Source organism: Myotis lucifugus, unplaced genomic scaffold, assembly GCF_000147115.1.
Source record: "Myotis lucifugus unplaced genomic scaffold, Myoluc2.0 scaffold_47, whole genome shotgun sequence".
Classification (NCBI taxonomy): Eukaryota; Metazoa; Chordata; class Mammalia; order Chiroptera; family Vespertilionidae; genus Myotis; species Myotis lucifugus.
Window position 1 is genome coordinate 3,042,703 of NW_005871095.1, and position 71,728 is coordinate 3,114,430.

The window sequence follows — 71,728 nt, forward strand, 5'->3', positions numbered from 1 at the left end:
AATGACTATTTCTTTCAAGTTGACATAGTGAGATAAGGGAGACGCCTGCTGAAATAATCTCATCCTGTGTTTTTGCATTAAAATTGATTGCGTTTTTAAAAAGTCGAATCAATTTCATTTCATTCACCTGGAGATTAGAAAGAAATAGAAACTGGAATGCTATGAATGGGGCCTGACAAGACTAAGGGGAAAAAATGTCAGGGTAACAGAAAACAACATTTTCATTTGGTCTGTACTGGCACAAAACCACAGTATAGACACAGAAACGTATTTTATACAACAGACATCCGACTCTGGTCTGAGAAAGTACCAAAAAGAACAAGAAAACCTCTTTGAGGCCTGTCTTTGTTTCAGGTTAATGTGGTTTCTTTCGGCCAAGTATCATTAGGAGCTGCTTCCAAGAGAATCAGAGCCCAGCCAGTGTGGCTAGTGGTTGAGCATTGACCTAAGAACTAGAAAGTCATGGTTCAATCCCATGGTCAGGGCATATGCCTGGGTTGCGGGCTCGATCCCCAGTTTGGGGCCTGCAGGAGGCAGTCGATCAGTGATTCTCTCTCATCATAGATGTTTCTATCTCTCTCTCCCTTTCCCTTCCTCTCTAAAATCAATAAAAATATATTTTAAAAAAGGGAGAATTGGAGAAGCAGTACAAGTGCCTCTCTGGACTCCAGGGTGCTAGGGACGAGCACCAGGTTTGTGTTTGGGTATTGGTCACCTCTCTAAGTATCCACATACTGCCCTGCCAGTCAGGGGTTGGACTAGGTGACCTAGGGTCCCTTCTAGAAACTCCATTGTTTTACTCCTAAGTAGGAAAGAGCACATTTAGATTGATTGGCTTGAGTGGATAAACAAATGGGAGTAAAGAGGAAAAACTAACCATCTGAAAATGCATAATTAAAAGACACTATTCCTGTCCCAAGTGAAATGTGCTCTTTCTCTTGTCTTGGTGGAACACCAACTGCCCTCTCTGCTGCCCCCGCCTGTGACATCACCTTTTCTTCCCCTCCCTACGCCAGCCACTACAGTGGAAGAATCCTGGAACCAAGGCTAGGGGAAGCTCATTCTGAGCTAACACTTTGTGTCACAGACACACCTCACCCACCTGGCTGTTGGATGATGACACTGTCACTCTTGCCTGGAACAAATCAGCTACATTAGGGGGCTACATCCTGCCACCCACAGCCATTGACCTCAATGACTTGTTTGCAACTTCATCTGGTAGCCAGTTCACTTCAAAGCAATTGCCCAATTAGTTAACTTTACACTTTAGATTTCTAGAAGAAAGAGTAATTTTTTTCACCTTTCCATAGGCAGCCAAGCTTTAATAGAAGATGCATAGGAAGAAAACTAAAAGTCAAGATATTATAAAGGAGCAGTTAAGATTTTTTTTTTAAATATATTTTATTGATTTTCCACAGAGAGGAAGGGAGAGAGATAGAGAGTTAGAAACATCGATGAGAGAGAAACATCCATCAGCCGCCCCCTGCACATCTCCCACTGGGGATGTGCCCGCAACCCAGGTACATGCCCTTGACCGGAATCGAACCTGAGAACTTTCGGTCCGCAGGCCGACGCTCTATCCACTGAGCCAAACCGGTTTCGGCAGCAGTTAAGATTTTATTATTTTTAATTATATATGTAATAGGTGTAAATGTTTTTATTGTAAAAGATCCGAATGTAGTTTATAGACTAAAACATAAAGGCCCTGCTTTATCATCCCCACGCACTTCACCTCCAAAACTAATTTATCTCTATTAACATTCTTTCTAGTCTTTTTCTGTGCATTGCCATATAATATATAAAAATGGCATATATACAAATAAATATAAATAGAGACATACTATACTATACAATACAGCCATGTGTTGAATAATGACATTTGAGTCAATGGCAGACCACATAGACAAAGTTGGTCCATGACATTATAACAGAGCTAAAAAGTTCCTACCTCTTAGTGACATCATAATGTGGTAGCCAGTGTCAGTCATAACACAAGGCATTACTGTCTTTTGCTCAGCTCAGTCTATCATAGTCATGCAATTGGCTAGAAATGCCTGAGGACTCCCTGGTCCCCGGTGAGCTTCCCATGGACCTCTCCCCTTTCTAAACCAAGGTTACAACTGGACCCAGCCTTATGGTTCTTATTAACATTGCAAGATACCCTTCAGCAATAAGCATTAGGAAACTTTGAAGGAAAAGGTTTATTACTTACAGGCCATGGGGAGTATAAGGCAGGCCAGGAGATGCACAGCCAGGTCATGGGTAGGGAGAGAGCACCCTCGGACCTGGGTTCTGCTTTTATTGGGGTGGAGTGTGGGGGCTTAGGGTTTCAGTGGATTCACTCTTTATTGGTGAATTGTAAACATAAGAACAGAAACTTAAAGCATCCAACATAAAGCTTTCCTTGTGATACTCAACTAATGTTCTCAAGGTGACTGATTAAATGCACTCCCATGAGAGTCAGTCTTTAGAATGGCATTTCCACACTAGATAAATTCACATCTTATACTTTTACACTAGGCCAGGAAAATGAAGTGAATATATTTCCAAGGGAAAGTGCATCAATAAAACTGAAAGAAAAGGCCCTAACCGGTTTGGCTCAGTGGATAGAGCATCGGCCTGCGGACTGAAGGGTCCCAGGTTCGATTCCAGTCAAGGGCATGTAGCTTGGTTGCGGGCACATCCCCTGTAGGGGGTGTGCAGGAGGCAGCTGATGGATGTTTCTCTCTCATCGATGTTTCTAACTCTCTATCCCTTTCCCTTCCTCTCTGTAAAAAATCAATAAAATATATATATTTTTAAAAATGAAAGAAAAGGTTGGATTTCCCATTTCAAAAAATTGCTCCCATTGGGTTTCTTCTCTTTCTGGAGACTCATTGATTTTCTCTAATCAAGTTGGACCAAGCAAAACAGCAAAGACAATGGCTTCTTGGCCACCTGGTAACTACAGTTACCTGGTTTAATTCCCCTTCTACCCATGACATTCTGTGTGATATAAGGCACATCATTTAACCTCTGAGCTGGAGTTTTCTCATATAGATTGTTAAAAGATAAACTGAGACATATTAAAACTTTAAGGTTTTAGAGCAAAAATCAATTCAAATTGGTCCACGGCATCTAATCCATCAGATAGAAAGGAGCCCCAAGCAGCTGTACAACATGGAAGGCTTTACAGTGGGAATAGGAAGTTGTATTAGGTGAGACAGTGGTTAGTTACTGCAAGGTCACTTTCCTTTAGCAGATGGAAGGGATCTGCTGATCAGGCGATTCCTGATTAACAGGTTTAATGTTCCATTTCTGGGAGAGCCAAAACTGTGATTAAGTCTCAATTTGGTGACGTGGGACTTAACCTAAGTGACTCCATTTTGGGACTGTTGTCTTGTTTTTAACAATATAAATGGCAAAAATATATAACTACCTCATAAACTTGTGGTGAAGATTCAATACAGTGTTCTAAGAGTAAACATCTAGCCCATAGCAGGCATTCAAAAATTACTTTTGTTTATTCTTTGGGACCATTTCTTCATTTTTACCCTGGTAAGAAAATCCAGTTAAATTCTTGCCTCTAGTTCTTATTCAAAGAACATTTCTAATACTTTTGACCACTGAAGAGGTATAAGATTCCTGCATCAAAACCCGAAGTGGTTCGATTAGGAGGGCTCTGAAAGGTACAACATCACAGCAGTGGAATGAGAAAAGAGGTCTGGGCTAACCAGGGAAAAGAAGGATGGATTTTCTCTTAATAAAGGGAGAGCTGAACTCTTGAACCAACTGGATGTTTTCCTTTGTTTTGCCTTCTCCTGGACTAGCCAAAAGCAATGGGCGGGTGGATGTGACTGCCTACTTCCTCCCGATTGTTTTTACAGACCTACATTTTGAGAGGGCTAATTGTTGGAGTCCTCTTCTTTCTTCCCCACAAGAAGAGAGCTTTGTTTGGCAATTAAATCAGGCTGCCTGAGACACAAAGCCTTACCATTTCAAATCAGGGTTGGCCCCCAAAATAAAAGAAGTATTGCCTCATTTTCACTTAGCTGACAATGTTTTCTTCTTCAGAGACTGAACTGGAGTTTTCCATCCAACAGAAATACTGGCCCAACCATGATGCAAAGCAGAGCATGAAGACAATTATTTAGATATCTCTGTTCTACTTGCAGTTGAAATGCGGAAAATAAACTGAAATGTGTTGTTTTTCCCTGGGCAGGATGCAAAGGTGGCTTCCCAGGTTCTTGTCCAGATGGATTCAAAGAATGAAGCCACAGACAAAAAGGTGGTATAGGAAAAGATGGTAATTTATTGAGAAACAAGCACAGACTCCCATGTGGGGAGGAGGAGAGAGTCCCACCAAGTCCCATTTTCTTAAGGTTTTTAAAGGTTGCAGTTCTTTGTGTCCTGATATCCCTTCTGATTGGTCAATATAGCTGCTTCAGAGCTCAAACCCCAGGTTAGGTTCCCCTCTTTTTCTCCCTTTTGTTCTTCTATTCCCTTTGGCCTTCCTCTTCTTTCTCTGAATGAGTGGCTTCCTTTCCTTTATTCTGTAAATGTATACCTTCTGCAGCTCCCAGTTTTGCAGCTCTGTGGTCCTCTCCCATGGACCCTCTAATTCCTAAAGCTTCCTAAACCTGCCTATTTTACCCCTAAAAACTCCTTTCACAGTGAATGAAAACAAGCAAAAATTGCCTTTGGTTTATCTACATAAAATGGCCCCGGCCCTCTCTCTTCCTTTGTTTGGGACTTACTGCACTTCCGACTCATAGGGAAAGGTCACCCTACCAGTCTCCGGGGGACATGGGCTAGTCCTTGCTATCTCTGGAGGTTTGTTTGACAGCCAGCTTTGCAAAACAGACGCACTTTTGCCCTAGCCAGTTGGCTCAGTGGATAGAGCATCGGCCTGCGGACTGAAGGGTCCCAGGTTCAATTCTGGTCAAGGGCACGTACCTTGGTTGCAGATTTGATCCCCGGCCCTGGTTTGGGAGGCAACCAATCGACGTGTCTCTCTCACATCGATGTTTCTCTCTATGTGTGACTCTCCCCCTCCCTTCCACTCTCTCTAAAAATCAATAGGAGAAAAAATTAAAATAAATGGAAAAATACCCTCGGGTGAGGATTAACAAACAAACAAAAACAAACCAGACATAATTTTCTCTGATGTTCTAGAGAGCCCCTGAGAACTTCTCATTGTCACCGTGGAAGGTGATTGTCTGCTCTGAGATTAAAGGATTCAATTCTGTGGTTTAACCTGCTTGTAAACTACTTCAGTCCTGTCTTTGGGAAATACTTCCCATGTTTCCTGGTGCAAGTCACTTGGCAAAGTCACCCTCTAAGCAGGAGACTCTAAGGAGTGTGACTCTAGCAGGGTAGACAGCCAGCATCAAAAGGCAGCCCCACTTTGACAGTAGAGTTGAACGAGAGGACCTGGAAGATCTCAGTTCACACAACCTAGGCTTCTAAGACTAAAAAACTCATATTGTGATGTGTTATCCTTCTCTTTGATAAGAATTAATGTTTTTCTCATCACCTGTAAAATTCCTCCTAGCATTTAGCACAATCCTGGAGCATAATAGGAGTTCCATAGATTCTGAATGAATGAATGAATGAATGAGCACATGGACAAATGAACAGAAGAACCTGGTTTAACTCAGTTCATCTCACCTCCCCACATAGCACCATAGTGACGTGGCGAGGGCCCCGATATGCTTTTGTCCTTAACTGCCCTTTACAGCTTCGAAATCCACCGTAATCTTTTGTGAGCTGTGAATTTACAAGATGAAGAATTCCTTGTGCATATATCATCTGCTTGCCACAGAACAGATTTATTTTTGTGGAAAAAAACCCAGGTGCTTGACTGAACTAAATTGTGTTTTAGGGTCCAACTGACCCAGAGTGCCTGCTGAGTATAGCTTTTCCTGGGCACTGTGTTCACTCTCAGGGCTGGCCCGGGTTGCAATATACTTAATATCAAAACAGAGGAAGCAGCCTGATTGCCCTAGAAAAACCATAGTCTCTCCAGAAGTTCCCTTCGACTTTGACCAAATTCATCTTCCCGTGGCCAGTGGTGGTTCATCTGCTTGGAAGACTGAGAGCTTGATCCTCACTCACTAAGTGGACTTCATTCAGTCTCCCTGTGTATAGTGCTTTCTTACTCTATAGGTGATTTGGTGTCATGCTCTTCCTTTGCCATCTGAGACCCAGAAAGGCTCAAACAGCTGAGCCAAGGCCAGGCTGCCCTCTCCATGAGCTGAGGAAACAAAGAGCTAACACATTTAACTCAAAAGCCCTGAAGTTATAAAATGATGACTAACAATTTGTCTCACACCTTTCCACTTCAGCTGAGGAGATGCAAAGTGAGTGAGAAAGAAAACAGGCCCCAGGAGGAAACTGTTCCAACCCAGGAAGACCGCTGCCTTCAGCTGATGGCTCAGATGTGCAAATGAGATAAGAGTGAGAGCACCCAAAGGCCAGCCTGTTCAGAACAGCCAGTCCTTGCTTCCTTTCAGATGGAAGGGAGGGTTTCTCTGAAGCTGTCACAATAGGATTACTTCCTTCCCCCTCTTGTACCTCTCTCTGTATTTGTCATTCCTCACTAACTTCATCCACTGATGCAGTTTGGGACTTAAAAACAAAACACACAAAAAAGTAAAACAATCTTGGATTGAGTTTCCTAAAATCATGGAGCTAGACAAAAGAAACTAAATTAACCATTTTGGGACCAGGTACCTGGGACCAGCAACAGCTCCATTTCTAATCACTACAATGTGGTATTTAAATATCTCTTTTTTTTTCTTTTTTCAATGAGTCTTTTTCTTAAATAAGACTCTCTGAAGCTCTAGCTTTCTTCTCCCCATGGCTACCTTGGCCATCTTGGAACTTTAAGAACCTGAGCATCTCTACTGAATCTATTAGATTGCTTGCTATAAAAGTGATACCACTCTAATTAGCCAATTAGTAATAGGAAAGGAGCAAAGGGAGGCCAGACATGTCATTTGGACAGCTTTCCCAGGAAGCTGCAATTTCACACTCCCCAGGGAGCCACCAGCCCATTCCCTGTAGATCACTGGGGGAAGGGATCCAACAAAGGGGAGATAGACATATGCAAAGTGAAGTTGGGGTGAATAGGAAAGATGCCTATTAGTCACCCCTGGGAACAGAGGTAGTTAGCCAGAATTGGTGTGGCCACTGCAAGCCTGCAAAAATTTGGGAATACATAATCCCTTAAAATAAGGCATTCTCTCTTTTGTTGTTCTTGGCTCATGGGGCTCTCTTGTTTCCTCCATAGCCATGTGGTCCTGCGGACCCCACAGGAAATGGACTGATGGACTACAGCAGGGAACACAAGCTAAGCTAGCCTAATGATATATTGGACTTCCCCAACATGGAACAGGAACTCAGGACACTGGCTCAAATTCTAGCCTTATTAAAGCCACTGCTACACTTGTTCTATGGTGAGACTGAGAGAGAGGGGACCTTGGAAACTCAGGGATTTAATTCCACACAAATAAAAATCACTCGTTCTCCCATGTGAGTCTCAGAAAATTCTTTTCCTCAGGATATAGCAAGAATTCCACTTCCACAAGCAACAGGTGGGTCTGAAGACCTCTCCCCATGGGTAACAAAAGGATGTTCCAAGTTTTACAATGTTTGCTAGCTCTAATACTTAGAACAACGACCTGCATATGACAGGCATTCAGCAGAATCTTTTTGGTGAGAATAACCCCCTCCCAAAGTCATACTGCAAAAGCCTCACTGGAATAATTAAAATAAACCCCTCTAAGCTGGACAGAAAGTAACTGAATCTGATGTTTAAAAACAAAAACAAAAAACCCCTGTTTTCAGGGCATTGCCATAAGAGTACATTCATCCTGCAGGCTCGACCCAAACATCTGAGAGAAATCTTCCATAATTATGTTTTCACTCTTTCTACTTTTGTCAGAAACACCAAAAAGAGTTCTGTCTTTTCTAATCATTATTAAACTACTGATTTAAAGTGGGCAAGGGGAAAAGCCAACTCCATAGACATTTTTTTGTTTAGTGTTATAATAAAAATTGTTTGAATAATTAAATCTGCCTTGTTACGGGGGAGAGGGGATGAAGAGACCTTGGTTCTTGTCTTCTTGCGGGAAAGATTTCAATCAAGAGACAAAGTGTAGAAAAGCAAGCAAGAGTTTATTGACCGTAGCAAAAATGTAATTAAGAGAGTGAAACAAGGGCATAGAAGAAGCAATAGGAGAGTCTAGACTGGGCTGCTTTGGCTCATTAGGAAGTCAGAGAAAAGGGGGCCTTGGAGACAGGTTCAGGAGGTTAGTCTGGGACGAGCTGCCTCTGCCCATTGCTCCCTGGTTACAAGTCTCCTGGGGTCCTTTACACGTTAGGGGATATGTGTGGGGAGTAGGAGGAGGAGAGTTGGAAGGAAATGGCACAGGTGTGCTCCCTGGAGGGAGAATGTGCTGGGACCTTCATTTTCAGGGTCTTTAAAGGCTGGACATTTAGGAGAGGTCTTGGGGTGGATCAATAGAATATTCATCAGCTTTATGCTGATATACCAAAATGAGATTTATGCTCTTAATCTGTCTGTCCTTGGTGTGGTTGGCAAATGGCCTTAATTGGATTTCTGTTATCTGTCTCCCTGAATAGAGTGATTTAAGCTATTTACTCTCTGGTTGGAGAGGAGAAGTACAAGCCATTTACTTTTAAGTGCCCTTTGTTTAGGGAAGATAGGATTTGCTAGGTGGACACAAACTGCTGTTTAACTGTCTCAGCTTCCCTATTTTGCTTCTAGAATCTTCCTAGCTTTTTACTATTCTATAAAATTCCCCCCTCAAAGATGTCCAACCCTAAAATCTTTTTTTTTTTGTATCCCTAAAATCTTTTAGGATTGATGAGGGAGTATGGTCTATCTTTAATAACTGATTCCTGCTAATAATAGTCATAGTTCCTGCCTATGTTAGGGTATGGAAGTCTCTATCCCTGCCAGATCAAAGGAAGACAAGGGAATGGGAATTGAGACTGGAATAAAGAGGCCATTGGTTGGTTTTTCTAAAGTAGGGATGGGCTGGAATTCCTGAAGTGTCATCATTTTGACATGGAGTCTCACTTCTGGAGGTAGCGATGTAGATAGACCTATATTGTGTAAACAAATAATCAGTTATTTAATAAGGAGTATGCCTATAAAAACAGAAGAAAAATGAAGGTTAATAATCATAGCAAATTATAAACCAGTTTCTGAGTCTGTAAAACTGTCAATCTGGAGAAGTCTTAATGTTTCTTTTGCTAGAATGAAAGAAAGCAGTGACAATTTGATAGATCCTTTTTATCTGCAGTTTAAATATCTTTGATGATGTCATCAGATGTTCAGGTAAATTCTATATGGTTGACATTGTGATAATCAGAACAGTGAGCTGAGTCGTCCCCCGTCCCCCCCCCCCCCCCCCCACAGCACCGGGGTCATGTCTCACGGTGCAAAGGATGAGCACTGTGGACCAGAAGATTTAAGCAAAAGTGTGAAAATTTATTACAAGTAGACTTGTTGTAATGTACCCCGCAAATCACAGAAGGATGCCTCAAGAAGTCAAATTAAAGAGTCACATTTATTGCAATCCGGGACTATGAGGGGCCATTCCCCAAATCTCATAGTGATAAGATGGCCAAGATACCAGATTTATATAGGCAAAGATCACAAAGATATTGATTACAACCCAAGGTTTGGAATGAGGAACCTGGTTCTCAAAAAAGCAGTTTACAGAAGCAGAAGCAGCATGTTATCTATATTATAGTTTTGGGTCTCTGGATCACTGAATTGACAGAAACACATTATATAGAGCCCTCGGGTCTAGAATGAGGAACCTGATTTGCAAAAAGCAGTTTACAGAAGCAGAAGCAGTTTCATGTTGTCTAAATTACAGTTTTTGGGTTTCCAGAACTCTGAGTCAACAGGGGCATGTTAACTGGAGCCCTCTGGCCTTGGGATAATTGTGCTGTTCTTCCCAGGTAAAGGAAAATGTGCTTTCTAAGACCAGTATGACCACAACCAATGGGATAGTCACAGTACAATCAATAGGGTATTCAATCAAATGGGGTGATTTATATAATTTAGAAAATCAAAATAACTTTTCTATTGTTAAACAAAGCAAATAAGTACAGAAGCCAAACAGCGGGGCTAAAGTTAAACTATAGTTTTGTTAACGTAAAAAACCATTGAAACCTGTAAAGAATTTTTGTGAGTTTATTTGAGCCAAACTGTCGACATATGCCGGGAAGCAGAACCTCAATGAATTGAGATACTGCTCCGGAGAATGGCAGGGTTACATCCGTATTTATACATGAAATTCATTGGTGACAGATTTAAGGAGGTGGGATTAAGCGAAGCGGGGAAACCTCTGATAGGATAAAAAGTAAAATGATGGACACATACTTAGGTGGGTGCAGGAACAATTAACATGATAAATGAAAGAATCTGCTGCATCTGTCCTGGGCCCAGCATACCTGGCTGTGCCCTTGGGGCTCCAGATACAGGGAAATCACAAGTTACCCAGACATCCCAAGGACATATTATCATAGATGCAAAAAGACAGATAGGCTCAGTTACAGTAAAGGTTGACCTTATCAGTGAAGATATCAGCTTAGAACGTAACTGCCCACCATAACTGCTTTTAGTTAAGGTTTAATTTCAGACCATCCTTTGTGGTTACTTTAGGTGTCCGAGTCTGCAAAATTGCCATGCAGGCCTCTCCTGAGCTCGTCAGGTCAGCATGTGGCCCCTTTCGTCCACAGTCTAGAGGTATATATGTGTTACAAGCCTGCTCTATATCTACCTGTGTCACCACCTGATTGATTCCCTCATTGTTCTTGCCCAGTAACAGACCTGAACTTTCTCTGTTCCTATGCATCAGTTCACCTTGTTGTTGCTGGCCCTCCCTTGATTTCACATGCCTCCCACTCTGAGTCCAAAAACATTCAGTTATTACTGCATGGTTGGTTCCTGTGATTAGGCTTGCTCAAACTGCCGTGTCTGCCAGGTCCTATGCTCCACCTGCCTTTGTTTTCCACTGGCCCCCTGCCCTGTCTGCCTACCTGTCAGACAGCCAATTCCTCTCAATTGCATCAGTAGTTCTCAATAATCCCAAGTCAAAGGATGGGGTAAAAAAGGAAACATTCGCTTGGAGGATTGAAGGCAACTAAAAGAATTCAGAAATCAGTTCAGTTTATAGGTAAAAATAAAACTTTAGAAATGATCAACTGCCCTAGAATCCGATAATCATAATTGGGCATTGTGATTTCCATTGAAACACATTTTTCCTCCCTAAAAAATCACTCTCATTTTTACCAAGGAGACTGTATTAGATCCAGTTTTAATTTAACCTGATTATTTGTATAAACACAATAAGAATAGCAATTGATTGCATAAGCTTTGTAAAATTTGCTTTACTGTAATTTCATTCACATGAAATCTTCAGATTGAGCTTTAGTCAGCCCCTCAGGGCACAGAAGCCAAGCCACACAGTTGCCATCCAGCTTTTCCTGCAATGCCTTTAGGTTTGGGTGAATTCCTCAAGTTCTTGAGGTCCCAAAATGTCTTGAGGTCCTTTCTTTGCCATCTCCCAGGAAAGCAACCTTCATTCTTACCTGAAAAGATTGCCATGAACCATGTGAATAAGCAAGGTACCAGGCCATTTTTTCCAAGGGGTACTTATGGGCTTCAAAGTCAATCTCAATTCCTTGAGTCTCTCTGGTGACATCCAGAATCCTAACAAGTCTCTCTTGATCATGACATTCCAGTCAAAGACTTGGTTAATAAAAGCACAATTGGAATCTGGTTTTGTGTGTCCTATTATAAAGATGTAGATGAAAAGAACCACATGCTAACCTGACAAGCTCAGGGAAGGCCTGCATGGCAGTCTTGCAAACTCAAAGACCTAAAGTAACCACAAAGGATGGTCTGAAGTTAAACTTTAACTAAAAGCGGTCATGGTGGGTAGTCACCTCCTAGATTGGTATCTTCCCAACAAGGTCAAGCTTAACCTTAACTTGTGGCAGAATGCACGGGAGAATGATCAGCCAGCACTCTGAGGAAGGAAAGTTTAACCTTTATTTCACAGATCTGCTAGTCCAGGGGAATTCCGGATCCATAGCCTGAACTGAACTCTGGGGAGGATCTGACCTAAAAATCTCTTCCTGTGGTGAGCCCCTGAGGGTCCCTGCAGCTCCGCCCAAGTCAGTCTTGGCTGGACCTTGGGGGCATGCTCCACAGCTCCACCCAAGTCAGCTGTGGTGGGGCCCTGAGGTTAGGCTCTGCAGCTCCGCCCAAGTCAGTCAGAGTGGGGAAGTAAGACTACAGTTTTAACCAGATACTGAACTAGGGTGCAAGCCCGCCCCATTTTCCTTTTTATTCTTTCCCCCCCACACCCCACCCCACATTGCCCTAGCCAGTTTGGCTCAGTGAATAGAGTGTCAGCCTGCGGACTGAAAGGTCCCAGGTTTGATTCTGGTTAAGGGCACGTACTTGCAGGTTCAATCCTGACTCCAGGTCAGGGCACGTGTGGGAGGTGACCAATCAAAGCATCTCTCTCACATCAATGTTTCTCTCTCTGTCTCCCTCTCCCTTCCGCTATTTCTACAAATCAATGGAAAAAATTGTAGAGGTGAGGATTAACAACAACAAAAAAACACTGATGCAATCTCAGGCTTTCACAACACTGATGCGATCTCGGGCTTCATATCTTACTGAAATAACAAGTATTGAATTTCTAGCAAATTCTGTCTATATGTCAAATAGCATATCAGTCAAATATTTTGGGAGCTAGAAGGGGCCAATGGTGGCTAGACAAGTCTTAAGTTCACCTGCTTTTGGCTTTTTATTGCAGAAAGTCTGTAATGTGGATTTGAAACTGTTGATAGAAATGTTTTGTACTTTGTTGAAGGTATGTTTTTTAAAAGTGAGGGTGAAAGGGAAAATAGGGAGGGGGCGCTTGCAACCTAGTTCAGTATCTGGTTAAAACTGTAGTCTTACTGCCCCACTCTGACTGACTTGGGCGGAGCTGCAGAGCCTAAATACCTCGACAATTGGTTTGTCAAATGTTGGCAAAAGACTGACAAATTCATTTATCCATTTTCAGAATGTCTCTTTCCATTTGGGTACATTTTTTCAGTCACAGACAGCTTAGGGTCACCTCTGAGAGCCATAAAGGCTTAGATATAACCCTTTGTCCATTCTCTTGGGAACAGCAAAACAGGCCCTCGCTGCAAGATAGTATGGTCCCATAACACTTCTAGCTGAAAGAAAACAGGTTCTGATTTAAAGTCAGGCTTTAAATCAGAAGCTTTACTCTGAAGGAGAAGGCAACTTGAGTTGGGTGTGGTTAGGAACAGATAAAGTAGCCCCAATATCTATAAAAGCCTTAGGGGCTTCCTTTTGTATAATAAATTTAACTTCTCCCAAATTGTCATTGAGAAGGGGAAACACCCTTGGAGCAACTCTATGCTAGCTTCTGGTTTCTTTTCTAAGTCCCATTGCAGCTTTCTATAATTCTTTTTGAGGTGACCTGGCTTTCTACAATAGAATCAGCTCCCCTACAGTTTCCTAGCAGACCCCATTTAGCAATTCTGTTGCCTTGCTCTCAGAAACCAACAAGCATATATGAAAAGGAAAATGGGGGCCTTGCAACAGTTCCCCACTCTGACTGTCTTGGGCGGAGCTGCGGGGACCCTCAAGAGTGTGGGGAGCCGATATAGGATTAAGCCTCAGACTGACCTGTTGGCAAAGTCACAAACAAGTACCAGCTTAGAGGGCACAGTCCTCTTAAGCATATTTAGGCTTGACCTTATGACGCTCCCTAGATCTTATCTGGGAAGCTAATGGGCTGAGGGAAGTGCAGCAAGAACAAGAACAAAAACAAAAACAAGTGAAACTCACAAGAACAGTGTAACTATGGTAACCACTACCTTGTTTACCTCTGACTATAAAATAAAGGCTCAGTTTGTTTCTCTGTGGCCTCAGCCAGGCACAGGAAGATCCACGGAGACTAAAGAGAGCTAGAGAGTTCTGAACGCTGTCTCCGTGTAAAACATTCTTTGCCGACTCTGTCCACACCTTTGGGAACCCCTGGCCCGCTGGGCCTGGACCCCGGCACCCCAATATTTCCAAATTATCTCTTGTCTCTTCTCTTTCATTTGTGTGCAGCTCCTCTTCCAGATCCGGAACCCTGAACCATGTGGGACATGGAGGGAAACATTTACAACAAGGGGCCCACCACAGGAGGAGATATATAGGTCAGAGCCTCCCCACAAGTTCAGTTCAGGCTTTGGATCCGGAATTCCCCTGGACAAGCAGACCTGCAAAATAAAGGTTAAACTTTCCTCCCTCACAGCGCTAGTTGATCATTTTCCCATGCATTCTGCCACAACAGTGCAGGAGGCAGCCAATGGATATTTCTCTCTCATCAGTGTTCCTATCCTTCTCTCTCTTCCTTCCTCTCTATCTAAAATCAATAAAAACATTTTTTTAAATTAGAATTGTAGAAAACATGTGGTTGTCACTATAAAATTGATAACTTTTCAATACTTCAAGAATTTTCTGATGAGATCAAAGGGATATTAATCAATATGATTTTTAAATATTGTGTTATGAAATGTGTCAACATTTGGAAGATCTTCATAATGTTTGGGGGGAAAATAGAATATTGGGGAATAGCTATGATTATGAAATATTAATCATACTCTATTAACCATGATCGCCTTATTCTGGTTAAAGATATTCAAGTTAGAATGTCTTCCAGCCAAGTTAGGCTGGAAGTTGTATGCCCTCAGGACCTGGGAGTCAACCTTGGAATGTGGTCCATTCTCATTCAAGACCTGCCTATTACCATGGACAGATTAACCACCTTGTTGCCCAACCGATGGAGTCCTACCCCAGCCTACACAGTCTACTTCCCCATGCCTGTAATCCCTACTTCCTCATGTAATCCTTGTCTTACCCAATATAAGCAGCTGACTTATGGGGGGCTGCAGAGCAGATTTCTGTGAATGACCTGCTGCTCTCCCATACTGTCGGCAGTATTGGAATAAACACTCATATATGATTCAACTCTGTCTCTGCTTAGTTGGCTCAATTGTACAGGCAGCACAAGACCCATTGATTGTCCGGTTACAATAACTCCAGTGAGCTAATATTTTCCAAATAACTTATGTTGGTAAAAAAAAAAAAAAAATCAATTCAAGCCCTAGCTAGTTTGGCTCAGTCAATAGAGCATCGGCCTATGGACTGAAGAATCCTCAGTTCGATTCCAGTCAAGGGCACATGCCCAAGTTGTGGGCTTGATCCCCAGTAAGGGCCGTGCAGCGGGCAGCTGATCAATGATTATCTCTCATCATTGATGTTTCTATCTTTCTCCCTCTCCCTCTCCCTTACTCTCTGAAATCAATAAAAATATATTAAAATAAAATGTTATTTTTTAAAAAATCAATTCAAAGAGCAAGATTGACAAAATGGATTTTACTATAACAAAGTACAAAAACTTCATTGATATAGCTTCAGATTTGACACCACAACTATTCTTTAAGAAACTATAATTTGTCCAGTTTGGATATAGAATCAGAGAAAAATATTCACAATTATCTGAAAAAGATATTAACATACTCCCCCTTTTTCAACTACATATCTGTGTGAGGCTGAATTTTTTTCATATATTTCCACCCGAGCAATAATATCACAATAGGTTGAATACAGAATCAGATATGAGAATCTGCCACTAGAGAGACTTATCTATCCTATATAATAAAGAGCTAATATGCAAATAGTTGTCACACCCCCATGCCCTCGTGCCGTGATGCCCTCACGCCGTCATAATCCATCAAGAGGCTGCGTGCAGCAGGTGGGTGTGGGTGGGCAGGGCTGTGTGTGCATGGAGCCACAGAGGCAGGTCCCAGCGGCTCTGCCTCTGCACGGTGAGGCCAGGGGGTCCCCCAGCTCCAGCCTACCTCTTTGGGGCAATCCATGAGGAGCCCCAATGGGTAGGCGGGGCCTACCTCTTTGGGGAAATCGATCACCGGGCTTCTGCACTGTGAGAGGGCACAGGCCAGGCTGGGGAACGCCCCCCCCCACCCCTCCAAGTGCACGAATTTCATGCACCAGGCCTCTAGTATATATATAAAGGGCTAATATGCTAAGTGTCCATTTGGGTAATGACATCACATAGCAACATCCAGCTTCCTCTCCCTAGTGACAACTAGCCTCCTTGCAGTTTCTTCAGCCCAAGAACACAACTTGCTTTATAGCCAGGTGGAAACATTTCATACTTTAACGAAATGTCTGTGAAGTGTTTTTCCCTGCCTCATCTCATTTGATCCTCACAGAAGTCCTGGAGTAGGTAGATAGGAGACTCGATAGAACCTATTTTCTTTTCATTAGCTGGAAAATGGAGATTTAGAAAGTTTAGAAACTTGACCCAACTGAAAATAAGTAAGAAATGGTGGACCTTGAAAATGACTTCAGGTTTTCTCACTGCTCAGAATATAGTCAAACACTCCTGCAGTTAAATATTTTACCCTTTGTTCTCCCTTCGTGATCTACAATAATAATCTGCTTCCTGTTGATATTTACGGCTGTGTTGCTGACAATTACCTGAAAGAGAAGTTGGAATGCTTCACTGGGCTGGAAAAAGTTTAGCTAAATCAAAAAGCAGGTCTAATTAACCAAGTTTATTCTATATATATAAAAGGCTAAATTGACTTGCGCATGTGTGATACATATAAAGCTATCACTGGTGCCAATCACAAGTATGTGTTTCGATCTGTCATTGTTGATTGTGAATTTGGTTGACACTTCTTTATAGGGAAAGGGCGAATAGCAATATTAAAATATTTCTTCTAATTAATTTCCTTTCAATGTGCACAAATCCGTGCACCGGGCCACTAGTAAAAAATATGCTATTCTCACTAAATATTTTCAACTTTGTAAAGTAGTTATTTTGCATAAAATATATTAACTAATGTGAGGGGCTTTGCAGTTTTTATTTAAAACACACTAAATATGGACAAAATAACCCACATAAGTAAGGGCTCTTTAGAGTCCTTCATAATTTTTAAAAGTGTAAAATTCTTATATTCAAATATCAAGTCATCACGTTGTGCATCTGAAACCAATATAATGTTATGTGTCAATTATACCTCAATAAAAAAAAACCTATCTTTTTAGGTTCTTATTTGGCTTAGGGGGAAAAAAGAGTGCAAAATAATTTTGAGATCAAAATGTTGGAAAACTGCTGCAACTTATACTGCTTCAGTTGTTCTAAATTCAGAACATTCCAACCTTTAACAAAAAGATAGTGGAGGAAAGAAATCCCTGGGGTTATAGTCCCCGGGCTAATCACTAAAGGAGCCTCTCTTTGTTGGGTGTCCTAGAGGTGTTTCCACTCTGGGGGCAATGCACTTTAGTAAGCACTTTGGGGTGGGTGAGGGCATTGCCTTCTGTTTGCAAAGCAGAGAAACTATTGTGCATATAAGTAAACTTCCCAGACTGTTTTAGAAAGGGTGAGTGTAGAGGCTGAGGCTCTGGAAACCTATTTCTCTAAAACTATCTATGCCAGTGTACCCGTGGGAAAGTCTTCATGTAACCCAGGAATAGGGTGTCCCAACATGCTGGGCCCTATTTCCTCCAGGCCCTATTTGGAAGAGATGGGAAGGGGAAAATACAGAACCTTAGATACTGGACATCTGGTAAAGAAACCGTTTATTCATTTGGTTGCAGAGATCTCTCTGTAGCCCCAGGAACACAAAAACTTTTTGCTAATTAGCATGTGACTCAGTCCAATTCCTGTGGTTGATGATCCATCCAGCAGGGCCTTGCCCAGCTCTGTGGCTCTCAGGCTGTGTGATAGACAGTCCGACAGACCTGGGGCTTTCCCCCAGTTATGACTGAGAAAAATCCAGCAGGATCCTTGAGTTCTCCTTGTCTCTACACCTGCATAGTAGGGATAACATTACCTACTTGGCATTTAAAGCACGTGGCACACATTATTAGATTAATATCTACCATTTCCGAGCTTACTCTGTGCCAGGAACTGTCAAGAGCTCTTCCTTTGTAAGATTTAGTCCTCACAAAAAGCCTGAAAAATAACTGTGGTATTTCTTGACTTCTAAGGAGAATTTTTGTCTACATTCAACACATTTAAAATTGAATTTGGTCTTGCATTTGATGTGCACATGGTTTGTCCTGTTTTGTATAAAACTAATAAATGGATGATGCATCTTGTAATAAAAAATACAGTATGGATTTCCCCATTTTATAAATAGGGAAAAAATTTAAAAATATGAAGTAACTTGTTTAAGTCCACACATTTGGAATGTGGTGGGACAGAGAGGTGAAATGTGAACAGTCCATCTCCAAGGCCTGGGATTGTTTCATTGATTCATCACACCTGGCTGGTGCCTCTCCTCCCCCCAGCCCCTGGATTCTACTACACAGTCAGGACTTAATGGGAAAGAATCTGGTCCCACCCAGGCCTTGGGTGCCTCTTCTGCCCATTTGTTCACACCGAGTGTATTTGTCAGCATATCCCAGTGAGACATCTTTTGTTCAGTTAATCCTACATATCTGAGACAGAATTCCTCTGAGGCCTGCAGCTCAAGTTTAGTCCTCAAAGAACTAAAAGTGGACAGCTTTCATTGAGCACTTATGGGCAATGCAATGTTATAAAATATTTTATATATGGGAGACACTCTTCCACCTCCATCCCCACCACCACTAGGTTTCTTTCTAATGGTCTACCAACCCAGTCTGCCCCTAATCTTCATTTTATCCTACACATGGAATCCAATGTGGCTAATGATCTCTGTGGGTAGAAAGGAGATGAGGCTTCTACCGACACCCACACTATTAAATAGATCCAGACTTCTCTCAGAGAGTGGGCAAAGGGCTCTCTTTAGTCCTAAATGGCCAGAGTACCATGTTTTGAGGTGCTTCTGTTGTCTTTACAGGGGTTCTTCCAGTATCATCTTAGGAGTATGTCAGAACCTGTAGTTGAAATCAGTGTCCTTATAGATTACCCGGGCCATAAATACATTGACTGTGAAGACCTGCTCACACTCCAAGAAAAACTAGATTTGAACCCACTCACGTTGTGTTGAAAAATGTGAGCTCAAAATGAAGTTTAGAAAACAATCTTTAGGACTTAATTCCACCAAACTTTCGCTGTTTCATCTTTATTCTTTAAAACATCAAAAAAGTTTGTGATAAGGATCAAATAAAAGCCTTTATCCAGGTATCTAGAAAAATCTCGATGTTTTATCGCTTCAGATGGGTCTCCAATATATATTTTAGGATAATGGGTGGTGGTGGTGGTGTCAAATTTGTTGCAAATGTTTCTTAGTATTTTTTCCCCTTTTGCTTGACTTTGATGACTTTGAACTTAAAATATTTACATTGTGAAATCTTTGCCTTTGTAGTTTATTTTCTTTTTATTTATTTTTTAAAATATTTTTTTATTGGTTTCAGAGAGGAAGGGAAAGGGGGATAGAAACATCAATGATCCCCTGTTGGGGATCGAGCCAGCAACCCAAAAATGTGCCCTTAACCAGAATCGAACCCGGGACCCTTCCATCCACAGACCGACGTTCTATCCACTGAGCCAAACCAGCTAGGGCTGTAGTTTCTTTTATTGCTTTTAATCTTGATCGCTGTCCATCAAAAATTTAGACATTTACCAATATTTTTTTCTCCTTTTTAATAGTTTGATTTTTTTTTTTTTTTAAACATATAGGCTTAGCCCTGGCCAGGTAGCTCAGTTGGTTAGAGCGTTGTTCTGTTACACCAAGGTTGTGGGTTTAATCCCCGGTCAGGGCACATACAAGAAGCAACCAATGAATGCATAAATAAGTGCAACAACAAATCGATGTTTCTCTCCTCTCTTTCAAATCAATAAAAAAATGTTAAAAATCATATAGGTCAAGATAGATGTTACAATGCTATGATCTCATTAGCTTTTTCTTCCCAGATAGTTGAGCAATTCTTGTAGTGGTACCATTTATTAAATAATTCCAAGTTAAGATATTCCTAACCATGCTGGTGAGAAAAGTGGAAAGTGAGCTCAGGGCAAAGTGAGATGAGAATCAATCTGACTGGAGACTCTGATCAGCGGCACTGGGCTACAGGAGGGAAGCGCCTGGGGTGAGGAATGCAGACCCAGACCAGCCCCACTGCTGTGTAAGAACTGCTGCTGCTGTTTGAAAGGGCTGGGGAGGCAGGGGATGGAATGAAAGGAATAAAAACCGATGGGCATACTGTATACCGTAATGGTGGATACATATCAGTATGCATTTGTCAAAACCCATAGAACCGTACAACAGAGGGCGAACCCTAGTGTAAACTATGGATTCTAATAAACAACCATGTATCAATATTGGCTCATCAACCATAATAGGTGTACCACATTAGCGAAATATGTTAATAATAGGGGAGACTGTGCAGGGACAGGGGAGAGCACATGGGAACTCTGTACTAGCTGCTCTTTCCTGTAAACCTGCACTGTTATAAGAAATCAAGTTTCTTATTGTTATTTTAAAGTTGACACAGCTTATTGTTTCCCAAAAGCTGGCACTAGGCCATCAGTATCTGCATGTCCTGTTTAAAGGAAGCAGTGCAGAGGGAGGTCAAGAACTGAGGGGTAGAAACTTGGTGTACTGACCAAAAGTGTCAATTAAAGATTCTTCTTGCCCTCGCTGGTTTGGCTCAGTGGATAGAGCGTTGGTCTATCTGGACACATGCTTGGGTTGCAGGCTTGATCCCCAGTGTGAGCATGCAAAAGGCAGCCGATCAATGATTTTCTCTCATCATTGATTTTTCCATCTCTCTCCCTCTCCCTTCCCCTCTGAAATTATATATATTATTCTTTCCCCCAAAAAAAGACCAGAAGTGCACTATAGTGTATTTCAATTGGGTATTTTATTGTTCTGGCAACTGCAAAATATACAAATTTCTGAAAGGCAGCCCCTGTGTGAAAGCCGGCACAGCTTCATCCCAGATAATTAATTCACACAAATATACAGAATGCAGAGAAGTCTTAAGTCGCACGTAAAAGGCCCCAAACCAACCGACAAACAACAACCCAATGTAAGAAATTATCTATGTTCAAGCTCCTTTATACACATTAAATAAATAAATAGCACATTTGCTATCAAAATAATAAAAAAATAACTTTCAAGTATTACAAACGAAATCATCATTGGTGTGGTTCAAACAGTTCTTCTCCTCCCCCCAAATGAAGAGTTTTGTCCAGGGTCTCAGGACAGAAAAAGGAGAGGGGTACACCTACCCAAAAACAAATATGCAAAGTTAAAAAAATTGGTCCCAGATATTTTTTGGGTGGGGTTGAGGGGGAGTGAGAGGCAATAAAGTAGCAAGTGCTCCGTGCCTGCAGCTCCCATACACCCTCCATCCAACACCTCCTCAGAGGTGACCTCAGCAGCATTCTGCTCCTCCCAAGGCTCCCTCCCCATCCATATTCATGCCTATGCCCCACCCCAGGCCCTTACAACTATGTTCTGTGGGAGGCAAAGCCTCATTTGTCTGTACCTACTTCAGGCTGTCAGAGGCAAGGGTGTGCACCTTCATGCAGCCCCACTCAAATCGGCTGTAAGAGTCAAAAACCAGAGCTAGCTCTGACAACCAGGAAGAGAATTCCAGAAAGTGGGACACAGTGACATCTTCCTCAAGAGCAGAACCACAGGCCCCTCTGCCTAAATATACGACCACCCTACAAGCACACACTTGTGTCAACTGGACACAAGATAGCGAGAAAGAGGGAAAATAACCTATCTTCAGTGGTAAAGAATGTTACATACAGATCCTCTCAGGCAGACTGCCAAGTAAGGGGCAGGGGTTGAGTGATTTGGTGTGACAACCTCCAATTTTATTGTATGGTATCTGAAGCGTGTTCCACTTCCCAAGTAATCCCAATCAGAGAAGCGTACACTCTCTAAAAGCTCCTCTCAAGTAAAAATAGCTGTTCTCTCCACTTCCCACTCCCTCTGTCTCAGCCTGCCCACGCCTGCTCTCAGCTAGCTCACAGGCCAAGCAGGGTGAGGATGTCAGGCTCAAAAGCAGAGGGCAGGAAAGGAACATGACCTTTGGCACCAGCTTTTAGAAAGATCCTCAAAGGTCATTTGGACAAAAGCTGTCTCCAAACCGTTTCTTCTGGACCTCAGGACACCCTCTACTTGGAGGCAACAAGGATAGAAACTACAGGTATTTAGAATCACATGTTCCCCAATTCCTGCTTGAAAGAGCCCCCCCAAAAATGTCACAGGTGTCACTAAGGCAAGAGAGGACATTGCCCGAGGAACCCACACCATGCTCGGCATACAGCAGATGCTCCATGAAAACGTGCGGGAATGAGCCGACTCCTGCGGGAGGCCATGAACATAGCCTCTTGGAGGAAGTGGCCCAGAGTGAGGCCTGGCTTGGGCCACTGTCCCCACCTGGGAAACATAGGAAGTGATGAATGTCCTGAAGGAAGGAGGCTGGATCCTTGTTCTCCATGCTGTCTCCCGGGGGCTGTCTTGCAATGATCTGAGCGCTTGCTCCCAGCCGTTTACTGGGGTTCCTCTGCGCCCCCCATCTCATGGGAATGCCTGACTCCCCACATTCTTCAAGAGCTCTAGCCCCCAGGGGCACAAAACCCAAACATCTAAATTCCTGAAGGGAAGGTATGATGTTCAGGTCACATGTTCTGCCAGAAAAATTTCAAAGCAAAGCAGCCCCAGGGAAGCCATGTCTTGCTCAGGTGCCTCTGATCCGGGCCTGCGGCAGAGGGACCACGCAGCTCCCGGGAAGGGTGAGGCCCCGGTGCCATTTCCTCTTGCCAACACCGCCAGACTGTCCAACATCTTCAGCGGCTGAGCACAGACCTGGGACGGTGTGTGGACACGGAGAGGGTCACTGCTTAGTTGATGAGCGAGTCCAGCTCAGGGACTTCTGTCTGCACCTCCAGACTGGCTCTCTGGCCGGCTCCACCCCAGCAACTCATCTTTTCTTCACAGGTCAACATCCCAGGCAAAGATGCCCCAACAAGCCTTATGAAAGTTTTCTACGTCCCTGAACTGTCAGCAACTGGGACCTAGGCCCCTTTAATGTTAGGATTCTGAGACCAATGTCATTTTCCCAGCTGGGAACATTCCAGGCCAAGGTCACAGACATGAAACAGAAAAACAGCATGAGGTGCCCAACGTCCGTCCCCTCCTCGGGGCCTTCTCACCTCCTCCACAGCTCATTGTCCTCACCAAGTCTTATGAAGGGTCCGTGAGGCCACACAGCCTGGACAGTGGGGAGAGCATGGGATGGGGGTGGCCACAGAAGCATAGATTCTGTGCACACACAGGAAAGGCGTGCTGGGGTCTTGGCCGCCCAGGTGCTGTTGGGAGCAGAGGTTCACTTTGACCAGCAGACCCTTCTTCTACACCGCCCATCCCTTTCCGGGAGAAGCCGTTGGCATGGTCGGCCTCGGTGGAGGGAAGAGCCCTACCTAAGCTGCGGGAATGGAAATGGAATGGAACCGATGGGTCTGCCTCAGTGTGTCTGGGAGGAGTCGACGCTGCTCTGGGAGCCATTCATGTTCTGTTTTCAGGAGAAAAAGGGTGGGGAAGGGGAATTATTAGTTGACTAGGTTTCCAAAGCAAAAGACTAAAACCATGCAATTGAGACTTCAACCCCCCTCCCCCCAAACAAAAAACACAATCCCGGGAGAACATTAGTAACCAAACTGGTGGCAGTTGCCCAGGGAGGCCCCAGGAACATGTGGAGGTGAAGGCCAGGGTCACACAGGAGAAGGGCCTCATGGCAGAGGAAGGAGAAGAGGGACAGCAGGCAGCTTGTAGGTCAGAGCTGTCCTGGGGAGCAATGGGGCCAGCACGTAGAGGACCCTCCTCAGCTCACAGCCCTTGAGAGCCGCGGGGCTGCCCCTGCCCCGGGAAGTCTTGTTGCCCACGACAGGCAGATGCTCCAGGAGGCCCTCTAGAAAAGCATACGGACTCTCCTCCCCACTCGGCTCAGGCAGGGCCGCACACCTCAGCCCCTGAGATCCAGATCCTAGGAACACGAGCTCGGCAGCTGGAGCACAGGTGCCGCGAGCAGGCTGGACGTGGGCATTGTCACTAAAGCTCTCTTCCCGTTCTCATAAAAGTAATCCCAGCCAGAAGCTTCACCTGTAAGAAGCTGGCCAGTACCAAACCCCGCCAAAAAATGTTTTTCTATCAGCAGCGGGTCTCTTTAACCTCCTTAATTTACCCACCAAAAAGGGAGACTCTTTTTAAAAAGTGTTCTCTCCCATCCTGAGTGTCTACGCCAAGATTGTCTGATAGGACAGGGGTACAGAGTGGAACCCAGAGAGACAAATATGCAAGGATCGCCTGGGCCCACTCCCTTCCCTGCAGAGCCAAGGGCCCTGGTGCAGGAATCCCGACAGAAGAGAAGCCCAGGCTGGGAGCACTGAAGGCCAGATCTGAGCCTGCTCTCAGCTGGACTCAGGAGCCCAGGCGACCGGACCTCCAACTACAGTACATCAGACAGTCTCTGTGAAGTGGGTGTCTGTTGGGGAAGACTCTGTAGCCTCGAAACCAGAGAGGACCCAGTCAACTTGTAGGGTCAGAGCGAGGTGCTGCCCAGCTGCCTCCAACCCGCCCTCACACACGTCAAGCCTGACTCCGAGCACCCACAAATGATGGCAACGGGACAATGACACAGGAGGCCGCAGGCACAGGCATTGTCAAACCATTCACTCATGGTGTCCCTGGCTCAGGACACATGGAGGGAAAGGAGGAAGTGAGAGAGGGGACCTCAGGACAATGGTGCTGCTCTTAAAAAAATCATGAGTTCTCTGGCATGGGGTGTATGAGTCACACACTTCACAATGGCCAGTCTTCACACAGACCAAGGCGCCCTGCCAGGCAGAGATGCCATGACTCAGAGAGATGCGGAGCGAACTGAGAGGGGCATGCACCGAGCCATTTACCTTTCCAAGGTTAGTAAGGAGAAAACTTTGAGAAAATGTGACAGACAGTTCGTCTTTCAAGCATAGTGGGGGCAAAGGAAGAAACATGTTGGAAAAGAAAAAACAAAACACATCTTACTTAGGTAGCATTTTGTTGTTAGTGTGCATTTGAAATTTCCAAGTCAAGGATGCATGGTGAATGGCTGGCCCCAAGCACAGGATACAGCCCCCAGGACTGGACTGGAGGACACCACATTGGCTGGGCCGTCATGCTCGCTTTGTTGGGAAACCACATTTACGGGCATCCTCCAACCACAGCCCTTAAGATCCCAGGGGTTCCCCCACTCCCCAGCCTCTTGGTGCTCCTGCTGCTCATGAGAAGAAATGCCACTGGCCTGTGCAGAGGGAACAGGGGGGCATCAAAATGCAGAGTGGAGTGCAAGCCAGAGCGCTGGACGTCCCCACCAAGGCACAGGGCACCATCTCTCCCACCATAATGACTATCGGCCACAGGGCACTGACTACGTGCCAGAGATTCTGTAAGTGTTACATTATCAAAACACCTCGCCATGTTCCTAACTCCATTTCACAGATGAGGAGGTTGGAGTCCTAGAATGACACCACCTTGCCCAGAGTTCCAAATTGAGAGGGTAGTAGAACCAAGATCCAAACCCGGTTCAGTGTGACTCTAACAATACATTTTGGGAACTACAGCTCCAGATAAGGACTTGTGCTCCCAGGCTGGGCTGAGTGCTGAAATCCCAGAGTGAATGCAGGTGTGAAGGGTCCAGAGAACTGGAAGGAGACTAGCCAAAGGTGCTGTTTAGCCTTAGAGATGGGCAAGTTCAAGCTTAGTATGTAGGGGAAGTGCCCAAATGGCCCCCTCCAGCAGGAAGATTTCTTTCCTGGCAGCTCCAGGCCATGAGTCAAAAGAAACAGGAGATGCACAGATGCATGGGGCAGTGGCTCCTAAAGCCTGAATTTCATGGACACGCCCACATTAAGTAAACACACCTCAGCCATGGGAAACAGCTGCATGGGAGAGGCCGCAAGAGCTAAAAGGGAAATCAAACAGCGCCAGGCAGTGTCCCACAGGCGGCAAACGTCAGGTGCCCAAGGCAGGGGCAGGGAAACAGTATCTTGACTGTTCCCAGAAACCAGCCCAGAGAAAGCAGCCAGCCTCAGGACAGGGAGGCCTGGTCAAGTCCTGGTTCTGCCACTCACCGGCTGACCTGGGCCCTCGTCTGCTAAACGGGGATAGCAACTGCCCTCAGACATCCTGGGGTTAAGGATCAAAGACAGGAGATTATGTGCAAGCAGTACAGGTGGTGCCGCCTAATCTAAGCGCCCAACAACTCCTGTTTTCCCAGAGCAAGCCGAGCTTTTAAGCTTATCAGGCTGACCTCCTAAAGGCCTTTGGCTCCTGCATGAATCGGTGGAGGGGCCCTAATCAGCAAAAGGGATCAGGGGTAGGTGCGCTTGAGGGGTTGGAGAGGGTGATATTTCGGGTGGCTGTTCTGAAACTGCAATATAAAGGCCTCGGTTCCTTCTGTAGTTGGGGCCCACCGGAGCACTGGAAACGCTCTAGCTAACACAACCAGAACGTTCTGCAGAGAGCTCTGGCTGTAGGAAAGGGGAAGCCAAATGGGTCTGACTCGAAAGCTGGCCCCAATCCTGAACATGACTATTAAGGCTGAGCAGGTTCCCATACAGGACAACCTGATTCAAAACAACGGTTTCCAATCAGACCGCTCCAAAGTGTGGGGGTCCTGGAGCCCCAAGGGTGGGAGGTGGGGGGGTGGGAGTCCCTGCCCGGACAAGAGGGAGAGGCTGCAGCGCCTCTTTCTGTTTTGCAGATTAGGCTCTGGGTAAATGTTCCCCTAGGAATGAAAGGACTCTCCTAGGGGAGACACAGAATTTTAAAAAACAGTAGCAGGCAGAAGACTTAGCTCACCACCAAAATCTGATGCCAAGGGGGACAAATGAGATTTAGCACTAACAGTAACCCAGGATGCCGAGAGGGAGTGACGCAGACAACAGCTGGGCCGTAATTACTTTCGCGTCTTGTGCTACAAATTCATGAATCCCTCCTCTCCCTCCTTCAGTGCCCATCTTGCCTCCTTCATATTTCACAAAAACTGTCGTTAACCTCAACATTTTAACAGATAGGAGGCCAAACTGGCAAGCAAGGAGAAAAAGGTGCTAGCAGCAAAATCATACAGAGAAAAATACTTACAAACAGGCTTTCCCTAGCAAAGGCTGCAGAGAGAAAAGGTTGAGAGAGAGGTCAGTAGAAGGACAGGGTACAAGGCCCAGGTCCCTCTGCTGGGACCCCCAGCCTGGCCCAGCTTCCAGACTCCCTGAGGATTCAGCTCAGCAACCCCGAAGGACTGTCCTGCCAAAGTTGGGAGAGCCCCAGCTATGCATCCTCCGTGACGGGGGATAGTGCAGTCCCACACACCCGCCGCTGAACCCAGCCCAGGCCAGTCCCTGCAAGTGTCAGTGACAGGAGCCTCTAAACTTCCAACTGTGGCCCCAGTTTACACCAAAACAATGTCATAGATGTACCACATAGAACTTCAGTTCTGTTTTCATAAAAAAACAAAAAACAAACCCTCAATTTTAGACCTAAAAGGAATATTAATTAGATATCCCCAAGTCCTACCCCCTCATTTGGAAAAAGGAGATTGAAGGCCAGGGAGGGATGTAACCTGACAATAAAATCCTACAGGTAGTGCCAGGGGCAGATACTGTGCTTGATGCTCAGCACTTATTCCCTCTTTGATCTGCTGTGGCAGTTGGCATTATTCCCCTATTCTCCAACTGAGAAAACCGAGGCCTGAAGAGGTTCAGTGACCTGCCCAAGACGGCACAGCACCTGTCCCCACATCCCATTTCCAGACACCACAGGACTTAAATGAGCTTCAGGCAAAATGCAGGGAGAGTACAGGCCTCCGCACCGAACTCAGACAAATCCAATTCAAAGTTAGCCGTGACTTATTTGTAAGAGATAGGCCTGGTGGGTGGAGGTGGGGGAAGACCCTGGGTGGGACCCAAATTTGTGCCCAGAGATTTCTATGTGTCACAGAATCTTGGCTGTCATTTCTAAAAACCAATCTTAATTTGTTCGCCCAGTAGCGGAGATATTTCAGCCTTTAATCTTCACAGGGAATAAAGTGAAGTCTAGTTGGTTTTTGCTTTTGGTTTTTTCGCTACCTGCCAAAGTAACTGTTGTGAGAAAGTGGCTGTATCCAGACCATCCAGCCCTGGGAGTTAGGCTGCCCAGGTGCCCACTGGACCATGTGGGTTCCGGCTAAGGACATTCTCTGAGGGCCCCCTTTGACTACAGCTTTTCCACAATGGGAAGCCACAGTGAGAAAGGAAGGAGAAATACTCAGCCATGGGCCTGGGACAGAAAAGACGTCCTCAGGCCATGCAGAAGCCAACGGCCCAGACTGCATGGAGACTTCCAACCTAGGGGCTGCCTTCCACACTGCTTTGCAAAACCTATCCACGAACATGAGAGGACATAGACATCACCATTTCTCCTGTTCTGCCCGGTTCTGCCCAGTGAAGGGAACCTCCTCAGAAGGCAGGTATGCACGCTCACAGCCATGGTCAGGAAGGACCAGACGGGACCTCCAGGATGTTACAAACTTCAGACGCTATCCCGTGTTCTTCCCCTCCCCCACCCACATGCAGGCCTGGGTCTGAGGCTATGGTGGTACCCAAGGGCAGTCTCTCCATCCAGACAGGAGACACGACGGCCAGGAAGGAAAAGGGGGGGGTCACGCACTTGTCCAGGCAGCTGCGCGGGCACCTCCGGGGGCAGGCAGTTGGGCAGGGCAGCGGAGGTAGAGGCCACATGCTCCTCAAAGCTGTTGATGCGAGGCTTTTTGGTGGGCTCGGGGCTGGCTAGTGGGGTGACACTATTGCGTCTCATGAGTGGGTTAGGTCCCTTCTTTGCGTCCTAAGCGAGACAAAGACAAAAGAGAGAAGGCGACAGTTACACGGAGAAGGGAGGTAAATAAGCCAAAAAAAAAAAAAAAAAAAACCAAACCCAATCAAAACACGTTTCTCTGCTTCTGGAGTTTACTGACAGGACAAGACCGACCAAGGTGAACGGCCCTGGGACTCGGGTTGCCATTCTGTCTTGCATCTCGCGGTCGACAAGGGATGATCTCCTCCTGAGGCCCTTTTCCGGATCATCCCAAGACACCCACCCAGACAAGCTCGACGTTCACAAAGCAGGCGAGGGGAGAACAGCAGGACCAATTCTGACAGTCATTCAGTTACAGTGGACAACGAGGTGGGAGAGAAGAACCTTGCTGCCAGCCTCCAAGGAGGGGCATGGAGGGAAGAGAGGCCTGGGTGTGAGCTCGGGGAAGGGGACAGGACAGCAGGAGGACAGGAGGGCAGGAGGGAGGTGTCGGTGCTGACGCCCCCGTACTGACCGCAAGCCAAGATCTGCAGAGCAGGCATAGAACTGCTCCTGCATCCAGCCTACACCCAGCTCAGGACAGGAAAGGCGGGTTCCAAAGCCAGCCAGGAGACACAAGACCGGAGGGAGGCAGAAACAGCCAGCCAGAGCCAAACACTAGCCTTCTGACCAAGTGACAATGCGATTGGAGCGATCCCCGTGGCCTGTCACTGTAGCTTGTGACCCGGGAGCCTGCATTGGAGTCTGTCTCCACCAAGGACCTGCCCCGGTTCTGCACAGTGTTCAGGGACCATCAGAGCCCTGTGCAGCCAAACCCCGAAGCTGGGGGGTCCGGTTGGGAGGCTGCTCCGCACGGAGCCAGAGGAGATGCAGCATCCGCCACCCACAGATGTCCAGAGAGGAGGGTCACAGAGCCAGGGGATGCTGCCCTCTTGCGTTTCAGTCAACCAGCCAGGCAACTGCCGGTGGAAGCCAGGGTTTTAATGCCAAAATCTTCTGGTCAGGCTCCCAGGGAACAGGAAAGTCCCCTGCACAGTCGGGCATGTCATACTCGGTGTACAGGAAAGTGTGGGACTGATGCTGCCAAAGCACCACATTTCGGCAGTCGGTACAAAGTAAATTCCAACTTTCTTCCATGACATACACGTGGGCAGAGAGTGGCTCTGCCCTGGGGAGAGCCCGCCAGACCGACCACCAGATCGCAGACCTCCCAGAGGACGATCGAATACAACCAGGCTCTGGTGTCTCCTGGAAAACTTTCCACCCACCATCCCTCCTGTCCCTAATTTCCAAATCATACGTTTCTCCACCCGGCCAGCATGGCTCAGTGGTTGAGTGTCAACCTCTGAACCAGCAGGTCACGGTTGGATTCCCGGTCAGGGCACATGCCCAGGTTGCAGGCTCGGTCCCCAGTGTCGGGCATGCAGGAGGCAGCTGATCAGTGATTCTCGAATCATTGATGTTTCTATCTCTCTTTCCCCTCTCCCTTCCACTCTGAAATCAATAAAAACATGTTTTTTAAAAAAAAACGTATGTTTCTCCAGTCCCACTTCCCTTTTCACTATTACCCTTTCCTGGTAATTCTGTACCTACGCACAAAGAGGTGACCGTTTTAACCAGTGGCTCTGGAAACTGAAAGCAGTTTTAGCTGCCTCAAAGGAAAAGGCAACAATATTTGTGCTGTGATTACAGTTAAAGAGCAGAATGTGTCTCCCTCGTTACTACTCGCTTCTCGGGTCAAGGAGAAATAGGGGAAGAAAGCATGGAAAGAGAAAGAAAGAAGACGGCAAGAAGCCACAAGAAAGACAGGGCAGGAGCGCACAGATGCTGAGAAAAGGGAGAGGAGAAAGTCACCCAGGCCCTCCCGGTTCCAACAAACTACCTCTGCTAGAACCGAGACTTCCTTCAGCGTTTACAGGCAACACCATACTAGGGACTTCCCAAGAGCTCACACGTATGGGTCCCGCCCCTGGACAGTCCTCGGAATGGAGGACAGAAAAGGGTGCTAAAGGGTGGAGGCCCGGAGCTTCCACTCACCTCTGACCTCTCCCGGTGTGTGTTCACGGACTCCACATTCAGGTAGATGGATTCTACGCGGCAGCCTGGCCGGGGGAGAGAGCAGCTCATGGTGAAAGGGGACAAGCCGCTTGCAGCCCCGCAGCCACCAGGAGCCACCATCCCAGGGCGGCAGGGCTCGCGCGGCACGGCCTGTGTCACCACACTCACCGTAAGCGACTGGCGTCAGCTTCAGGACGGTGTGAAGGGGGCATCTCAGGTAAGGCATTTCCTCTGAAAAGATGAGAAAGGGCCCCACGATCAGACACGAGACTTGGGGATGGACATTCCCAGGCCCCCAGCGAGAGCTCGGCCAGGTCCGACCCTCAGCGGCATCTCCCCGGCCCCACCCTCACAAGGCCCTCCCTGAAGGCAGACGGCCTGAGAAAAGACACCTAGCCCAAAGAACAAATCAGAGCAAACCCCACACCCGCTCTCACAGAATGAGTTATAGTTAAAAATAAAAATAAAAAAGTGTGTCAGGATTCAGCTGAACCTCTGGCTGACTCAGACTTAAATTTTCAGGTAGAGCTTTCTGGGCTGTTTGTTTATTCGGGGTGGGGGGGCTGCAGAGACGAGCTGGCCCCTCCCCACCCGGCCCAAAGCCGCTAAGAGAGTGGACGAGGGCTTTCAGGGGCTGTGAATGAAGCTGTTGGCCCACCATGCCTACATCCTGCTATGACGGTTCCCAGGGGCTGGCCTGAGGGCCCTCAGAAGCACAACAGCAACCTGCGCAGGTCGGGTAAGGCAGGACCAGGTCCGCTGCTACCCCAAACTCAGAGGCCATTTTCCCCTCCTCCTTTCATGATGGCAGCCAGCTCCCAGCCCCCCTCCCCCAGGACGCTTTGGGGGATGCGGCACCTGCACTCTTATCCAGGAAGTAGGCCAGCAGGCAGCGCAGGACGGCCTGGTGGCAGATGACCAGCACATTCTCCTGCCGCTCCAGCTCCATGATCACTGGCTCCAGGCGCTGGACCAGGTCCTGGTAGGACTGCAAGACAGAGGGACAGAGGGAAAGGCGCTGTGCTGGAGCCGCACACACAGGAAGGCGAGAGCTGGGCCACCTTGGCCCCCCTCACTATGAACTAGAGGATGTAAGATCGATCAGTAACACCCTGGCGTGTCTTAGTGCTGCTGCCTATGGGCCCTGGGAACCCACCCCAGCGGGCTCCCTCAGAAAAGGAAATCGCCCGTGTGCTGCTGAGGATGTGGAGAGGCGATCCTGAGAGGACACCGGCCTGCACCCTCCCTCTCACCGCTCCTTCCCTTTCCTGACCCTCTGCACGGGCAGTGAGGACTGAAGTCCGACACACGCTGCAGCGTGGATGGACCTCGAAAACGGTACACAAAGTGACAGGAGCCAGACACCCAAGTCCGCCTATTGTACAATCCCATTTATATAAAATGCCCAGAACAGGCAACTCCACAGGAAGCAGATCCGTGGCTGCCAGGAGCTGGAGGTAGGAGAATGGAGACTGACCGCTAACAGGTTGGGGTTTCTTTTTGGAGTGATGGAATGTTCTAGACCTAGTGGTGATGGTTGCTTGGTATTGTGAATATACTAAAAATCACTGGAATACATACTTAAAAATGGTTAAAACAGTGAGTTTTATATTATGTAAATTTTATGTCAATAAAAATAAGTTGAAAAAGGCTTCTCTGCTGTCCCCCTTCCTTCTCTTACTAACCAGGTCCCAGGAACGAGGGCCAGGGTGACACAAAAGGATAGCACCTTGGGCTATGGGGAAACTGAGATGACAGGCCCCAGATGGGCAGAGCTCCCGCTCGGAGTCACCTGCCGTGGACGCCCAGAGCACCACCTGCTTCCCAGACTCTCCGACCAGGGCTCTAAGCAGCTGCTCAGTCGGCCTAAGTGAGCTATGTACACAGCCTTTGGGGACTGCCCGCATCAGGGCCAATTCAGTCAGCCCAGTGACGCGATGGCGTGTCTGCATCTCGCCTGCGGTCAAGGGGAGAACCCTCGCACCCGCCACTGCTGTTCCTTCCCGCACTTGTGTGTGTCGTTAGAGAAACACATCTCTCACTGTGGCTCATGGTACTTCCCTTGGAGCTGTTTACAGGTTCAGTGCAGGAAAACCCGCCTCAAAGGTGAAAGTGCCAGGAACAAGCATCAGAACCACACGTGGGTCACTGTGCACAGTAATGGTCCGTGGGGGTGCCCAGCGGCCCCCTCTCGGGCTAGCCCAACACCGCGGCCCCTGAAGGACCGTCGTGAGCTCCTCCAGGCACAGCACACAGCAGCTCCACCTGACCATTGCTCGCCGAGTGGACAATGACCCTTGGAGGAAGGGGCAGCAGTGCCAGCACACGTACCTCCCCGGTGGGGTACCGGTAGTAGTACTTGTCCTGCTCGCGCAGAGCGTACTCCTCAGGGTAGGTGTCCTTGATCTCCTCGTAGGTCATCTCCTCACAGACACCCTGGAGAAAACAGCCCGGTCACCTTGAGTTGGTCAACACAGCCCGTGTGGTCTGAAAGGGCTCTCAGGATTTCCAGCAGATTCGGCAAGAGGCTTCCTGGCCCTCTCGCTCCTGCCCCCCGACGGCCACAGCCAGACCCAGAACTCACAGCATCGATTTCGTTGAGCGCTTTCCACTGCTCATAGGGAAGCTGAAGGGCTTCTGCCGTCTGGATGGTGCTCTTCAGCTGGCTGGCCCACACCTTGAGGTCCTTCAGGTTCTGCTCCTCCACAAATTTGCTCAGGGCGTTGGCAAACTGAGGGCAGGGACAAGAGGGACACACACTGGACTCCAGGCTCCTGTGCCGCCTGGACAGGCAGTGCAGGGCTCGTTCCCTGCACTGGGGACGGTCACTAGAATGGTGAGGAGGAGGCAACTGAGGAGCCACACACCCTCCTTACAGCCCTGGAGACGTTCCCTTCTCATCCACACAAACACAGGCACACACACAGGAACACATATACATACAGAGATACACACACACACAAATGTAGACATATACACGCATGGACACACAGACACACACACAGAGACACACATGTATACAGACACACTCACACCCCACCCCTGAGCCCCTTACCTCCCCCCCCCCCCTTTCCCCCCCAGTTCCCCTCCTACCTTCCTGCCCCTGACGGACAGGCCTGAGTCCCCTCCGATCTTCCCCTGGAGGTTGTGCTCGCTCTCTCCGTGCCGACACAGGTAGATGGTGCGGGGCTGCACGTGGATGTTCATCAGGTAGTACACAATACGGCTCTGAATGTGGTCCTGAACTCTGTTCACCAAGAACCGCCGGCCCACATCGATCACCTTGATCAAGGACAGGTCCCTGCAGAGGAAGGTGACCAGCAGGTCAGAACCCACTCCCCCCATCAGCGCAGCACCCGGCTGGGGTCAAAGGCAGAGACTGGCCCCAACAGAACCACACCGTCAGGTAACTTTTGTCGTCCTGGAGGGCACAGTCTGCATCTACGTGATCTAACAGTGTGAGTTTGTAACTCACACAGCAGAGTGTGTGGTCGAGAGGCTGATGGCCTCCCAGAGGAGGGGGAGAGAAAAGCAAAAGAAGGGAAAGAAAAGAGAGGCCATGCCAAAGGGACCCAGCAAGACTGGGCTGGATATTCACTTCCTGCACTTCTACATAGCTAATATCTGAAACAGTTACACTGGACATGCAGTGAAGGATTTTCTTCAAAAGATATTTTACAAGACAGTTCCTGAAAGTATCTAGGAGCAATTGCATTGTGGGAACTTAAAAGCCCTAAAGTTGGTGATTCAGAGAGGAACTACCTCCGAAGAACTACCTGTCATATTTGTCGGGGTCGAGGGGCTGATAGCTGGCTTCATAGAAGTCCTCCATGGCCTCTGCTGAGTTGCAGTCTTTGTAATCCGGGCTGGAGATTTTCACTTCCTGTAACACCACAAAGGGGCAGCTCATGAATCATGCTGGAGGCTTTCTGCTTAGCTAAAGCAGGATTTGGGGAAAGCACAGACAGCCTTGGAATAATGATGATCCGAACCAGTGTTTAAGGGAAGAAGGAAATACACTGGTGCTGAGTCATAACCCGACAATTACGCGTGGAGGACACCATGGTAGACAAAGGATCACTGACTGGATGGACAGAGACGGGGGACCCCCGAGGGGTCTAATGAACACTTCTGAATCGGCCACGATTCGGGATCAACCCAGTAGGCATGTCACCTTCAGCATCCCAGCCCTCAATAACTGATCACCCACCACTGCTGTTCCTTGTAAGCTTACTCCGTGTAAGCAGCTGTGACATTCTCCACACCAAGAACAGGCTTTCGGTTAGCAAAGCTGCATCCGGTACTGCTGCAATGGCCCTGGCTCTGGGTGGCAGGCAGGATGCTTCCTCCACCGCCCGTAGACAGGCAGCAACCAGTCCATGGCTAGCACTTTTCTAACTCAGGCCCAGTCCCTTCCAAGGTTCGCTCTTATGGGAAGGAGATGGAGGAGAACCAACTCTCGAGCCTGCCATCTCCTCCTCGACGTGAACAATAGATCTGAGCAACCTGGCAGATTGTAGGGAAAACTCTGAATTTTTTAATGCATGTGTGCTTTTCCTCAACAACTACCACAGCCACAAAAGAGAGGCAGCTACTCTTTCAACATCCAAGTCCAGTGGGGAGTTGGTGTTTCATGGTGCAGAGCTTCAATCTGAGAAGACGAAAAAGTTCTAGAGCTCGATGGTGGTGGTTGCACAATCGTGTGACTATGCTGAAGGCCATGGAACGGATCCCTTAAAAACACATCTTTTCTCCCAGCACAGCCACCCACACAAAGAGGAGAGTTAAGCCGCAAAGTCGCTTTGAGCTTAATCAGAGAAAGAGGCTTCTGATCACGGGGGTCGGGGCGAGTGACTCCTGGCCACACACATGGTGACAGCTGGTCACCGGGAAGTGACTTTGCAGCGACTCTGTCCTTTCCTACCAAGTGGAGCTGGTAGAACCAAACCAAAGAAATACAGCAAAACCCTTTGTTTAGATTACAACGACTTCTGTTTCCTCGTCCTCTGAGCCTCTTCCGCTGAAACCACTCTGGACTGATTTTCCACAACTTGAATAGCCCTTCCTGGACTATGAAGTCACTTCTTAGAAATGCGTGTAAATATTCCCACTGCCTTGGACAGTGGTTCTCAATCTTCCTAATGCCGCGACCCTTTAATACAGTTCCTCATGTTGTGGTGACCCCCAACCATAAAATTATTTTCGTTGCTACTTCATAACTGTAATTTTGCTACTGTTATGAATCGTAATGTAAATATCTGATATGCAGGATGTATTTTCATTGTTACAAATTGAACATAATTAAAGCATAGTGATTAGTCACAAAAACAATATGTAATTATATATGTGTTTTCCGATGGTCTTAGGCGACCCCTGTGAAAGGGTCGTTCAACCCCCAAAGGGGTCTCAACCCACAAGTTGAGAACCGCTGGCCTTGGAGAACAGGCCCAATACCCGAAGCTCATGAGCATTCAACACCCTTTTAAAGGTGCACACTTATATGTAGCGACACCACACCATGCCCTGTGGCAATACCAGACGTGTAGCTGTGTCTTATTCTGATGTATTTAAGCTAGATGGAAAATTATCTAGAAGGTGACTTGTGGTAAAGTCTTCCCAGTAACTGTTTCTATTTACAATATACTGTTATCAAGTGATGCAATTTAAGAATTAATCAAATTAAGCTGCCAATTACCCTCAGTTTATCTGGGCAACCTTCTCTTGGCACAGGGAGAGGAGGCGGATATGTTGTAGATTCACCAGCAGGAAGATAGTTTGACTACTCCCAAGCTTGCCAAACTAGGAGATCTGCCTTTAGTCCATTGAGTCCTATGGCTGTTGTCAATCCACAACCACTTACCTGCCTGGAGGGGTGAGCGCCCCTTGCCCCAAGCAACCCCGTCACCACCCAGCCACCAAGCTACTGCCACCCACAGAAACTGTTCCCGGACCCTGCCTTACCGCCCATGTGCCACAGTAAGTGCCTTCTGCAGACTGTCTGAAAGGGCGTGGATAAAGCCAGGCCAGATCGCAGAACATGCTTCTACGTTAAATGCCACTCTGCACTTCTGACCTCCCTGGATCCCACCTCCCAGACAAAATTAACAACAAGCTGTGAGAGGCAGCTTGTTCTCAGAGTCTAGGTACTTCTCTGGGCTGACCTGGTTCCCCGCTTTTCTCAGACTCCGCCACTAGAGCAGGGGTCCTGCGTTGTCTTACCCTAATGTTGGAGGCCACAACAGTAGGGTCATCACACACTGACTCGATGAAAAACACCTGGGAAGAAGAGAGACAGAAACGTTAGGAAGCAATAAATGTGGTAACGCAAAGGGCCAGCTTTGGTATCACTGTAATGCCATCACCATGTGTGAGGAGGAATGACACCACTCACAAATCCTCAAAACAAAAAAGTCCTGCCCCAATGGAGAGATGCCTCCCCCCACCCCACCAGTCATAGTAACCCTAAGAGCCAGCTCCAGGAAGGCCCTATCTACATGTAGCAAAACCAGGGCAGCAGGAGCTGAAGGACCAAGTATAAATCAGCTGATTCCTGAGGGTTTTCCTTTCTCCTGAGCACTCCAGGGCAAGACAAGACATTTGACTCACCTTGAAATCATTTTCTTTGGCAAAATTAAGGATCATGTGTCTCCTCTCTCTAGTAGTATTGGTGGCATCGAAAACCTGGTAGAGAGCAAGAAGGATAGTGAAGAGAACCCAAGTTTGAGTTTTAACAGTATTCACCAAGTCACCAAGGAGATCGGGCCTGTCACATCTAAGTAGAAGCCAAAAAATGTGGTTCCCGGAGAAACTGCGCCCTGCCCCACGGCCCCCCCTTCTCTCCCCTCTCCCACAAACTCCAGCTCCCAGGGAGGGAAGGGGAGGGGTGGGCACAACCCTTAAAGCAAACGAATAACAGTAACCTGCAGGGAAGGTGCATATGGAAGGGACACTGGCTCCGTGATTGCAGCCACCCCAGGTCCAGCCTGCCTTGGAGGGTGGTGCCGAGAGCACACAGAGGAGGGGTGAGCAGAGCACACCAGATGGCTCTGCCCCTGAGTCTGCCCGCTACCCACCTTCCTGGGTCCCTGTGCTACTCTAGCCACCTGCTTCCCTCAACTCTCAGGACAGAGGCACTCGTCCCTGTTTGAGGTGTCCCCACAATGGCTCTTGGTAATGGCTCGGGCTGTGTCTACATTTCACTCTCTCCAGGGCACCATTCCACTCCAGGACTGCAGATAGAGCCAGCATACTCCCGACTTACCGAAATTTGGCCCCCTTCCTTCGTCAGGTAACTTTTGACGTCTCTCAAGGCAGCGAGGGCACACTGCCTGCAACACGGAGAAAGAGAACACACATCAGAGCCTGCCCATCCGAGCAGTGACTGGCGATCCTACTGCTGAACTGCCCAGGCTGGCCAGGGCTGCCAGGCACACACCCCGCAGGCCCAGAGGCTCCCACCAGAGCTGCACAGAGGGCTGCCGTTACCGTCTGAAGTGGTGCTCATGGTGGCTGCACACTGAAACCCCCTGGGAGCTTTTAAGAAACCTATGCCCAGGTCTGGCCCGTAGATCCTCACCAGACTGGTCTGGGGTAGGCCTGGCATTGGGGTCGTTCTAAGCTCCCTGGTGATTCTAAAGTGTAGCCAGGGTTGGACACCACTGCACTTGGGTTTCATGATCACCTTGGGCTTAAAAAAAACAACACCACCCTTTTCAGTATAAACAGCTGATTTTCCATGAAAACAATTTTGTTCACTCTTAATAATGAAACATTGTTCTTAGCTGGATTAGAGCATCCGGAGCAGATAAAAGCAGCAAGCCTCAGAGCGGCCAGGAAACTCCTCTTAGTACACACGGAGGTGGGGCCAGATCTGATGGTCACCTACAGAGAGCCACCCTACAGGCCAGCTTCCTCTTTCTCTTACCAAGCCTGGCTTTCAAAAGCAAAGCAAACCAAAACCCAAAGCCTCCTGTGGCAGCTCATTAGCTCGGGCCTTACTTTCGGACTCTCATGGCCTCCTCGTTGTCAGGGCGGAAGAAGTTGTAGGAGCTGTAGTGCTTCACGGCCTCCCGGCGGTACTCTCCAACGTTGAACACTGCAGAGGGAACAGAGAGGTCACTCAGCTGGCCCCCAGGAAGAAGGGGCCACTCACAGCTGGGAACACTCTCCAAAAAGGGAAGCCAAGCCCACACACACACACACACACACACACACACACACATGCATGCGCCAACTTGAATAAGATCCCGGTAAGATGTGGAAACCAGAAAGTGAACTGCCTTGTCCAGTGCAATCACTGACCTAGAAAGCAGCCCAGCTTCCCCCAGACCAAACATGGCTCAGAGCCGCCTGCTTTTCCACAGGTTGTCGCCTCCAGCCCAGCCTCCAGTCCAGCCTCATGAGGTCAGGGGCTGGAGACTGAGGCTGTGAGAATAGGTGGCAGCCATACATCTAATGAAAACAGGCAATGATTTCTGCCGATGGTGCCCAGGAGAGAGCGGGCTTGCGCACCACGGCCGGGTCCAAATCAGCCACTCTTCTGCGGACGCGGCAGCCTGCACCCACAGGAAGCACTGAGTATTTACTGGGCACTTACTATGTGACGCACTGTGCTGGGCCCAACGGGGGACAGCAAATGTAAAAGTTAGTCCCTGTTCTTAAGACATTTCCCACACAGTTGAGAAACCAGGCAAAGATTCATCACAATATCATCAATCGTATGGAGCACTTTATGACCGTCAGTGGTGAATATCACGGGAATTTAAAGGAAAAAGATCAGCATAGACTTCGGTGGCCAGAGAAGGCTTCTTGGAGGCAAGGGCTGAGCTAGGCAGGATTCAGGGCAGAGGGACTAACAGAGCGGCCAGTCAGAAAAGATCTCAACACGAAGTAAGGGAGTGTAAACAGCATGGTGGGACACAGCCAGAAAAAGTCCCCCCATTGTAGGGAGAGATCAAGCCAAGATAGTCTAGCGTGGTGAGTCCCAGCAGCTGGAGATGGGACAGTAGGGGGGGGGCTTGGTGAGCAGGATGGCCACACGCAGAGTGACTATCAGCCTTGGGACATGGCCTCACCTTTCGTGGGGACACCAATCCAGTTGAGGTATCGAGTCAGCTTCTTGGATATGTAGGTCTTACCCCGGGCGGGGAGGCCTACCATGACAATCACCGTTGGGGAGTTGGTCAGCTTCGGCCCACAGGCTGGAAAGAGAAACAAAGAAAAGTGCATGGATGAAGCAGTGCTCAAGGATGGACACAAAATCCTGTGTCCCACAGCAAACTTAACAATTCCACAGAAATTCCTATTTCATTCCCACCTTAAAGCGATGGGCATTATACAATCCAACGGGTCCAGCGCCCCCTGGTGGCTAGAGCCCTTTAGTCACACCTTGCAGTCCATCTTGTTTTCAGGTGATGAATGACAGGAACCTTAATTCCCAGCCTGACACCAGAGCCCTAAAGCCAGCTGAGAAGTCGGTTACTAACCCCAGAGTAGAAGGCACTCCTGGGAGTGTAAGAAAGGCACTCCACCCCCTCAACACTAACTAGGATGAGGTCAACAGGTTCCAAATGCAGTATATAAATTGAGGTGGCAGGTAGGAGTGGAACATGAGCAAGTGGGGCTTCTACAGCTGAAATACAGAGAGGCCAATCATTAATTTCCCAACCTTCACACAGTAGGTCTGGATGACCTTCCTTAAAAAACTGTTTTTAAAGAAGACAAGTAAGAGTTTATCAAATGAAAGTAGGTCAGGGACCCAGAATGCAGTCCCACCCCCATCAAGAGTGACAGATAAATTCCTCTGTCCTTGAGGCTCGCCTGCCCTTTTCTGCCAAGTTCTGACTGATGCCGGGACTCTGCTTAAGAAATGGCAAGTCAAGCCCTGGCCAGGTAAGTCAGTTGGTTAGAGCATCATCCCCATATGCTAAGGTTTCGTGTTCGATCTCCGGTCAGGGCGCGTGCCAGAATCAACCACCAATGAATACATAAACAATGAGCAAGAAATTGATGTTTTTCTCTTTCTCTCTCCCCCTCTCTGAAATCAATAAATAAAAATAAAAAGGAAATGCTGGTAACAGAGTCCCAGATGCTCCAGGTCACAGAGCCTTGGCAGAGTCCCGGGAAACCCAAAAGTTCTTGCCTTGTGAATCTCCTCTGGCTTCGCTGCTTAACTACTGTCCCATGTTCCTCAGAATCTCAATAAGACAAAACACCAGGGAGAGAGGTTTTTCACTGTGTTTTAAGAAAGCAGCCAAAAAAAAAGGCATCCCAAAGAGCCCTACTCTAAACATTTCACGCACAGTATTTCCTTGGCTGGCGTCTTGCCCCTGAGACTTTCAGGCAACTCCAGTATCCTGGTGATGAGTACACGTGAGCCGGGGGCTGCCAACTGGGAGCAAGACTGGCCATCTGCCCACTCCCAGCCCAGCAGCACTGCCTGGAGCTCACTGGCTGCCACAGTCAGCCCAGCTCTCCTCATCAGCCATGCAGCACTGCTTCCCAGGCACCGGCTACAAGGGTGCAGGCAAAGGTATTCAGGCTGCACCCCAAATCTAGGCCACGGTCAAATTTAGACAGGGGCTCTGTTTCTCTCTAATAGGCGAGTGCCAGATGGGCGGGAGGAGAGAAAGCCACCAGGCCACTGACAAGCACAGGCTTGAAGGAAGAATGCCTCCTCTTAAGCTGGATGTGCCCCCACACAGACCCACACTCAGCCTGGTGACCAAACTGAGGTCAGATGTCCAAACGCCCACTACAGGTCTAGGACCTGTCCCCTGGACCTATAGGCTAGGGGCAAGGAGGAAGCAAGCATAATACACAGGGGCTGTTTCTTTCATGGTTTTGACCATCAGTTACCTCCATGCAGAGTGAGGAGGAGGAGGAGGAGGAGGAGGAGGAAGAAAGGCCATCAGGAGGATGAAGAAAGGCCATCAGGAGGCCAGGACACATTTGGGAGCCACAAAAGCTCAGGCCAACATTCCTCAGATCCCAGTGGCCATGAACAAACAAGTGCCTAGAAATTTCCCTGCCCAGCGTGATCACATGAGTAGAGGAAAGAAGCACAAAAGGGCTTTCTTGAATCCCAAGGGACAAGCAGAGAAGGGTGACAGGCTCCCCAAAAACCAACAGGAACATAAGACACACCCTACTCTATGCATTGTGGCAGCTGTAGGTGATACATGAGGGAAGTGTTCTCACGTGTGCCCCAAAATAATACTTCCTTCCCCCAAGCCATTGGTTTTTCCCTGGTCTTATCTGATGCCCCACAAAGCTACTGCTCCCAAGAGCATCCAAACATGCAGAGACAGATGGACACACCACACACACACAATCTCTGAGCTGTGCACATGTATGAAATACTTTTGTTGGACTCATGCCAAGGAAGTGGAGACAGATATTGACTGATTTATCAAATTGGAGATTAGTTCTACTATCCACTAATCATACAAATGGACTCCAAATCTCCTCTGGCAGTAGATGCTTTGGCAGGAAAAAAGCACAAAGACATGGCAGAGTAAATATCCTAAACTAAAAAATCAGGTTAAATCTCAAATCTAAATAAACCATCAGTCCTTTATTTGGCAAAGCAGAAATCGTACTTCCTATTCCTTTGGCTTATTGTATAAGATTCAAAGGAGCTGGAAGGGGGACTGCCAAAGGTGGCCACAGCTGTCCCTGGGCCCAGGTGCTCCAGGGTCGCAAATAGAACAGGAAAACTTAACTAAACCTTTGGGTCTTAATCTCCATCATCCCTCCCTACTTCTTATTTTTTTAACAGTTTACTTAATGCTCACCAGAGGGTATGTTTTTACTGATTTTTTTTTTTTTTTTTTGAGAGAGAGAGAAACATCAATGTGTTGACTCCATACATGCCCCAACCGGGGATCAAACCCACAACTTAGACATATGCCCTGACTGGGACATATGCCCTACTCAGGTCCATATACTACAACCCTCTGATGTACGGAACTGAGTAGCCAACCCTGAAAATGGTCAGCCAGAAGGACAGAGGCTGCAATTCCATACCAGCCCTACAACCAGGTAAATCTGATAATATGCTAACATACTCTCTATTAACTTCTCTGATAATATATAACCCACTAACTAAGCAGGTAGTTGACAGCTGTCCTCACCCACTATACTTACACCCACAACTCATGCTCAGAATATAAAATCAACCACTGGAAGACACTTTGCTATTGCTCCCATTCCTCCTACAAATCTTCTCCCCAGAAACCCTCCAAAATGCTAACCTCAAAAAGATGCCCAAGTCATTGTGTTCTCTTCTACAAATGGGTAAGTTATTGCTTCAATGACAAGTCCAAGGGGAACAAATAGAAGGGACTGTTTGCGTGCAGCCTTGACCAGTGTTGCTAAGTGGTAAGAGCCTTGGCACCCCCGCCCCACTACAAACCTCTGCACCGAAGGATTGTGGGTTCGATTGCAGGTCAAGGGTACAGGCCTTAGTTGCAGGTTGGATCCCAGGCACTGATCGGGGCACATGCAGAAGGCAACCGATTGATATGTCTGTCTCATAGCTCTCTCTCTCTCTCTTTCTTTCTTTCTTTCTCTCTCCCCCCTCCCTCCTTTCCACTCTTTCTAAAAATCAATGGAAAAAATATCCTCGGGTGAGGATTAACAAAAGAAAAGACAGAGGGGGTCAGTCCCCAGCAATACCTGATGGAGTTGATCATTGTGTGTTTACAGTAACCACTGAAACATACTCCCACCAGGCAAGGGCACACCAAACTCTGTACAGAAAGATCTGCTGTGACCCTGCAGTTACACCATCACCTAGGAAGGGCTCTCTGGGAAAATGACTGCATACACTTGGCCCTAGGAGAATGAAATGCAGGCTCAGAAAATGATAGCGAACACTTAACTATTGTCTACCAGACATAAACGCTCTCTGGGATCACATTAGCCCAAAGAGTCTGCTTTAGTTGATGTTTAAAACCAACATCTAAGTGAGCAAGCCCCAGGGGCTTGGCGGGAGGGGGGGAGGATGGGGCGAGAACCCGGCTGAACCAACCCCTTTTCAAAAGCTATTGTGTACTATACCATATTCATTCATTATTTTGCATGCATATTTTAACACATGCCTAACTAATCTTTGTCCAATGAATGGCCCTCCCAACCCTACATGGTCTCTGCCAAGGACACTGAGGGACAGGGCAGTTTTAGTGAATCATTTGACAACCTTGGGAGGCCATACAATACCATAGTGGCTCAGAGGGCAAGGCCTGGAGTCAAATAAAGTTCAGAGCCAGTTCCCACTGCTCCCTTGGACTTTGAACAAGTTCCTTGATCTCTCACTGTCTTAGTTTCTTTTTCTAAGTGAAATGGAGGGATGCTTCATAAAGTTTCTTGAAAGGATTAACTACAACGTAATACATGGGAAATGGTTTCTTCAGCCCCCTATGTCAACATCAGCCTTTACAGCTTTCATCAACCCAGATGAGGAAACTAAGACCCACAAGTGAAGAGAGGGCCCACCGTACAAATACTAAGAGACACGGTTGGGGCTCACAAAGTCTCTCTCACCTGAAATTCTTTAAGTGCTCTTTCCTAAATTAGTGGTTCTCCACCAGTGGCTGAACCTACAGCACTCTTAAAAAAATAGGATGCAGCCCAGACAGCATGGCTCAGTGGTTGAGCATTGACCTATGAACCAGAAGATCACGGTTCAATTCCCCATCAGGGCACATGCCCAGGTTGCAGGCTCCATCCCCAGTGGGGGGTGTGCAGGAGGCAGCCAATCAATGATTCTTTCTCATCATTGATGTTTCTATCTCTTCCTCTCCCTTCCTCTCTGAAATCAATAAAAATATATTAAAAACAAAACAGGATGCCCAGGCCTCCCCTGTGGCAATTCTGACTTGGTTTAAAGTATCATATGGAATATCCCAAGAAACTAGAAACACCAGTCAGAAAGGATATATGCACCCCTATGTTCATAGCAGCACAATTCACCATAGCTAAGATTTGGAAACAGCCTAAGTGCCCATCAGCAGAGGAGTGGATTAAAAAACTGTGGTACATCTACACAATGGAATACTATGCTGCGGTAAAAAAGAAGGAATTCTTACCATTTGCAACAGCATGGATGGAACTGGAGAGCATTATGCTAAGGCAGTGGTCAGCAAACTGCGGCCCCTTGAGTGTGGCTCTTCCACAAAATACCACGTGCAGGCAGCAAGTACAGTGCGATTGAAACTTCATGGCCACACTCAAGGGGCCAAAGAGCCGCATGTGGCTCTCGAGCCGCAGTTTGCCAACCACTGTGCTAAGGGAAATAAGCCAGTCAGAGAAAGATAAATATCACATGATCTCACTCATTTATGGAATATAATGATCATAAACTGATGAACAAAAACAGATCCAGAGACAGAGAAGCATCGATCAGACTATCAAACCTCAGAGGAAAGGTAGGGGAGGGTGGGGGTAAGGGGAAAAGATCAACCAAAGGACTTGTATACATGCATATAAGACTAACCAATGGACAGAGACAACAGGGGGATGAGGGCGTGAGTAGGGGGTTGGGAGGGTAATGGGGGGATAAGGACACATATGTAATACCTTAATCAATAAAGAAATTAAAAAAATATATATATATATATAAATAAATAAAAAATAATAAAGTATCATATGGATTCCCCACTCCCTAAAATATCCCCAAAATTATTCTAATGTGTAGCCAGGGCCAAGCATCAACAGTATAGGTAGGAATTTCTCTAAACACTCCCCCTACCTTCCTTCTTTAAACTAGAATGCCTTCAGTGGCTTTAGCCCCTGCTGAGATGAAACCCCTTCTATCAGTACACAGTATGCAACCTACTTTAATGATGAGAAAACTAAGGTTCTTTTTTTAAATTGATTTGAGAGAAATGTTGATTTGTTGTTCCACTTTTTCATTGCATTCATTGGCTGCTTCTTGGACGTGCCCTGACCAGAGCTCAAACCGGAAACCTTGGCATATGGGAACGTTGCTCTAACCAACTGAGCTACCTGAGCAGGGCCGAGAAAACTAAGGTTCTGAGTGGGTAAATAAGCAGGGACTCCCATGCAGAGGCTCTCCACTTTTACTGATGACAAAGAAAGGACAGGCAGTCCTTGCCAGTCATTTTTGACGTCCTTGTCGATGATGCTGATTGACCAATTAAGTTAAGTCTCCCCAAGTTATGGCGTGCATTTGAAGGAAGCTGCAGGCTTTATAAGAAGCATTTACCACCATGTGGGGGGTCCTAACAGGGCATCCAACGGATGTGCTTCAGAGGAAGAAATATCAAACTAATCAGTCTGGGGTTTCCTGATGTTTTATTGTTCTTTGCACAGAACAGTAATGTTCCCCCTGCCCTCAGAGGAATCTGCTGCAGACCCCCAATTACAACACCACTTAGAAAGATGGTAACAGGTTTAGAAGGAAGAAAATCCAACCAATGTTCCAAATGCCATTAAAGAAGGGGGTGGGTCAGGAAAGATGCCAAGAAAAAACACCCTGTTTTCTCCATTCCCATGGAAGACAAATGCAGCTATAGGAACCAAGAAAGACACCGCTACTTGAAATAAGGGCATGTAATAACTATTTAGGCTGCGGTTATTTTTATAAGGAAGAACACATCTGAGATTACACCTCAGAACCACACTCAGAATTCCAGAAGTAGGCGGGGAAAGGGAATTAATCCCTCAGCTTTTAGCATCCTCCACCCCACCCCCAAGCTCTGAAAGGTTCTGACAGGGATTTTTAGGCAAATCTCTCATCGGCGTGTGAAACGTGCAGACTGACAGAGTCTAATGGATGGGTCTCTGATGCCTGGAGGAAGGAAGCATCACTGCACATTTGTGTCTCTCATAATCACACGACTGGGCAAATGCAGTCAATCTGTGCCCTCTACATGGAAACTCAGGGTCATTCCTCCCAGACCTCAGCCCACCACCATGAACCTCAAGGGACTACTAAATGTGCGTGTGTGTGTGTGTGTGTGTGTGTGTGTACATACACACAAATGCATGCATTTACATAAAGAGAGAGAACCAACATATATTCATGACCAATTACAGTTTACCAAGTGCTCCATAAATACACTTTATTCCAAGTCACAAAGGGCTGAACTGAATTGTTTCTGCATCTTGCTGTAGCCAAATCTCCCTCATGATTTGAGGCACTGCATTTCTCACCACCAATAGGTTTTATAGAAATACAAGCAGACTGTGGTCAGTACAGTTTATAAACTAAGAGCATAGCTAGCCCTAGCTGGTTTGGCTCAGTGGATAGAGCATTGGCCTAAGGACTGTGGGGTCCTGGGTTCGATTCTGGTCAAGGGCACATGCCCGGGTTGCGGGCTCAACTCCCAGTAGGCGGCATGCAGGAGGAAGCCAACCAATGATTCTCTCTCATCATTGAATTCAACTTTAAAAAAAAAAAAAAAAAAGAGCATATCTAGTCCTGGCCAGTGTGCTCAGACGGTTGGGCGTCATCCCATGCATCGAAGGGATGCCAGTTCAACTCCCCGTCAGGGCACTTGCCCAGGTCTCGGGCTCAATCCCCAGTAGGGGATGTACAGGAGGCTCTCACATCAATGTTTCTCTCCCTGTCTAAAAGTCAATAAAGCATTCCTTTAAAAAAATAAAAGAGTATATCTAAAAGATGCAGACCTGCCAAACTCCCGGCTACCTTGCAAATAAACCCAGTTAGTTCTCCTTAAGGCTTCTGTGGCCCCAAGAACCCTCAGGTCCAGCAAAGGAGACAAGCTGGTGGAGGAGGGGCCGCCAGTATCAGGAGTGCCTCACCAGGTCCCCATCACCTATATGACCAAGGAGCAACCACAGGGCCAGTTCTCCCCACCTCCTGGGCAGGTGGGCGTGGGGGGTGGGGGCAGTGATTCACACCTGAGCTGTCACCACAGCTGTGTGGGCTGTCACAACAGCAAAGGTCAGCAAGCCACCTCCCCTAAACAGCCACTGAGGCCTAGAAGCCATCCCTAGGGCTTGCATCTGGGATCCCATGTTTACTTGGGCAATGGGCAATCCAACCTGGCCGGGGACAAAACACCCACCATTGGGTTCTACCCAATCCACCTGATGGGCTCCTGGGCAGGTTACCTGGAGGAGCGGTGTTACCTTCAAACCGCTGGAACTACCCTTTTAAGAGGTGACTCTCCGTAGCTAGGGATAGAACCTAAGGCACACCTTTCCAAAGCATTTCTGGCCAACGGCAGCCGGGGCAGGTTGGTGTACTGTGCGTGCACCTCGCGCGCCCGCCCGTGCGAAACGCTGCCAACTGTACAGTCAGGGATCCACAGACCCTCCCCCAAACCGGGGCCAATGGCTTAGTTCCAGGGTGAGCTCTCTTGTGGCCCCAGCACAGGAGCTAGAAGTGGGAGCAGAGAGAGGAGATAGAAATACGTATAGAGGGAAAGAGAGGTGAAAAGAGGACAAATATAAAGAAAAGTAGAGAGATTATAAATATATAGAAAAAAGGAGAGATATGGGGTTGGAAATATAAAGATGAGATTAAAATGTATGGAAAAGGAGACTAAGAGAATGTGAAAACAGAGGCAGGGAGGAGACAGAAATATAGAGGGGCTAAGAGAGACTATGGAAATAGAGGTAAAGAACAACAACAAAAAATAAACAAACAAAAAGAAACAGAGGTAAAGAGAGAGGGTTAGAGAGAGGTGAGGTACAGATGGAGACCCGAGGTGACGCTTCGCGTACGAGCGGCCTCGTCCCTTGGCCGGACTCAGCCCGGCGAGCGCACGGGAGGATGGCCGGGACTGGGGAACACGCGAGCGTCCCTTCTCAAAGGTCCCGAAGCGAAGGCTCACTGCAGTGCCCTGCGCTTCCTCCCCCTGCTCTCCGGGGCCAGTACCCCGGCGCGCTCGCGGCTTCCGGCTCCCTCTGCGCTCGGGGGAAACAAGCCGGTGCGGCCAGCCGAGCCACCCGCACGGTACACACCAGGCAGGGGAGGTGCAGCGCCGGCGCAAGAGCCAGCGCAGTCCCGGCTCCGCGCCACCGCCAACCCCTCCCCGCGCTCCGGGGAGGAGTGGAAGGGGCCCCGCCCCAGCCAGCGGAGACTGCGGTGGAGGGAGGTACCCGGCCCCGCAAGAGCGCGCTGGAGGAGAGGAGTCGGTACAAAAGCTCCGCGCCAGCTCCCGCCCCACAATGGCTTTGCTCTCCACGCGGCGCGCCTCTCCCCTGCAGCCCGGCCCCTGCACCTATCTGTACTCACTTCTGGGCAACGAAGGACGGTGGTCCACCGGGATCCAGATCTTCTGCACCCGGCTCTGAGTCAGCTCCAGGGGCATCTTCACAGCCTAGACTCGGCGGCCCTCCTCTTGCGAATAATTCAGACTTGGGGAAGAGATCGGCTTGTCGACTCCCAGAAACAAAGGGAAAGAGGGAGTTTGTGCGCGGAAGCGCGGCCCGGGCGCTCTCCCTAGCGCTGCTTTTTTGGAAACGTGCTTTGTGCTAAATGACGAACCCCCGCACGGGGCGAGAGGTTCCGCGAGCGCTTCGAAAGGGGCGTGGGTCTGGGGATACACCCGCAACTTCCGCAGGGCCTGGCCCCTCCACTCAGGAAGTCCCCCACTCAGGGATGCTCGAAGAGCAGTGACAGCCGCAGTCCCAGTGAGCCAGTCCAGTCCTCCGCGGTTTGCTCCCGCTCGCCTCCTCTCCAGCTCTGCTAGGATGCCCCGCGCTCCGCGTGGGCTTTTAAGAGTCCTGCCGGCAGCGATGCACACGTCAGCTTTGGGGCGGGAACGCATTCTTCTGGTTCCAGCCCCTCCTCCACGTGAGGAGCCGATGGGGAAGGGCGGGGAAGGGCGGGGAAGGGCTGCGAGCAGGCCAGGAGGCAGCCTGCTGGTGCCCCCTGCAGGCTAGCATCAGTAGTGCGATAACCAGCTGCAGATAACGTCCTAAACCCAGCTGACGGTCCTAGACTCCTTGAGCCTCCTCCTACCATCCCCTAAAAACGACGGGCATGGCTTCCCAGAATAATCACCTCAACTGTGCTGGGAGGAAAGGAGCACTACCGTCCACTGGTCCGTGGACCCGCGCAGCCGAATCTCCAAGAATGACAGCATCTCTAAATGCATCCTCCTGATGACCTCTGGGAGTGGGACCCCAATACTCTGCATTCTTTAAAAAAAATGTTTTAGTTACTAGTAATTCTCGCCCGAGGATATTTTTTTCCATTGAGTTTTAGAGAAAGTGGGAAAGAGGGAGAGAGAGAGAGAAACATTGGTGTGAGAGACACATCGATTGGTTTGCCTCCACCCCACGGCGCTCTAACCAGGGCGAGGTGGGCAGGGGGGGGGGGGGGGACTGCAACCAGGGTTCCTGCTCTTGACCGGGAATTGAACCCATGACCTTTGGTGTGCTGGCCCACGCTCTAACTACTGAGCAACCTCTGCCAGGCAGTAAGTACTCTACATTCTTTTTTTTTCTTTTTTTTAAAAATATATTTTATTGATTTTTTACAGAGAGGAAGGGAGAAGAGAGGGATAGAGAGTTAGAAACATTGATGAGAGAGAAACATCGAGCAGCTGCCTCCTGCATGCCCCCCACTAGGAATGTGCCCGCAGCCAGGGTACATGCCCTTGACCGGAATCGAACCTGGGACCCTTCAGTCCACAGGCCGATGCTCTATCCACTGAGCCAAACCGGTTAAGGAAACATTCTTAACATACAATCCGAGTCAGGCACAGTCAAGTTGAAGACTCCACTTAATGTTAAAGGTTAGAGAGAGGGAAGCCTGAGGGAGGATGCTGAGAGGGCCCGTGGGGCACAGCTCTTCTTGCCAGAGATGCTCCCTGATAACACTTATGCGTCTCACCGCGATCCCCGCCACCCCGGTCCTTCGTCCTCACCCTGCCCACTTTCCTAAATCCCTTAGAAACCTTGACTTGTCCTGAACATTGCTCTCCCAGCAATCATCCCCAAGATCTGGAACCCAGGCAGCGCATGAGGAGGGGGCAGGAAAGCCCCGGAGAGAGGACTCAAAGAGACTCAAGTATCTTGGTTCGCTCAGTCACCATTTACAATATTTTCAACATGCCTTTATCTCTCCTACTGGTAGTAGAAGAGTAAATAAAACTGGGTCCTACTGCAACTGGCAGCTGATTATCTTATACAATAAAAGGGTAATATGCAAATTGGCCCTAAGGGCAAAACGACCAGAATGACCACTCAACCAGTCACTATGAGGTGCACTGACCAGCTCTTGGTCCTTTTCCCCGGCCGGCAGGCTCCGATCACCGGATGGGAACAGGGAACTGGGGGTGGATGGCCACGGGGGGCAGGGCCAGCTGCAGGCAGCCGGGGAAGATGGCCCTGATTGCAGGCCAGGCCTAGGGACTGTACCCGTGCACGAATTTTGTGCGCTGAGTCTCTAGTCCAGCCGTGGGCAAACTTGAATAAAACTAAAAAAAAAAAAAGACCGTACCCTTTTATGTAATGATGTTTACTTTGAATTTATATTAGTTCACACAAACACTCCATCCATGCTTTTGTTCCGGCCCTCCGGTCCAGTTTAAGAACCCATTGTGGCCCTCGAGTCAAAAAGTTTGCCCACCCCTGCTCTAGTCTGACTATAAGCCCCATAAGAAGTATTGGGGGGTGGAGAATCCAGAGACAAATGGTAGGGGAGTGGGGGTTAGAGAGCTACCAAAGGACTTGTATGCATGCATATTAGCATATCCAATGGACAGGCACTGGAGCGGTGGGGGCTTGCCCAGGGTGGGAATGGCTGGGGGGGGGGGGTCAATTGGGGAAACAGAAGACATATATAAACTTTAGACAATTTAAAAAAAAAAAGTATCGCGGGGACTGCCACCGGCACAATGGCGTTACGTGGATGTGCGCGATGCATCAGCACAGAAGCTCTGCCCTGCCTCGCCTATAGGTGCGTACCTCAAGCTGAGGCTGGGCTGCGATTGCAAGGAAGTAGGCGGCGCTCCCTGAAACCCACACTGCAGCAGAATAGCCTGAGCTGAGGCTGCCGGCACACGTCGCTCACGTCCCACATGGCTCCGCTGGGACGGTGCCGGCTCTCCTGCGGCGGCCAGCACAGCTGTTCCCGCACCGCCCCACCCGGGCCTCTCATCTTCCCTGCACTCCGGCCCGCCCACAGGCCCTCCCAGCGATGCCCACCGGGCGGGGGCCCTCGACCACCCTCCTCAAGCCCCGTTTGAGCCCAGCCCTCCCCGGAATCTCTGCTCTCCCTTCAACAGCTCTGCTGACTGTGGTTTCGGTGCTCGGCTAGGAGCAAATGCCATATTTGACACCCTATAACGCCCCAGGGAGAGTCCCACTCCACTCTTGAAATAGGAGTGCGCTGATCAAAGAGAAAAGCATTCACAAGCAAAGCGCCCGCTCCTCGGCAGGGGAGGGGAGTGAGGGCGGGGGGATTGCTGCCCGGGGTTTCATAGAATCAGGAAGGGGGGCCGGCTGTGCCTGTGATGGCGGCTGCACCCCTGGATGCCTGCCCAGGAAGAACCAGTGTACCTGCATGCCTGCTACTTTCCCACTGGATTTTTCACACACACTTACAAACAGGGCAAGGAGACGAGCTGGCATTCTTCCACCCTCTAAGTTTGCAAACTGTGGTGGGATTCCGCTTAGGCAGTGAGAGGTCCAAAACTTGGAGGCGCGTCTTTAATCTCCTGACCTGATAACGTGTTTGTCCAGGGTCGGGCTCTGAGAGCACGAGGCAGGACACATGACTCGGAGAACCCAGCTTAAGCATTCGCACTCGCCATGCGGACCCCGCACGCACTGTCCCTGCCTGTGTGTCAGTAACGCCATAGGCAGCCATTGCTGCCCCAGCAAAGACTGAGTTCTTCACGTCCTGCACCTGATGGAGAACAGGCAAATGGAAGGTCACTTAATCCCCCTCCCACTTCTGACATCTAAGTGCAAAGTGTGAACGAGTGAGAGGCAAGGCCGAATTAAACTTTAAAGGGGGCAGCTTGAATTGGTGCCACCCTTGCAGCCCTCACGTAAATTAGTGTTGCACCCTATGGGATCTAAAATTACTTCACTGCAAAACCGTTTATAAACAACCCAGCCCTGGCAGGTGTAGCTCAGTTGGTAGGAGCATAGTCCTGTGCACCGAAAGGTTGCCGGTTCCATTCCACGCTCAGGGTACATACGTAGGTGGTTCCATTCCCTCCTCAGGGCACATACATAGGTGGTTCCATCCCCCTCTTGGGGCACTTACCTAGGTGATGGGCAGATACCCGGTAGGGGCAGGGTATGGCACATCTGGGAGGCAACCAATGGTTGCCTCTCTCATACATCAATGGTTCTCTCTCTCCCCACCCCTCTCTCCCCACCCCTCTCTAAAGTCAGTAAAACATCCTCAGATGAGGATTTAAATAAATAAAAATAAACAACCCAAGTGCAACTGAATGTACTGGTACTGGTTCAGAGTTTATGGTTTAGACATCTATGTGACTCTTCCCCTAGTTCTGCTGATGGCCCCATCTTCACCATCTTCTAGGGCTTTTTATTAAGTTTCTGGTCCCCAAGCTGGTGGGCGGAAACTCATTCCTTCAAAAAAGGCTGCAGACAGTGTAAAAATATCTTTAATCCGAAACAAACTTTTTTAAAGACAGGACAGCTCCAAGTATGGGGGGAGATTCTATGATCCATAGCATTATTAAGGCTAGATAATCCAGTAATGTTTTAAAGAAAGTAAAGGGAAGTTTAGAGATTAGAGGGGTTAAGGAACTAGATCTAAGGTCAAGAAACGCAGCCAGTTTGCCACAGACAAGTTTCCCCAGAGGACTCGTGATGCACACCGCCTAACTCCAGGGTGCTGAGTGGAGTCCTGAAGGGGAAGACCACACTGATCCAGCCCATCTCACTCAGAACAGTTGAGCTCTTTGGCAGGAAACATTTGCTCCCATGAACCATCCTATGTCTAAGAGAATGCAGTGAGACACTAAATAAAAGACCAAAATAAAGCCTCACCACCCATCCAAAGACAGGGGAGAGGGGCAACTTTTTTTAAATGTTTGTTCTTCATACATGAATGGGAACAGACACAGGCATCCATATAGTGCCACATCGGCAGGAGGGCACTGTTTCTATTCATCCAGAGCCAGGCTGTGGCCATAAAGAAACCCAATTCAAAACCTGCACAATGAGACCGGCTAGTGGCTCAGTTGGTTGAGCGTCCTCCTGTGCACCAAAAAGCTGCCATTTTGATTCTTGGTCAGGACACATACCTGGGTTTCAGGTTCCTCCCCCTTCCTCCCTAGAAGACAACTGATCAACCTTTCTCTCTCCCTGCCCCCCTTCTTCCCCTCCACTCTCTCTAAAAATTAATGGAAAAAATATCCTCAGGTGAGGATTAACAAAATAAACAAACAAACAAACAAGGTTCCATACTCTATATGATTTCAACTCTAAGACATTCTACAAAAGGCGAAACCATGGAGATAGTAAAAAGATTAGTGGATGCCAGGGATTAGGAAGGAAGGAGGGATGAATAAGTGGAGCACAGAGGATTTTTAGAGCAATGAAACTACTAATTATACATTTGTCCAAACCCATACAATGTACAATGACAAGAGTAATGCTAATGAAAACTATGGACTTTGGGTGATGATGATGTGTCAGTATAGGTTCACCCTTTAAAAAAAAATGCATCCTTTAAAAAAATGATGTTAATAGTAAGGAGGCTATGCATGTGTGCGGGCAGGTGGTATATGAGAACTCTATAATTTCAATTTTTCTGTGAACCTAAAACTGCTCTAAAAAATAGAATCTATTTCTTAAAAATTGTTATTTTTCTGTAAATGTCACATATACTTTTCTCAAATCAAGTAGACTTACATGTTGTAGGGAATGTGAGGACAGTTTCTTTATGGCCACAGCCTGGCTCTGGATGAATAGAAACAAACTCTGCAACTGAAGTTCCACTGAACCTCCAACAAGTTTCCGTTTCCCCCTGCCCAGGCCATGCTGCTTCACTTCCTGCGGGCCTTTCCTTTCCTTAGGGCACACCCTGAGCTTGGGAGCATGCTTTTAAAACTGCCTGTTGGTGTTTCATATCCAGCATCACACATTGCTACTGCTTTCAGGGTATTTACACTCTTTGTCAACCTCCTCACCCAATATCAAGACATAATATTTATGTTCAAAAGTATTATTTCATGACTTCAAAATATTTGTGCTTTTAAAAAAACAGATATTCTGTAATCTAGTTGACAGTATTGTACCAATGTCAGTTTCCTGTTTTGATATTTTACTCCAGTCATTTAAGACATCAACCTTTAGGGAAAGCTAGGTTATGGGTTCATGGCACTCTATGTTCTCTTTTGTAACTTCTTGTATTCCAAAACAAGAAGTTAAAAAAAAATTTAAATCAGTGATAGCTCAGTTTGCTCAAATCCTGGAGAGAAAAAAAAGAAAAGCATAGATTGTGTAGATTTAGGCACTGAGGGAGAAGAGAACTGGCAGGAAGGTAGTCAAGATTTGCATGTGTTTCTAACACCTTTGCTTCTTGCAAATGACAGATATGTACAAACAGAATTTGCATGAATCCTGCACCTGGAATCAAGCTCAAGCTATGTTTTAACTTGGGTGGGGGGGGGGGGGGGGCGGGGGAGGTTCTATTTTTGGGCTTTGCATAGATCTTTGGGAGAATATCAATAAGTTTGCAATCTTTGTCACCAATTTTCATGCTTAAAACAAAACGAGGAAGAGAAATTCATACAAAGTTCAACTGAAGATTCCAAGAGGTCAAGGCTGAGCCTTTTCTTTGATGGGAAAGGAGGCACAAAGATAAATAACTACTTGAAAAGCTCTCTGTCCATCTTCCTCTGGTACCTCGCATTCATTAGATGCTCACAAGCAGCAGCTGTGTGTCAGACACGCTACACTGGACATTCCAAGCGACACTGGAATCTCAATTATCTTGGGTCCAGCCAGGGAGAAGTAGGTGATCAAATAGCTGTCATCATGGTGTGCTGGGCTCAGCCTCACGCTGGGCATTACAAAGAAATAGCTTCCAGGCCCAAGAGCTTATCATTTAAGACCAGATGGGTAAATGTAAACATGTACATTTAGAATAAAATAAAAATATTAGAATAAAAGTAAGGAACTAAGAGAGAGGTGTTAGGTAAGTCAAGAATATGCCAAATGCAGGCTAAGGGTAAATCCATATTGGGATAGTAAGAAAAGTCTGCCTGTAAGTGGGGGCAGATCAACTGGGAATTTCATATCCATCACATTGTTCTTCATTTGATCTCTGCTGAATCCAAGAGAATGCGTGGAACTAAAAAAGTCAAGGTCTCTCACTTCTTTCTACATCAATAAGTATTCACTGAGAGCTGGCTGTACCAGGGGCCATTATAAGTCAAGTAAGATGTGGCCCATGTAAGAATTAACTCACTTTTGAATTTCAGAGTGTCCCTTGATCGATCTCTCTCTCTCTCTCTCTCTCTCATCTCTCTCATACATACACCTACCTTTTCCCCTTAGAGTTAATGAAGCTGAGACGCAGAAATATTAGCTTACTTACCTGTGATCACAGACCTAATAAGCCAAGGAATAAAAAACAAAATGTTCAACTGGCCTAATGTTCCTTCGAGTTTCTCCCAATCAAGCTACTTTCAACTAGGATGCTCAGTGCCCCTCCCAACAGCAATGCCAACAACAAAATTTTGGATCCAAGAGGTTTCATTGACAATCTCTAAATTACTTAGTATTTGGTTATAATGTGGGAATAAGAATAATCTTAAGAAACTATTATGAAGATTAACAACTAAAAACTTTCAAATGACCCTACAATGTAAGCTCTGCTTAACATATAAAAACAAAGAGCTAGCCTCTCAAAGGTTCACAGAACTTTATGCTTCAGCTGTCATACTGCCTTCTGATGCAGAAAAGGCACATGGTCACTACTACAGTAGAGCCAATTGAAAAAGAACGAACAGTTTTATGAGATGAAACTGAATCAGCCTTTAAAAAAAGAAAAACGGCCCTGGCCAGTGTGGTACAGTTGGTTGAGCATCATCCCATGCATCAAAAGGTCACCAGTTCAATGCTGGTTTCAGGCTCAATCCCCAGTATAGGGTGTACAGGAGGCAGCCTCTCTCTCTCTCTCTCTCTCTCTCTCTCTCTCTCTCTCTCTCTCATCAATAAAAATATATTTTTTTAAAAAGAAAAGAAAAAAATGTGGAGGAGGTCTTGGGCTTTTTGTGTGCTTCTAAACGGTTTTAAGTTGACCTAATGTATTAATAAAGGGAAAGAAGAAAAATAAGAAATACTCCTATATCCCCACATCATTCAAATTATTAGATCAATCTCAAATTTATATTGCTATAATACATTGTTACAGAGTGGCAGCCTCCCCAGGTTTTCAATAGCATGCCATCTCCATAAGCTCTGGGGCGGAGCAGCCCCATAGATTTTCTAGTAGTAAAAAGACACAGGTGAAAGGAATATCAATGACAAGTAGAATGGACGACCTGACAGGGCAGAGAGGGACCTTCTTTATCTTCACTGATGTATCCATTCTGAGTTCGGGTTTGACCAGCTATGCTAGAGTGGGTTTGCTCAACTATAAAACGGGGACATACCTACCTATAAAGTAGGGTTTTCTTGTGTTATGCACATAGCAGAGGACCTGGTTTCCCTGATTCCTCCTGCTTTCCCTGATTCCTCCTGCTTTCCCACTCTACCAAACTCTGTGAAATCAATCATATATTTGGGAGGTTCCATTCCTTCCTGTATTAGTCAGGGTTCTCCAGAGAAACATATGTATATACATGTATGTATATGAGGAGACTGATTATAGGAATTGGCTCAAGCAGTTATGGAATTCGAGAAGTCCCACATCTGCTGTCCGCAGCTGGAGAGTCAAGAGAGCTGGCGGTGTGGTGCAGTCTGAGCCTAAGGCCACCTTGGGAAGGATCATCTGCTTTTCTTAGTCTTTTGATACCGAATCAAACGCTAACCTCTTCCAGAAATATCCTCACAGACACACCCAGAAAAATGTTTTACCAGCTATCTGGGCATCACCTGGCCCAGTCAGGTTGACACAAATTAACCATCACATTTTCCAATAGCCACTCTCCCCATCTTCCTTCACAGCAGAACTTCAGGTTTTATTTTATTTTATTATTTTTTTGTTAATCCTCACCCAAGGATATTTTTCCATTGATTTTTAGAGAGAGTGGAAGGGAGAGGGAGAGACAGAGAAACATCGATGTGAGAGAGACCCATGGATTGGTTGCCTCCTGCACACACCCCGAGCAGGGCCGGGGAACCTGCAACCAAGGTACATGCCCTTGACCGAAATCAAGCTCAGGATTCTTCAGTCCACAGGCCAACACACTATCCACTGAGCCAAACGGGTTTGGGCAGGACTTCAGTTTTTAGCTGCCCAGCTAAATGATATTTTTCAGGCTTTCAGGTTAGACATGGCTGAGTGGCAAAAGTGGGGCTAGAAAAGAATGTTCATTCCATTACTAGGCAGTGCTACTAGCCAGACAGATAATTCTTACTCTCAGCCAAATATATCTTCCTGTAATTTCCCTGCTAGTTCTCATTCTGCTGTTAAGTACGCAGTAAGCCTGTGCCCTCTTCCAGCCCTCAAACAATTGTGAGCAGCTAGCATGTTCCCATTAAAATATGCAAACTTCAGACTAAGAAGCCCACTTCTGGACTTTAAAACAGTGTGAACACAGTTTTCACTCGGCATAGAGCAGAGCCAACCAAGAGTGAATTTGCCTCATGATGTTAGAATCAGGTTCTAGGGCAGGGGTGGGCAACCTTCTTGTGAGTGCGTGCCAAAACCAGCAAAATCTCTAACTCAAAATTCTTCTGCGTGCCAACCCTAATTTTTTGAGAACATGTTATGCCTACTTGATATCTCTTAAGGTGTACGTATGTGAAGAACCTTGAAGAAATAATAAAATTCATTCAAGCGACAAAAACACAGTATATGATGATGAAAAATACATTTATTTTTTAATGTATACATGTATACTGATAGTCCGACAGAAAACTTTATGACTCCGTTTGATATTATCAGTGGGACTTTTGCTGCTTCCTCACTGATGACAGAGATTTTACATCAGGTTTATATTTCCTGACCTTCAGAGATATGCACGAGCTACTACCTTCATCCATCAGGCTACTCCTATTATGAGACTTAACAAAATTCATCACTGAGAACAAAGATTCACAAGCGTATGTGGATGAAAACATGGAGAGTAACGCTGTTGCAAAGTTTTTTAAACAGAAAAAATTTTCTGGAATGGCATCCAAGTCCTCAATAGTTTGTTTTCGACACTTCTCTCTGGTACTCCTGTCTCTAATCGCTTTTTTTCAATGTTTTCCAAGTCAATAAATTTCTGCTTCCAAACTGAGCTGCTCTGAAATTCAATCAACTGCATTTCAAAGTCAGCCATGTCTATCCATGAAAACATTTGTAAGTTTAGTTCCTCCAGTTTCATGCTGTCTGGAAACCTCATGAATTTTGCTGTCTCTTCCAGTTCTCTGAATTTCGCAAATCTTGAGAAGAACTGCTCAGTAGTTGACTCGATGATGTTTAAAAACAGCTTCTGAATGCTTTGACAGTCTGTTCTGTCATCTTTTGGGAGGTCTTTGATGTGCCTCTTGAGGTTTGGGAAATATCTAAAACTCTCACCATCCACATCCCTCTTAAAGACTTCCAATTTATTTTCAAAAGCCTTTATATAACCAAACATAACATTAAGTGTCTTGCCAGTTCCTTGTAATTTAACATTTAAGTCATTCAAATGTTCACAAAAATTGTAAATGGAAGATTATAAGAGAGGGTTTCACGTGCCAGCAAAAGTTACTGGCGTGCCATGTTTGGCATGCGTGCCAAGGGTTGTCCACCCTTGTTCTAGGGAGAAGACTGTTGAGTGACACCATTAGGCCTATGGCAAATACCGAAATGAGCCAGGTACTCAAGATTACTACGACAAAAATCAATTCTAATGAATCTGTGGATAATCTAGGTTTAGATTCTCAACTACTGAGAACAAGCTTGTCTGAGCTCCAAAGCTTATCCCATGGGGGTAGGGGTGGGGGTATGGGTGACACAGTACAGTGTAGGGAAGGGGCTATGGGCTGGGAGCTAGGAGCCTGGACCCTACAACAGACCCTATCTATACCAGGTGGAAGGACTTCCCTCTCTGGACCCCTGTTCCCTCATCTGCTGATGAACCAGATGTTCTCTAAGCATCACTTCCTCTTCTCCAATGATTCTGGCTGTTCTCAATGAAATATCAGTATAAAGTTGACAGTAATTACTAAACGATAAGCAACTTAAAACAGGAACATCTGTTCATCTTTGTATCACCAGAGCCTGCTATAGTGTCAGGCACATAGGAAGTGTTCAGTATATGCTTTTTTGATGAAGAATGATTATATTTGCAATGATCATATTTGTATGGCTCCCATTGTGGGCTGTGCTCCCATAACTGTCCCAGGAATCACAGGGCTCGGAGGGGGACAGATAGTCACTCACTGTTGCAATGAGTTGGTTCATCTGTAAAAGGAGGATAATAGCTGCCCTGCCTGCCTCATGAGGTGGTTCTAAGGACCAAATCAGATATGAATACAAGCTCTCTTGGAAACTCTGTGAAGTACTCAACAAATATATGAAGACTAGCATTTTGAAATTATCCAGGCCCTGCCCGAGATGGGTGATTGAGATTTCTGAACAGACGTTCTCTGAACTTGACTGCTCTGTGATCCGGTCTCATCCCTTGGTTTCCTCAACAGGTTGACTACGTCCTCCCTCCTCGCCCCCCCCCCCCCCCTCCAATATACACACAAAGGTGAGGGGAAGAGTTGAGAGGCAAAACAACTGAGGTCCCTGCCCCAGGACTTTGGTGAGGACAGAAACTGACAACCAAACCACTTTCTGCTGAGTACGGGAAGCAGAGGGAGCCCAGGGTTGAGAAAGTGGGGAATGGGCACGACTGTGTTGCAAGGCCTGCTTACGCAGTGTGGTGCGTATAAGTCTGCGGAGTGGTGCAACTCCAGGGTTGAGACATCAGAATTGGCATTCTTTCCCTTATCTGTTTCCCCTCACACTACTTCTTTCTCCCAGTGGAAAACATTCTAAAAATAGAGAAAAATATTTTCTTTTAATGCAGGTTTTGGAAAACATTGCTGACTAGATGTTGGAAAACCTATCACAGTTGGTCTGTATTAATGTGTAGTGTTCAGATGAGATAGTGGAGTGCTCTGTAACTGCCTGTGTTAGGACCACACTTCAGCACTGTGTTCAGTTCTGGATGACACCTTTTAAGAGCACATTAACAAATTCATATTCCTCCATATAAAGAAAATCTGGATATTCAAGCCATCTGGGAGCCATGCTCTGTGAGGAATAGCTACAGAACAGATGTTAGATAGAGAAAAAGATTATGAGATAAAATAATAACCACTTACAAATACAGGAGGAGCTGACTTGCATTGTGTTTCTCGCGTGAGCTGAAACCAGATTGCTTGCTGGAAGATGCAAGGGAGGCACCTTCAGCTGTCCCACAACTAACAACAATGGGATAGGAAGGTAGCATCTACCTGCCCCATTAGGATTCCCAGCAGCAGCTACATGTCCAGTGGTCAAAAGCTTTGCAGAGGGTTCCCGCAAAAGCTGGCAACCAAACTAGTGGCCTCTGGCGAGCCCTGCAGATGGGAGATCCTATGATTCTGTGGGGGCTTAAGCTCCAGTTCCAGCTCACTAACTTAACCGAGCAGGATACTTCTCTGCATATCAAGTCCGAAATGATAGCATGATCTCAATGGTCCTTCTCTTTTGTAAAGTCTCGAACTGCAATATTAAGTGAATCTGGGTATAAAGCTGCTGATCTAGTATTTAGTTGTACAGGGGCCATGGACTGGGTGAGACATAGCTTTGACAAGCCCCCTTCGAATCAACCTGCTGGCATCGCAATGAGAACTGTGCTACAATTTCTTTCCATTCACCCTTGGGGCACCTGGAGATTACTATGGCACCTCACAGGCAAATCAAAGGCTAGCTTAAAGCTCCACATTCGAAGTTTGACATCTGCCCCAGTATTCCCTATCTAGTTTTCATTGATATCTCATGGTGATATGGCGGTCCACATTCTAAGTAGAAACAGTTTTGTTTCAATATTTAATTTTTAAATCAATAAACACAATCTTTAAATATTTCTCCTATGGCAGCCTTAGAGGTATGCCAGTCTGATCTCCCTTTAAGAAAAACTTGCATATCAGCTGCCTGGAAGGCAGTTAAATGAGTCTCCAGCTGCATCACCTCGGGATCTGAGGCAGCATCTGAACTGAGGCCACACCTTCCTGGCAGCTCCCAGGTGATGACTAGCACAGCAGTGCACCAGGGCCTGGCCATTTCTGCCCACAATGGGGCTCCTCTACAGGCAGCTGTGACTTCTCAGAGCCACGCTGAAATGTGAGGCTCTCCCCCCACTCCCACTTCCTTCCCCGGCCCTCACTTTCCACAGGTATCAGACCTACAACCCTCTCCCTTCATTTTTCACAAGCATTATTTCAATAAATCTTTTGCACTTTCAATTTCATCTTAATGTCTGCTTGCCAGAAGACCCAACCACTACATTTTTCCATTAAAATAAAATAGCTTGAAAACATCTGAAAGTATCAAGTGTACAGAAGTTAGGGTGCAAGAGGAGTGTACTCCTGATATTCGGCTGGCTCATCACTCAGATAAGTTATCACAGGCCACTGTGATGGGTTTGGGCATTAAACAGCTCCAGATGGATTTAATATCATCCATTTGATATTTAATTTATACCTGTAATTGATCACTGTTTAAAGATGGGAAGCATAGGAAACACTGATGTTGAAATATGAGTCATGAGCAAATATGAGGATATGTCAAAAAAGACACAAGAGGAAAAAAAAAGAAAGAAAGCCCTAGCTAGTTTGGCTCAGTGGTTGGAGCATCGGCTCTTGGACTGAAGGGTATTGGGTATTGGGTTCAATTCCAGTCAAGGGCATGAACCTTTTGTAGGCTCAATTCCCGGACCCAGTCAGGGCATGTGCAGGAGGCAACCAATCAATGTGTTTCTCTCACATCAATGTTTCTCGCTGTGTGTCTCTCCCCTTCCCTTCCTCTCTCTCTAAAAATAAATGGAAAAATATCCTCAGGTAAGGATTAACAACAAAAAAGGAACAGAACAAAAAAGACACAAGAGCTTACTTTAAAGCAGTGGTTCTCAACCTTCCTAATGCCGAGACCCTTTAATACAGTTCCTCATGTTGTGGTGACCCCCAACCATAAAATTATTTTTGTTGCTACTTCATAATTGTAATTTTGCTACTGTTCTGAATCGTAATGTAAATATCTGATATGCAGGATGTATTTTCATTGTTACAAATTGAACATAATTAAAGCATAGTGATTAATCACAAAAACAATATGTAATTATATATGTGTTTTCCAATGGTCTTAGGCGACCCCTGTGAAAGGGTCGTTAGACCCCCAAAGGGGTCTCGACCCACAGGTTGAGAACCACTGCTTTAAAGGGTTCCATTGGCCAAAGCTGGCACATTCTGAGCAACAAGATCCTATCTAATAATAGATAAACAGGGTAACTGACCGTACCTTCCCTACGCCTCCCATTGGCTAATCATCGCAATATGCAAATTAACCACCAACAAAGATGGCAGTTAATTTGCATACGTAGGCTCCAAGCGGCAGAGCGAAGACTGAAGGCGAGCCGGAGCAGCGAAGACGGAGGACGGAAGACGGAAGGTGGCTCCGGCCGGGGCCACGAAGATGGAGGACGGAAGGCGGCTCTGGCCAGAGCGAAGGCCTGGGTCCAGGGTGCCGGAGGAAAGCCTGTGCCAGCAGCCAGGAGAAGAGAAGGCCTATTGCACGAATCTCTTCGTGCAACAGGCCTCTAGTATATAATAATAGTAATAGATTATAACCCTGAGAAAAATTAGAATCCCCAGATCCATTCAACTGCAAATAAAATAAATGAATGAATGAATGAGTGCAGGAGATGAGCTAGCTTTTCCTTAGAGCAGAATGCAGACAAATGTAGAAGGAATAATGGAATTTGTAAATCACCACTTGGTAATCACCATTGTAATAATTGTTTCAGACAAGAATCATCAAGTGAGTAAAAGTTTGACAAGAAACAGGATATATGCATTCTCAAAATATCTCCCTGCAAAATAGCTATTAATTACCAAAAAAAAAAAAAAAGAAATAGTAACTTAACAGTAGAGAAACGTGGCAGACATCATCCTTCCCAAGGAATCAAAGTTAACACCACCAGGAATGGGAGAGAGATATCATGAGTCTCCTTATGGGATGCACTGAAGATGCATCACCACTTCTCAGGTGTTCCTGCCAAAGATGCAGAACTTGACTCTAATCATAAAGAAGCAACAAATGAACCCCAATTCAGGGATAGTCTAAGAAAGAAATGGCCTAGATCCCAAGGAATATTTGCACACCATGTTCATAAAAGCAGTATTCACAGTAGCCAAGAGATAGAAGCAACCCAAATGTCCATCCACAGATGAATGGATAAACAAAATCCGGATTATACATACAAGGGAATATTATTCAGTCTTTAAAAAGGAAGAAAACCCTGTTATGTGCTACAACATGGATGAACCTTGAGTCCATCAGGCTAAATAAAATAAGCCAGTCACAAAAAAACAAATACTATTATGGCTCCACTTATATGAGGTACCCTGGGTGGGTGGGAGCATAAATAGGTAGGTAGGTAGATAGATAGATAGATAGATAGATAGATAGATAGATAGATAATAAGTAGGGAAAAATTGAGAGAGAGAAAATGAGAACACAAATAGGGTAAAATGTTAACATTTGCAAAATATGGGTAAAGGCTATCCTAGAATGCTTTGTGCTATTTTTGCAACTTTCTTGTAAGCCTGAAATTATTTCAACATGAAAAATTAGTGCTTGCGTCAGCAGCACATTTAAAAAAAAAAAAAAGAAAGAAAAGAAAAAATTTAAATGCAAGCATTTTAGTTTCATGAGGCACATAAAATGGTAAACATTCTGAACATTCGCCTCAAAAGGATTTCCCTCAGATTTGGAAGTTTCGTGCATCTGGTTAAAGTTTTTTTTTTAAATATTTTTAAAATTTTTATTAACTTGAGAGAGAGGGAGGGAGGAAAAGAGAGAGAGAAACACCAGTCATCAATTAGTTACCTCCCACACTCCAACCCATAACCTGAACAGGAATTGAACCCACCACCTTTTGGTGCACCGGATGACACTCCAACCAACTAAGCCACACTGGCCAGGGCTGATCAAAGTTCTTATACAACAAATCAAAGACGTCTCTAAAATGTCAAAATCTAATGTTGAAATATAAAGTATGACAATTTTCAACAAACCCCTTTCAAGAGATATAGAGTATTTTATCATAAAAATGTACAATGCCATTTATTTTTCTTGCAATTTCTTTGTATTGAATTTATTGAAGTGACTGGTTAACAACACAATGCCATTCTTGAATTTATCTCTCATGCTTCCCTTCCATAACGAAATTAAATAGCATGTGTTAATTGTAAAATATAAAAAGCTGAAGATTTATTTCAGTTTATGTGGAGATACTGTTTGTTGTGGCCCTGCAGCCATCCCCACATTTCTTCCTGGCTGACTGAACTTTGATTTGGCAGATGCCGGGAGGAAGAGATCCCCAATTTCAAGGCAAGTTGCCTCCCATACCATCCACAGGGATGAGTTGTGATTGGGTTCATCCACCCACCCACACCCACCCTGCACCCACCGCCATTCCCCTTGCAGGTGACTTGTCTGGATATAATCATGTGGCCAGTTCCGTAAGAGTAAGCAATAAACAATGTCCTATGGTTGAACCTACTATTGGTCAGGTATTCTGTTACCTAAAAGCATTAGAGTCCAAAGTATTCCTAACTAGTAAATATATCATGAATGTCATCAAAATCTACTAATACAGCCCTGGCCAGGTGGCTCAGCTGGTTGGAGCATCGTCAGTACACCAAAAGGTTGAGGGTTCAATTCCAGGTCTGGGCATATACCTAAGTTGTGGGTTCGATCCCCAGTTGGGCACGTATGGGAGGCAACAGATGGATGTTTCTCTCTCACATGGACGGTTCTCTCTCTCTCTCTCTCTCTCTCTCTCTCTCTCTCTCTCTCTCTCCCTTCCTCTCTCTCTAAAATCTCTAAAATCAATACACATATCCTCAGGTGAGGATTTTTTAAAAATCTACTAATACAAACCAAGTCCTATGCTAAAGTTTTACATATATTTTCTCAACAACTCAATCAGGTAAATAATAGTGTCACCATTTTTCAGATGAGGAAATCCATGCTGAGAGGTAAAAATCTTATACCAGGACACACAACAGGGATTCTAATTGAGATGTGTCAGATTGCAAAGTTGAAATGAACCATACTATTAACCACTGTGCCCCACTGGCCTCCTGAAATGAAACCCTTTTTAAGGAATATGTATGTATATATATGAAAATATGCAAATTAGGCCAGGACGCCCTAACGGGTCATGACCGGACAGGAGGAGGTTGAGGCCCAGAGCGGAGACGGAGACAGAGACAGGGGGGACCAGCGAGCCACCGCGCCCTGGCTCTGCCTGCCTCCTGGAGTCGAGCGGACTCAGACAAGGACAGGGAGGCCGGCCCGCAGCCTCCGCAGCCCTGTGCTCGGAGAGAGTGGGCCCGCCTCCCATGGAAGCAGAGCAGCTCCCTCCTGCCTCTTGCCCATAAGGCTGCTCCAGTGGAAGCAGTGCAGCTCCCAGCGGCTCCCGCAGAAGCAGCGGGTGGCCTACTGTGCGAGATATCCCGCAATGGGCTACTAGTATATATATGAATCTGGTTAAAGGGATTAAGAAAAGAGGAAGATCAGCAGGTCTTGGGTAGAGAAGGTCTGCTAGGGAACCTCGGGAAGGGGGGCCACTGGGGACCCTCCATGTCACCCAGAGGAAGAGACTAACTGGGAGCCTCCCACCCCAGGCCCCAGATGTTTAAGTTCCCACCAGTGAGCCTGAGCTCATTAGCCCTAACCTCTCCTGTCACTTATGTGCTGGTCCTAAAACGTTTGCCTGGTGGCAGACAGAGGCTGTCATTTCTCAGTTTGACCTCCAATGAAAATTTGAGTTAGAACTCTAACAAAAACAATAGGATATAGTAAACATTAACAATTAGGAAGTATAACAGAGGGTGACTTCTGAGTCCTTTCTTCCTTTTTTTTTTTTTTTTTTTTAATGGTGAGGTGGTGGTTGTGCCAGAGAACTCAGGAACCCTACATTGGAAATTGGAAGAAAAAGGAGAAATTCCTGGGTCCCAGCAGCTTGACTTTGGGTAAGCTGGGTATAGAGCAAGGCTGTGCCTAGATAGGGATAATTCTGTCACTTCCTATAATGTGTTCAAATGTATTGACAAATTACCTCATACTAAAAGGAGCTTTCTTCCAAAGGATTCCATAACTGAAAGGTCCCTGTGTATTGTCTCAGAGATGAAGTACCCTTGTTGGAAGAACATAGGGGCCAGTTCAGCCCTTTACATATGAAATAGAGAATGGAATTGCTTGGCCTCTATTACCTCATGACCTCAGGGAGTACAATTTGGAGAGCTTTACCTAAAATGATGACTCAAAATAGAGTATCACATATGTATTATGTAGTAAACAGAGGCCATAGGCTTCCAACAGTGTGCACCCCACAACTCGGGCCCAGATCAGACACATTGCTCACTGCACACTAAAGCATCGGTGTAAAGTGGATGTGTACATGAGCCACCTGCAGAAACAGCCCACCCTGGGATGCTTAGTAAATGGGTTACAGGTTAACCCAGTAGTTGTTTCTATAAACAATGATGGATCAAATGAGGATGTATGGAAAGAACTGGAAGACCTTCTGGGCAGATAAGAGAGTCACCCAGAAGCCATCTGGGACACGTTTTGTTCACCTCAGTATTTCTTCCACTGCAGTCCTCATGTAAAGCAAAAACCTGGCTTCCTGGCTATTTAAATCAGCTTTTTTATGTTTTGGGTTTCAGTAAGTTGAGATCCCAGCCCTGGCCTGGGGGCTCCATTGATTGGAGCATTGTCCCATAGACTGAAAGGTCTTGTGTTCAATTCCCAGTAAAGGCAAATACCTAGGTTGCCGGTTCGATCCCCAGTCGGGGCATGTACGAAAGGCAACTGATCAATGTTTCTCTCTCACATCTGATGTTTCTTTCTCTCCCTCCCTGATTCCTATCTCTAAAATCAATAAAAATAAATAAATAAAATGAAAATTAAAAAAATTGGAGGTCCCATGCTGATATGCTAGATAATCTAGAGTGAATACCCAAATCTGAGTATTTAACCTACACCATGATATAGATGACTGGCTTTCAAAAATCAGTGACACACAAGAATCATCCAGAAACTTTTAGAAAGCACATTTGAACCTTTAACAACATGGGGATTAGGAACACTGACATGGGCCATGCAGTCAAACATCCACGTATAACTTTTTATTTTGTTTTAGAGAGAGGAAGGGAGAGAAGAGAGAAAGCATCAGTGTGAGAGAGAAACACTGATTGGTTGCTTCTCATATATGCCCCAAGGGACCAGAACCAAAACCTAGGCATGTGCCCTGACTGGGAATGGAACCCACACCTTTTGATATACAGGACGATGCTCCAACCAACTGAGCCACACTGGCCAGGACTCCATGTATAACTTTTGACTCCTCAAAAACTTAATTACTGAAGGAACCAAGATGGAGGGTAGGTAAACGCGGTACTCGCATTCTCCCACAACGCCATCATAATTGCAACTAAAATACAGAAACACCATCATTCAGAACCACCTGAAATCTGACTGAATGGAAGTCCTACAACTAGAGAAGTAAAGGAGAAAGCACACTGAGACTGGTAGGTGGGCCTTAGGCTTTGCAATTTTTTTTTAACTTCTCAAGTGATTCCAGTGTTTAAGCCAATAAAGATTCTGAATGTTGGTCACCACACCTAGTCATAGGGCCAGCATGTGCTGAGCTTCAGGATGGGCCTATGGGAATACAAATATTTTATATCTCATTGAGGAAACAAGAGATATATGCATGGGAAACTATTAGTAAACCAAATTGTTGAATTTGGAGATATTTTGGAGAAATCTGTGAACAAAAAATCAAGCATCTAGAATTAGTGAGCCCCTTGGTATTTCTGCTGCATTGGAAGCCTTTTTTCTAGGTGGCTATAACAAGCCATTTAACAGCCTTGAATCATTTTTTGTTGGTTTGTTTTTAAGAATGACCTTCTGAAGGAGGCTGCATAAATGTTTAGGATACTAAACTGCTAGGTGGTTTCCAGAGAACATGTTCTCCTCCTGCCATCATAGGCTGGAAAAGTCCCCCGAAACCTCATTGATCCCACCCAGTCCCTTCACCCATTAGACTGGAAGTCCCTTCACCCATGAGACTGGAAGTCCCCACCTGAGAGCAGCAGGTGTGGTGTGTAAGGGACAAGATGGGGTGCCTGTGTGTGTACATGTGTGTGTGTTTGCTCCAGTGCTCCAGATCCTGCAGGTCTCTGTCATGTCCATTTTCTAAGCCTGAGGTCAACAAGGCGGGTCCATAAGAACAGACAGCCACTCTGGCTGACCCTGCTGTGGAGCAAGCAGGGTCCGTGGGGTGTTGGTAAAGGATTGCACTGTCTGGCAGGGACTCAGCTCTCTGCCCTCCTAAGCCCTGGCTCTGGCCCCTGGACTAGATGACAAACTTCACCCACATTTGGGTATCGTCCAGCTGAGACAGTGAGAGTATGAGGCAGTCTCACCTCCCTCCTCCACTGGCTCCACTGGCCCCAGAACCAAGGCTCCATAACTCAGCCTGGTAAGGCAGAGCCTAGAGGCGGCCCAAGGCCTGGGGGGTGCCAGGCAAAGGGCATGCTGCATTTCCATTCGTAGCCCCCAGATGGAAGCCTACAGCCCTGCCAGTCCCGTTACACTTTAAAGTGAGACACAGAGCCTGGCATGGAGCGCTGGCCCATGGAGATCCTGGGGAAAGGGTCAGGCCTGTGATTCAAGCAGCTCTGCTTCTCCCAGAAGTGGCATTAGGACTCAAGCTGCCCCACTTGTGTGCTGGACTTCCATCTGCGGCCTTTTCTTCCCACTCCCCTCTTCTAGTTCATGAGGCACAGACTACTCTCTCTCATGCTTGCCCATCTTACGCCGTCTCACCCCCTCACATATCTGATGCGACATTGGCAGTTTCCGGAGCCTTTGCCTGTCTGCATTGTGGAAGAAAAAAGGGGTTCCATGAAAAGTAACCACACAGGAGGATCTGATCATAAATTCCTAACTGGGCAGGTCATGGTGGGTAGTCATGGCTCAGGTATATAATATCTTTCATAAAAGGTTTAGCCTTAACCGGTTTGGCTCAGTGGATAGAGCGTCAGCCTGCGGACTCAAGGGTCCCAGGTTCGATTCCGGTCAAGGGCATGTACCTTGGTTGCAGGCACATCCCCAGTAGGGGGTGTGCAAGAGGCAGCTGATCAATGTTTCTCTCTCATCGATGTTTCTAACTCTCTATTCCTCTTCCTTCCTCTCTGTAAAAAATCAATAAAATATATATTTTTAAAAAAATAATAAAGGTTTATCTTTGCCTTAATTAAGCAAGCCCTGTCCAGTGTATTGTGCATCTAGGTTAACATATCTTTGAAATAAGCCAAAACCACCCTCACGAAAGCATATCATCATGTTAACTATGCTGTAATCCAATCCCTACTTTGCTTTTTCCCACCTCCACGTAATCTTTGCTCCTTAATTTCAAATGCATAAAAGGAGCTGCAAAGCTGTCATTCTCTGGAGCATTTGAGATCTTGCTCCCCAGCACATGTTGTCAGCTTGGCTCAAATAAATTTATAAAAATTCCCTACGGGTTTGGATGTTTCTTACATTGACATAGACATGGTCTTTCAGCACAGAAGGGAACAAATTGTTGGCAGATAAATGATCAGAAAGCTTTGAGCAAAACGTAAGGGATTTGGACAAATAGTCCAGAATCAGCATAGTGCCAAGCAAGTTCAAGCTTTTACCTACTTCGCCTTCATCTGCTGCTGCTCCTCCTGGGAACCAAACTGCCTGAGTTCAAGTCCAGCTTTGTAACAGTGGAAAGTTGTAACCTACCCACATTCCTTTGACACTGTGTAAATGCTAACTCTGACTAATAAGTAGCTTGTAGATAAAAAGCATAATTGTTTTATTTGTTAGATATCTTTCTATTGACTTTTAGAGAGGGGAAGTGGAAAGGAGAGTGGAAACATTATCAATGAGAGAGAAACACTGATCAGCTGCCTCCTGCACTCCCCCTACTGGGGATCGAGCCTGAAACCAAGACATGCACCCTGACGGGAATCAAACTGGTGACTTCTTGGTGCATGGGTTGACACTTAACCACTGAGTCATAAACAGCCGGACAATAAACAACGCATATATATATATATATATATATATATATATATATATATAATGTCAGCATTTTGAAAAACCCTAACTTAACTCTGGTGCCGTGTCACATATAGAAATTTTTTGATATTTGCAACCATAGTAAAACAAAGACTTATATTTTTGATATTTATTTTATATATTTAAATGCCATTTAACAAAGAAAAATCAACCAAAAAAATGAGTTCGAGTGTCACCTCTGACACGCGTGTCATAGGTTCGCCATCACTGCACTAGACCCTCACTGGACCAGTTTCGAGGTCC

General features: G+C 46.5%; 1 protein-coding gene across 8 annotated transcripts; it reads right to left on the reverse strand.

Moving 5' to 3' along the window:
* Window positions 1-20,907: 20,907 nt before the first annotated feature.
* PFKFB3 (6-phosphofructo-2-kinase/fructose-2,6-biphosphatase 3) lies at window positions 20,908-49,650 on the reverse strand. 8 transcript variants are annotated; one of them, XR_002829168.1, is made up of 19 exons: window positions 49,199-49,650; window positions 40,041-40,166; window positions 38,965-39,061; window positions 38,228-38,294; window positions 37,573-37,647; window positions 37,186-37,242; window positions 34,743-34,849; window positions 34,060-34,267; window positions 33,551-33,697; window positions 33,298-33,402; window positions 31,825-31,954; window positions 31,135-31,197; window positions 30,946-31,010; window positions 28,765-28,938; window positions 27,205-27,227; window positions 26,193-26,247; window positions 25,108-25,363; window positions 22,462-23,596; window positions 20,908-21,292 (listed from the first exon to the last, which is right to left on the reverse strand). XR_002829168.1 is itself a non-coding variant. In XM_023753559.1 (18 exons), the coding sequence occupies exons 1-17, from the start codon at window positions 49,272-49,274 to the stop codon at window positions 25,151-25,153; spliced, it is 1,788 nt and encodes a 595-aa protein (XP_023609327.1). In that variant the 5' UTR covers window positions 49,275-49,650; the 3' UTR covers window positions 20,908-23,596; window positions 25,108-25,150. The 8 variants fall into 8 exon arrangements, 7 of the variants coding, with proteins under 7 accessions (XP_023609327.1, XP_023609329.1, XP_023609328.1 ...); XM_023753559.1 differs by having other exon boundaries at window positions 20,908-23,596; XM_023753561.1 differs by lacking the exon at window positions 49,199-49,650 and adding an exon at window positions 40,283-40,618 and having other exon boundaries at window positions 20,908-23,596.
* Window positions 49,651-71,728: the final 22,078 nt, after the last annotated feature.

Coding starts and splice junctions, on each gene's coding strand:
- PFKFB3 (XM_023753559.1), bottom strand. CDS start 49,274: ATGCCCCTGGAGCTGACTCAGAGCCGGGTGCAGAAGATCTGGATCCCG. Junction 38,295..38,964: donor GAGGCCATGAGAGTCCGAAA/GTAAGGCCCGAG, acceptor TCCGTGTTGCAG/GCAGTGTGCCCTCGCTGCCT. Junction 31,198..31,824: donor CTTCCTGGATAAGAGTGCAG/GTGCCGCATCCC, acceptor TCATCTTTTCAG/AGGAAATGCCTTACCTGAGA.